Below are 72,089 nucleotides of genomic sequence, written 5' to 3'. Positions count from 1 at the left end.
TTTGTGGTGTAACCTAAAGGGGGAGAGTGAGCCAAATCCAGACTGCCATCAGATGTCTCTATAGTAAGCTTGTACTCATTCTGGAAAAGAAATGACTCTGCTGTAACAATGCAGTGAACTCCAGTGAGACAGTTAAGCCTCTGTGGATGCCAGAATCTTTAATTTGGTTGTAATTTAGACTGCTGTGACATCGGTATTAACTAATAGATGAACTATGTACACATCTCTTGCCCCAGGCTTCTCTTTAAACAATTAAGTGAAAGGAAAAAAAGCACAAAAGTGTTGTGCTTATTCGAGACAAAGACATGTTGTTGCTTTCCTTCACGGTCATTATTAATTGCACCTCCTGTTACATGGATTTTCTAGAGAAACAATGCAATTCAATTGTGTCATTAGAAGCTGAAAGTACATCCCCTACTCCTGAGAGAGGTAATTTCTCCAAAACTCCTTAACTGAACAATCAGACCTCCAGATGAAGTCCATGTTAACCTCTGATAGCCAATCAAAAAACCAAACAAGCTAATTGGAAACATATGGCAATGAAGAGAGCTTTTGTTAGGATGAACATCTTTTACTCTTAAGTGAACTCTACTTTTAATTAGGTGCTAATTGTATCATGCAGCTTGACACTCTTGTACTTCTTGAGGAGCTGTGGTTCACAAATGTATAGTTCTTTGGCTAGAACAATAGAACTCATTATGATGAGTAACAGGGTGGGTGATCTAGTAACAAAGGCCATTTTTGAGATGTGCTAGTGGGCTGGTAGTGGTTTAAGTATCTGGTTGCAGAGCCAGAAGCCGAGAGCTCACTTCCCCACTGTGCCTCCTATGGCTTGACCCTGACTGTGTGGCCTTGGGCAAGCTGGCACAGTCCCAGGGCTCTCCCAGAAGAAGGGAAAGGTAAACCACTCTTGAGTGCCCTACCTAGAAAACCCTGAAAAAGATCAATCAGAATTGACTTCATGGCACATGATTGTTATTTATTATGAGCAGAATGAATGGAGAGGTTAAAGGACTTAATTTGGATATTTAAACTTTTTAATGTTTTAATGCATTGGTAAAATACTGTATTGGTATTGGTTGGTATAATGGCTTTTAATTAACTAAAAACTGCATTAACTTTTTTAAAAATTAAAAAAACAAACCTTTGTGCTCTCTAGTGGCTTCCTATTCTAAAAGAATAAAATAAAATAATTAGGACGGGTTTGGGAAGATGTAGGTTCTTGGAAGCCCCTCAAAATACAGAAAAAAAATTCCCTAATGCCCTAAAAATGCAATGGGACTTGTGAGGGGGTGGGGAAGCTGGAAAAATGCCCAAGATCTTTCATTACAGACATTTTAAATAGGATATGGCAAATGCTCTTGATGGAGAAATTGACCAATAAGATCAGAATATACAGAGGAAAAATAGATCACAGTCAATTTTTCGAAACTTGGAAACCTTTATTAAAATATACCAATGAACTAAATGAGAAATCACATGATTTAGGAAATACTAAAACTTTCTAGGATGGAATGCGGATCCGAGATTAAGTGTAATTTTGTTAAATTTTTTAAATTGTGTGGATAGCTGGTGTTTAAATTGTTAAAACAGTAAGTAAAATGAATAGTTAATTGCATTATGTTTGTAATGTGATTGTCTAAAATAATTTTTTATTTAAAAACTTGTGAGGGGAAAAAACCCTTTTAGAACCTATTTTTTCAACTTGTTGAACACTGGGATTGCAAGGGTGCTGTGACTTCACAAAATGTCCCTGGGTGCCACATGCTGCCCATAAACCAGAGGTGGGATTCAGCAGGTTCTCACCTATTCTATAGAACCGCTTCCTAAATGTACTATTGGTTCTTAGAACCGTTTGTTGGCCTGAGATGAATGAAGGAGGAGGGGCCAGGTGACCAGCGACGAGCGAAGGGGAGGGGGCACAATTAACTGCCTCCCTTCCCACTCCACACTGAGCCGTCTGAGGTGGGATATGGGTGAGAGAGATAAAGCCCTGGAAAGAGCAGAGGTGTCACTGGGGGAAAAGGGGGGAGGATGAGTCCTTGATGTCACTGGAGGAAAGCTCATGGCCTCGAGGCAGAGGGTGTGTGTGATTGACAAGGCATGAGGGCAGGACACAGAGGGAAAAAGTTTTGGGGTGAGACCGCTTCAATCAAACAAACAACCATCCTCGTTTTACTATGATTTTTTTCAAGTTAAAGGTACCACATAAGACTGTTGCTCTGCCTAGAAACAGTTTTTTTTTAAATCCCAGAGAATATCCAATGCATGAGCCAGTGACAGTCTCACTGATCCACGCAAGCAATGTATGCAATAGAAAAGTCACTCACACCACAAAGAGATGAAACCTCCAAGCCTCATTTAGAGTAACAAAGAACTCTTCCTCCTGCCCCAAAACTGACAATTTCGGGAGACAAATGGCACACAGAGATGGCCCACTCTGTTAGAAGGAGGAAGACAGCTATCAGTATTTTAACACTAGTAAGACTTACTATTCTTGAAGGCCATATATCCAGGGCCAAGAAAGGAAAACACATAAACATATCAATAGATAAGGGGAATTGAAACTCTTCTCTCCAGACATTCAGACGCATCTTGACCACAGGTCAACATGGGGGGTGGGTGGGGGCCGGAGGGACTCCGAGGGGGAGGGACCATCATGAGAAGGCAGCATTCTCCAGAAAAGACATACATGAGAGCATACTAATCAAGCATTTGTTGATGTTGGCTGTTGTGGGTTTTTCGGGCTCTTTGGCAGTGTTCTGGACCGATTGAGGTGGTGGGGTTGAGGTGGAGTGGCAACAGATTGAAAAGAGACCATACCTTCCAAGCCAGAAGGAAGCGGGGGGGGGGGAGAAGAACTCCTCAACAGGTGTGCAAAGGCAGCCTCCAGGTAACAACAAGCAGGGCTATCAGTCATTTCAGGAGCAGGAAAGGGGATGGAAGCAATTTTTACTGGTGAGCTATAGGGTGAAATAGGAAGTAAAGGGAAGGAGAGATGTGTCAGTTCTCTGTCAAACCTGGTCATAAGCACCCACTGTGAGGTGTGTGTTTGTTTGTGTGTGTTTGGCACATGCCCATGGTGAGGTTAACAGCAGCGGCATGCCCAAACAGATACACTTATCCAGATATCTTAATCATGTGAGAAGTAGTTGTGATGATAGGCAGTAAGGAGATCACTGTAGAAGAAACTCTCATTGGATCCCACTGTCCTGGGCATTTATTTATTTATTTATTTATTTATTTATTTATTTATTTATTTATTTATTTATTTATTTATTTGCCATTTGGGCATAGAACCTATTGTTAATTTATTTGAATCCCACCACTGCCATAAACAATATATACATATATTTCTTTGCAACATATTATAGTGATATATGGCAATTCAGGAAAAAAGGGGTCAAATTCTAGTCAATTCCATTTTGTTCCTACTGCATCTTATGGTAAAGGGGCAAGTCCCACAAGCAGAGAAAAATGGGCCAGTGAACCCAGATACAGTTTTTTCTTACAAAACAGAAAGATACCTGGATAGTGAGTAAATGCCACATCCATATGAATAACATGAGGACATGGAAGAGAGCCTTCTCTGATGCTGCTCTCAGACTTTGGAACTCCCTTCCACAGGAGACCAAACTGGCCCCATCTTTGCTGTCCTTCTACAAGCAGGTGAAGATTTTTCTCTTCAGGCAAGACTTCTCTGAGTGACTGGCTGCCTGAGTGGGTTTTTTTAATGGATGGTGGTGGACCCTCTCTTTTGAAACTCTTTTTCATTGTTTTGAATTGGCCTCCATGTCTCCCTCAGAATCTAGCCCTTGTCCTTCATTCATGGCCACCAAACACCCAGCTCTTCATCAAGCTCAGCTCGTCCAAGTACAAATTTCTCCACATGCTTATTTATTGAAAGGCCAACACTTTATATATTCTCCTGTCTCTGGGCATTTTTCCTGAGAAGAAGATGGGCAAAACGAGCAGGTAGTTTGGGTCACTTCATTTCTTCAGGAAACATCTCTCCAGGAAAAGACAGGCAGATGCCAAAGCAAACAGAAGGGCAAGTTTAAATAAAACAAGGGAAGGTAGAGTTGTGCTGGTGAGGAGAGGAGAGACAGAGATTTGTTTCACAACCACAATTTTCAACTCTTTCCGTTTTCACATTTCGTACAAACATTTGGATGCAGTACAAAATGCAATCTTGTAAGAAGATTTCACCTCCCACCCACCCAAACTGGAACGTTAAAGTACAGTTCATCAACAGGAGGATTTTAGAATTAAGCCACTGCCAAGGTTGTCACAGCTGTACTAGAAGTGCCCTCCTGCCCTCCGCTTCAGCTTTGCCACCACTGCTTCAGCACATGGCCACGAAGAACAGGTTTTCTGCTGCCAAACACAAGTACAGCCAACTTGGAGGGCAGTTGCGTTCTGCTGGAGAAGCTGACAGGGTGACGAGCCTCTTGATTTTCTGGCACTGAAGGAAACGGCTATAGATGATTTCCAAGAAGAATTTAGCGATGCTGACAGAGGCCAGATTTATTTGCTGATTTAGGCATGGATGCTGATCGTTCTAGTAATATGATGCTTTCTGTTGTACCTTTATTTGCTTGCTCAGCCTCCTGCCCTGAAACAAATCACACCATACAAGAACTGTAGTCCACCAGAGAAGGTACCCTTGGTGGTGCCACAAGCTCCTGGGATCTACCCAGAGCTGGGAAAAGTTACTATTTTGGATGCCAGAATTTCCCAGCCAGCAGGATTGTGGGTCTACTAGGGTTAGATCCGGTATTTCCAGGCATGGGTGCAGTTGGCACATTTGCCCTAGGTGCACAAAAAAAAATGCTCCTTCTGAAACTGGAGCATTCAGGTTAAGGGTGGAATCCAGAATGTAACAGTCCAGGATTACAATCAAGAGTGAGCTGAATTCTGATGCACAGAGAAAGACTGAATATTTGGCTTCCTATTCTTTCTCTCAGCGGGGAAGATACTGTGGGACCAAGAAGCACAGAAAAGGTTGGACGTTTCTCACATCTGCTACTTGCCTCTGTAACTCTCCCCATCTCTCAGCCAGTCCCCTGCTAGGATTCTGGAGTCTGGATGTATTGCAGTTAGAGGAAGCAGTCCTGGCTCTGGATTTTAAGGTGCCCTTCCGCCAAAATATATTGTAGTAGACGACTTTGGAGTAGTTTTCTATTGGAAAATTCCATGTATTTCTCCTGCCCAGTTGGGACCAATCTGTGCCACTGTCTAGATAAAGAGGACAAAACAAGTGAGGTCCATTACTGTTTCTCCTTCTTGCTCCTGCCTCTGCCTGCTGGGAAAGGGCAGACGGGAAATGGTGATAGCAAGCAGCAGCACAGATGAGAAGCTCTGGGACTTGGGTACTCCTACCCAGAGAAATGTGGCTCTTAAAATGGGCCAAATAATGCCTCCCATCACTGACTCTAGGTTAAATTTCTCCTCCTCCTGTGTGCAAAGTGCACTATTCTCTTCATTTATTTATTTTTAACATCCCAGCTTTCTTCCAATATAGAGACTTGCAGAATGCTTTAAAAAGCAGGTAATAGCTAAAATTAAGTTATAATATTGGAATTCAAACATTATCACGTTGAAGAAACAGTGAAATAAAATATTTTAAAACAATGTAAAAACATAAAATTAAAAAATATATATTTAAAAGTACAGTATTCCTGTAAAATGTGCCCTCTACACTGGACCTGAAGAGAAAGGTCTTTACCTGCCAGTGGAAGGACAGTAGGAGGGAGGTCTTCTCTTGAGAGAAGGTTCCACAGCCCTGAAGCAGCCACCAAAAACCCCTCTTGTTTCCTCACTAGATGTGGCTGTGGAGGTCCTGGGACTGAAAGAAAGTCCACCACAAAAAAACTGTGAGACCGGAGAAAGGTCGTCAATGAGAGAAGGACTAAACCAAAATTGTGTATTTTGCAAGCAAAAGGAGGTGGAGCTACACCAATCTGTAAATAGGCACAACACTTCCCACAGTATAATCAAATTACTTCACCGTTCTTCAGCAGTCACCTGGTTCTAGGGCCTGGAAAGGTTACTCTTTTTTGTCCTATAACTTCTAGAATATCCCCACCTCCACCCCTACCAGCATGGCTACAGTAGTTACCACAGGCAGATCTGCCATGGAATTTCTAGTTCAGTTATTGGCAACCTGTTTCTGGTTAGGACCAAACTCCTTCTGTCAGCAGCTGTGCCTGGGATTCAGAGTAGCAGATAGGACCAGTGCCAGAAAAGCAGCAAACACCACCCTTTCTCCTGTCTTTCGTCCACCATTTTCTCTCTCCCCTGACATCACTTCCCCCTCTCTACCTTTCTTTATGCCTTTTCCTCCTCACTGTGTGAATTACTGAGGAAAAGACAGCTCACTCTTGCAGAAGGCAGAATCAATTGCTTGTACAAGAGTTTTGAAATTAAGTTGAAGAGAGAGCAGTTGTCTTTAGATTAACCATGTCTGGAATCTCACAGTCATCACTGCACCATGGGATGGGGCCTTCTGGGAGTTGCTGTTAAAAAAAAGGTAATATTTGCTATATCTGAACCTAAGACACTGCATGAGCACCAAAGGCCACCAGTTGCCAGCCCATGGCCGTTTAGCCAGCTTCCAAATATCAAATGGAAGATATTTTTTACCCATAAAATCTTTTTAACCATATCAGGTAAATACTTTGCAAGCTGTCAGTAAATGTAGGTAAGATTAAATGTTTCAAAAAGAATTTTGGAGTCTAAACATTTCAAAGAGCCAACCAAGTTGTGCCCAACAACATTTCAGCTGCTACCCAACTAGAAAACACCCATAAATCAAACCGGCAGCGCCCTATTATGTACTTCCCTTTGCTATAAAATGGAAAAAGTGAAATCACAATGAAGCTCCTGCCCCATGAATGAAGTGTATTGAAAAAGAGCCCCATGTGAAACCACTTGGGCTGGGGGGTTCCACATGACATCACTGCAAAGATACAAGACAGATTTCTTGTGGATACAACCATTATTTAGTTTCAGTTGCAAGAGGCATCAGGTAACCCTTTTAAACCTTGTCTCATAGATGTTTTTTTTAAAATGTTTACCTTTTTCCAGGCAATTACTTCATGACTTCATGTATGAAAAATGACTTCATACGTAAGTAGTGAACAAGCATTAGGTTGATTGACATGCTGGTTATGAAAACAATGATTCCAAAGATGGGGGCTAAAAGACGCGACCTCTTTAAAGTGATATGAAATATTGCTAATAGTAATCATTTCTGCTCTTTTTGTCTCTTAAGAACATAAGACATTGCCTTGCAGCAAATCAGTCAGTTGTTTCACCAGCTCAGTATTATCTGAACTGGCTGGCAGTTCTATTTTTTTTAATTCTTTTAAAATATTTGTATACTTTCTCTTATGAGCTTTTAAAGATTGTCTTTTATTGATGAAAGTTGTCCCAGATTCAGAAAGGTGGGATAAAAATAATTAAACCAACAAACAAATGTTTACCCAATTTCTAATTTAGTACTATTTGGTTACCTTCCCTAGAGATAGTGGTTCTCAAGAAGTATATCTCCAGAGCTCTCAAATTTCAGATGGAAAGTGTCTTCCTGGATGTCATCATCACCTGCTATGGACTGCTCTGATACAGTCAACAGCGAGCACAATTTTCTTCTTCTACAGAACTCTTTAGGCTTTGTAGAGGCTTCACCAGGTTGAATATCCTAGGACATGTACTGAGGGAACCTAAATAGCCACCTTGGTCAAATTAAGCTGCCCCAGATTTGGTCAGTGCTTGAGGAAAAAAATATCGCTTTTGGACCCTAAATATGCTGCCTGGTATTGCATGATGTAACTTTTAAATTTGATATCAACGTAATTGCAGTTTTATTGCAATTACTCCAAAATTATGAAACAGTCTGTGGTTTCAGCTGGAGCAGGAGCGGGATGGTTGGAGGAAGAAGGTAGTAACCAGAAAGAAAACAACCATTAACCCTTGGGACTTCATTATTGACTGGATCATGGCTAGAAGTTATGTACATTTGGGTTTAGCTGAAGCCACTAGGGCATGGAATGGGTACGTTTTACTTTATATATGCAAAGAAAACACAAGAGCACACTGTATTTCTGCATTAGCTATTGGTGAGATGGTAGACCACTGGTTATAAAAATGTGATGCTCTGCTCGATACGTTTGAGAAACTTATATCAAAATGTGGAAAATATTACTTGTAGTTTTTTTTTCATTCAAGAAACATATTAAAGAACACTCTAATACCAAGGCTATCATTATACCTGACTAGAATAACTGGGTAGCCACTGGGAGATTTTTTTTTGCTTTTACACAAGATTGAAAAGACCAGTGCATTTATCATCAGTAAAAGAAAATCACAAAGCCCTACAGATTTTGTTTAAAAAACACAGCCCTTGTATTTTTCATGAAAAGCCTCATATTTTGTGCAAAATAAGCTTTTAATGGGAAAAAAAAAATCACTACATATTTTCCACCAAAAAAGTGCCAAAATGTCTTCACAACCCCCCCCCCAAAAGGGATGGGGAGGCATGCAACATGTGTAATCTTGGTCAGTGGGAGGGGGGACTTCTGAAATTTTTCATTTTTACTCACAAGAAAGGAGTCACTGAACATTTGAACATTTACATCAGATCCCTACTCTCTACAAACATTCTAAGGCAGTGTAAGATAAAAATGGGTCATAATTTCACAATGGGTGCTCAACAATATAGGGAAATGGGGAACCCTCCCAAAATCCAGTATATGGGCTATTTCTATGACAAAAAGCACTGACATGTTTTCTCTCACTATAGGGAGATTCTTCACAACTACTGTGTGAGAGAAATTGAATACTACAAGCCTATTTTTCCACAAAAACACCCAAAGCAATCTTGTGCAAAATGCAAAAGCCAAACTATTTGGTGCAAAATTGTGAAGGTAAGAAAAATGAGTACAATATTTACATACCTATTAGCCATGTTTGCTTTTATGCCTCTACTAGGTCAATCCTAATCCCACTTTTATTTAGAAATAAGGTCAATGTATGTTCAATAGGCCTTGTGCCCATGTAAGTATATCTCACCTAAAGTTTGAATGCGCGCAGCAGAACTTGCTCCTCAATAAACACACACAGTATAACGAATATTGTGGGCAACCTATGTTCATGTATGTGTTTCCTCAATACACTGAGCTGACTGGACAGCTCAGTGATTTAGGTTTGTGGCTGCAGAGCTAGAAGTTGGGAGTTTGATTCCCCACTGTGCTTCCAGTCTGTGTGGCCTTAGACAAGCTGCATAGCCCCAGGATGCCCCCAGAAGAAGCGAATGGTAAACCACTTCTGAGTATTCTCTACCTGGGAAATTAAAAGAGAGGAAGATTGAGCATGAGATAGCTTACTATGAGCAGAGCTGTTACTGATAGGACCTTTTGGAGGTCATTAATTCACAGAAGTTGGATGTGACTTGATGCCACATAACAATTTACCCACACTGGGCATGGAAGCACAGAGAAGGGAGTTGGCAGTGTGGACAAAACTAAGTGGTACAGTGCCCACCAATAATACATGGAGAAAGACAACCATACCATTATTGGACAAGCCACACATGATGGTGTGTCAGACTGCAGCGATGTGCACTTTGGCCTGTACAGTGAAATAGCCACCATGGCAAGCTACTCTTTGCTAAACACTCATCTAGGTCCACCCACAGTCTGTGCAAACCTGCTGAGCAAATCAAACTGTCACCTCAAAAGGCAAAATAAAATATTCCAGTGGCTACATTTGAGGAAACTCCAAATCCAGCAACTTCTACTGGCGGGAAACCTAGGAGCCTCTAAGGAAAGTATTGCAACTTAGCTTTATTTTCGGTTCAGAAATGGAAAAAACTTAAAAGCTTCAGGACATACAGCAGCGCCATTCAGGATTTGCCAGCCTTTCCATTATGAACCGCAACTTTCAGAAACTTATAGCTCTGCTGCAAAAATTGGTTTTCAGATCAACTTTGAAATAAAGCCTCTCCGCACGTGTTTGTTCCTTCCCAATGTTTCAAACTATTTTTTTTCAATGGGAGGAAGAATAAGAAACTTTGAATTAAACATAATAATAAAGGAAAAAATAAGTTAGAATCTGGTGCCTACTTTTTGGTATCCTTATGCAAATGCTTTTTGAAATACAAAAGATTTTTTTAAAAAAGGAAAAAAAAAAGAATGATGGTCAGAATCTTACTGGTCATCCCAACTAGAGCAGAGCCTCTGTATCAATGGGATTTTCATAAGAGCTGATCTACCATTCAACAATTGATTCAATGTGTCTATTTTAGTTGAGACCATCGATAGGATTCAGATCTACTTCTTTTTTGTCTTCTCCTGACCTTCCTAAACAAGAAAGAACAAACTTCATTTCAAGGTTACCACACTAAGACAACAAAAGAGCAGACTATCTAATATTAAATAGAATTTCTAATATAGTGGAAAGAGGCTGTGCTACACCAGCGAAGAACTGTATCACCAAAATGGTACATTTGTTTGGTCTCCTTTTTACTTTAAAATGGGGGAGAAGGCGTTGCAATGAAAAAAAAATGGTCCTCTTCCCCTATTGTTGCCAGGGCAGAGAAAGTCAAAGGCAGTTTTCGTGCTTTACAAATTGGAAAACAGTCCAAAAGTTGTTGATCATACCAATTACCTACTTATCTAAGATAAATAAAGCAACTCTGGATTCAGGCTTGCAATCAAAGGCCAACATCAAGCTAGTGGAGTGAAAATCCCTGATAGTGCAGTAATGCAGCTAGTCGCTTTGCTTCTTGCACAGCCAAAATTGTACTGAACACCTCCCCTTGCATTAACTCTGGAAATGTGAAGTTGCTAACAACAAACATCTCACACTAGCATGAATATAATTGGATACAAGCTTTAAGAGACTAGACGGGGTTTGGGAAATCTGTCACACACTTCAGCTACACACAGATGTAAGAAAGCATTATCCATAGTGTAATGAGATTGGAATGGTAAACTTTCCAAACCCAAAAAAAAAACAGCTAGCCCTTTCTTTTCATTTTTAAAGGGTGGTCTTCTTTTAAAATTAGTATCGGTATAGCTCGCTTTTGAAATGGAGCACTGCCTGAACATAGGAAAGAGAATAAATCATAGGTGAAAGCAAAATAGAAATAAAAAGTAAAAAAGAGAGGGTTTTTTCCTTTTTATTTCTATTTTGCTTTCACCCCTAATTCTTGCAGTAGGGACGTGGTGGCGCTGTGAGTTAAACTGCAGAAGCCTCTGTGCTGCAAGGTCGGAAGACCAGCAGTCATAAGATCAAATCCATGCAATGGAGTGAGCTCCCGTCGCTTGTCCTGGCTCCTGCCAACCTAGCAGTTCGAAAGCATGCAAATACAAGTACATAAATAGGTACCACCATGGTGGGAAGGTAACAGTGTTCAGTGTCTAGTCGCACTGGCCAGGTGACCGTGGAAACTGTCTTCGGACAAATGCTGTCTCTACAGCTTGGAAATGAGGATGAGCACTGCCCCCTAGAGTCAGACACAACTGGACTAAATATCAAGGGGAACCTTTACCTTTACCTATAATGCTTGCACAGACTAGCATGTCTACGCCTACTACAAAGAGAAGAAATTATATGGAACTCCACCCATTATAAGTTTGGTCAACACAGAATACTTATCCTGCATTTCTTGTATTAGTGATGGACATAAACCAAAGTAATCCTCACTGAAAATGCAGTAAGATATCCTGCTTGATATGACAGTATTAGTGAGCTGGTTTAGATATCTGGCTGTGGAGCTAGAGGTTGGGAGTTCAATGGCCCAATGTCCCTTCTGGCTCTGCAGTTCTAAGATTTATGATGATGTGCGCGTGCACGCACACCCAAACACATACATGTAAGATAGGTATGTGCACACGTGAAGTAACACAAAATCCGATGTATGCAAATTATGAAAGGAGGGGATTTTGAGCAAATGTATTTGCAGAATCTTGACAAGGCCAGAACCTTGACAAGGCAATGGTCTACTCAAAAAGATTGGAGTAGACCATTGCACTCCAGAATGGACAGGGGGTATGCAAGGGACAGCATGCCTGGAACAAATTGGGCAGGATGCAATTTTGTCCTTGGGCCTGTAGAATTTTGAGTTTCTTTTTTAAAAGCCACATCCATGGATTTTCATATGCAATGGCTTCACCTTCTGCTACATATCAGCAGTGAGCGCTATTACTTCATCACTTGAAAGAACAACCTGAGAAATGACCAGTTTCCAATGTAAGAAGAACCATTTACATATTTACCTCCAATGGTAATTACAAATGCAGTTCTGTAGTCGAGGCGACACGATCACAAGTTCTTCTCTACCATATGAAGAAGATTAGACATGTCAGTAGTCTGGCATTAATCAAAGACACTTTCAGAACATTTGTTTTCGGAGGGAGAAAAACTTGCCATTCTAAGGATAGCACTGCCAGCCCTTTTGAGAAGCTCACATATTTCATTTGCTGATGTATCATCCTTTAAGGGGGAAAAATGAATAGACACAGCCAAGAATGATTTCATGAAGCGTTTACAGAAGGTTTGCCTATTATCTTTTCTTGGTCAGCACAAGTGTATTTTAGTTTTTAAAGAAGGTGATAATGAATTCTGATATCATCACCATTGTATCATCAGAGTGCTGCTCTGACTCCTGGAAGTCAAGTCACACTGAATTATATAACACAAAATGAACACTTTTTAAAGAAATCCATACATAGCAACCTCTCATCTCATCACCATGTTTTGACTGAAATCAGTTCAATTAACTAGGTGCTATGCAATCAAGTGCTGGCTATTTTGTAGGGTACAATGATGCATCTTCAACAAACTGCTACACTGAGCAATGCTCCTGTTTATTTATTTGTCTTACTTTGTGGGACCGGTGAGGGTCCCCCCAGTCATGACAGTGGAGTCTCCACCTCAGAGAGCAAGGGCTGGATTCCCCACCCACAGCTTTGTTGTGGACTGGGATGTTGGTGAGGGGGAGGTGGACAACACCCTCGAGGCTGCAGGTGTGGCCATGGTGAGGCTTGGATTTAAGAAGGAGGGAGAAACAAGAGAGAAGTGTTGCACGGACGCCATGGACTGGGAGGTGTGTGAGGCCCAGGAGGTGCTGCCAGCACTGGAGAAGTTGAAGGCTGGGTGGGAGGGAGATGGTCTGTTGCCATGGTCCCGAGACCGGGACTGAGATGCTCAGGCCAATGGAGGAAGCTGCTAAGGTCCATCAGGACTAAGGCAGGCACTGAGAGACACAGAGGTTTGAGAACCAGTGTCAAGCTCATTGGCAGCAGAGGGCAGGCTGCCCCACCAGAGAAACCCCACAATCAGCCCACTTGCTGGTCTTAAGGAGGTCAAAACCCTGCTCCTCCCTGCCCTATGCCCTGCTACACAGGAGAGGTCTGAGTAGAGATTGGTTGCACCTCTCAGGAGGATTACTGCACCTATGGGCCAGCAGAGTTCCTGCATTTATGAGAGCTCCACTTCTAAACATGTGCCAAGCATGTTTAGGTTTAATCCTCACTTCAAAAGGAGACCAGTGACATTTATGAGGGCTAATGGCTAAGAGTCACAATATATGTCGCTGGATACAATTTGCCAAGAAGCAACAATGGGAAAATCCTATTGACTTCACGCTCTGATATCTGATTGGCCTTTGTGGGAAACCGGCTGCAGGGGTCCAGGTGACCCATCTGCATTCTAGTTGACTGAATGCTGAGAAAGGCTAGTTTGGTTCTCCAAGAGTAATACTTATCTGCCAGTTGATTAATTATGCCAGTGGCTCCGAAACCTTTTCCACTCGCAGCTGCTTTGACTTACAAGCTACTTGCTGCGGCTCTTCAATATGCTTTGGGTGAGGGGAAGGGAAGGGGGGAAGCCCAGCCTGTTACAAAGTACTACCCAGACTGGGCAACCCCCCTGCCCTTCTCCCCCCCAAACCCAAAGTATCCTCTTGCGGAACTGCAGCCATTGGCCAATAAGGGGCCCAGTGAGGAGGAGAGCGGGAAGGAGGTAGGGAAAGAGCAATGGGGCAAAGAAAGGGAGATAGGAAGGGGTGGCAGGAGTATGGAGTGGAAAGGAATGGTTTGCACCACTGGGGGAGGTGGCTGGGTGGCTGGAGGGCTAGCAGGATGTGGCCAGCAAGAGATGAGCTTCAATGAGAAGGAAAGAAAAGGACTGAAATGGAGATCTGATGGAGAGGGGAAAGAGGGAAAGAAAGAGAGAGAGAGAGAGAGAGAGAGAGAGAGAGAGAGAGAGAGAGAGAGGTGCAGGAAGAGAAAGGGAAATGTGGGGAAAATAATGAAAGGAGGAAAGGAGGCAAATGACCTGGCTGGGAGGGATGTGCTGCGGCAACGGCAGCTGCCTTGATAGTAGAGGCCTGAATAAAAGGAGAGAAGGAAGATGAGAGGGATGGCGGAAGGGAAGATTGCACAGAAGGATGGGCAGCGAGGCAGCTGTAGGAGGAGGGTTGGTGGTGGGGAGAAGGACGGTTGGAGGGAGCCCTTGCGAGGTTATCTCGGCCTCTGTCTCACCCTCCCTTGCTCTTGAAGAGCAGCATGGCTGAGTTGGGGCTTCCTCCACTCTGCCTCAAGTCCAGCAGGCGCAACAGCAGCAATGAAGGGCCAAGGCAAGGGTAGCGTGAGAGGCAGCAGTGGCAGAACTGTGGGAGGCAGCAGTGGCCAGTGGCACGGGTGGCAGTTAGAACCGTGCGCTGGAACTCCAGACAGCCAGCGGAGCCATCTTGCCACTGTCCCCACCTTCCCAGCAGCCCCTGGAAGGGTTTGGGAGGAGGGGAAAGGGAACGGATGGTATGTGGGGGGGAGAGCGAGCAAGGCAAAGCTGAAGGGGGAGCTGATGGGCGCCAGTTGAAGTCTCCCCCTCTCCCCAACCAACTTCTCTGTCTCTGCAGTGCACCTGCTTGATGGTGCACCTGGGTGCTGCAGTGCACAGCTGGAGAATCAATGGGTTATGCCTTCGGAACTTCAGCCAGGAAAAGGAGTTTTTACCTCTAGCTCTGTGCATGTGTGCACAAATGTGTGTGTGAGAGATTTATGCGGTATCTCTAGGTCTTCTGGATTTATTTATTTATATACAAGGCTTTATGTCCTGTTTGCTTGAAATCCATTTTTAGATTACTGTTTTGCAAGATGGTTAAAAAAAATGATGGGGTCTCCCGAACCATGAATTCAATTTATCCCCACGAATGAGTCATATTTTTGAATGAATTATTGAATGATTAGAAGACAATTTTCTTTTGTTTTAAATAAGTGGTCCCCAACCTTTTCCCAACCGTGGACCAGTTGGGCATGGGGTGGCACTCTCACAGGTGTGTGGCACACCCGCGGAGGGTGGAGCACGCTCGCACATGTGCATGGCAGTACTCATGGGGCAGCTCGCACACATGTGCACAGTGCACTCACAGGGGCAGAGCACGCTCATGTGCAGGTGTGCAGTGGCGTGCACGGGGGTGGCAGGAGATCTGTGTCCGTGGCGCGGTCGCTGCCGGGTCACGGACTGGGCGTTGGGGATCCCTGTCCTAAATGACTTGATTCTCAGCTAGTTTAATAAGAGACTAACGGATCTGTAGATTCCATTGGTTATTCTACTTCTGTTATCATTGATTTTAGGCTTGACTAACTGAGCTGAGACTTTCTTGAAATTGTTCCCCAACCCTGTGTTTGCAGTAGCATGTTAAGCGGTCAAAATGCACCAAAACTCTCATCCATTTACGGTTAGCAACCTCCCCCCTGCCCAGCATTATCCACATTTATTTATAGAGGTAGATTAAAAGGAGAGACAGAAAAAACAAGCAACCACCAAACCCACACTTTGTGTCCAAGCAGAACAGAAAACATTTACAGCGCTCAGGAGAGTTCAAGCCTAATTTGAGGTAGTTTTCATTTGCTTGCTGAATTATGTACTTTGCCAATGTAAGTGGTAGCTCCAGAAGGTATTATGAAACAGGTGACTTAAGCCCATTCACTTGTTTCATTTAGATTTGCCAAATGATATTCAACTTTGAAGACTGAAATGAAAAACTAAATTACATATTGGCTTAAAAACTGCCCTGAAACAGTTGCTTTTAAACGTTTAAGTACATGGAGGAATTGCTGTTATAGACAAGTATTGCTTGTAGGCTGTCCTATCAGATCAGATAAACCTGATCCCTGACCCAAAGAGTCCAACAGAACTTTACAGACCTCCAAAAAAATTTCAGAAACCTGTGTTCGTCGCAGTTATCATTTCCCCCAAAAAGGGTTATCTACAGAATGAAACCAATCACCAGCAATCATATCAAAATTCATCTGAGTATCAAGGTATATGGTTTTTCATCACTACAATAATTCCAGGCAACATCAGCTTGTCTATTTCTACAAGCTTGATCTGCCTTGCTTCTATGTTCTATACACACAAAATACTTGAGTGTAAAATATAAGTCTTATAGCTATGAAGAAACTTGTAGGCACAAATACCTAAAAATATCCTTCTTTAAAACTTGTAAAAAGATGCATATTTTGAAACTTTAGTCATAGGTAGAACTTAAATCCAAACATAAAGGAGCTTACTGTATAGCTTAATTGGGAAACAAGAGATAGGGAATATACCTCTTAAAACATTAGAGTTCTTAAAAATAAGAATGAAGTAAAAAAGCATTATAACTTTAAGTAGTTTTTAGCCTTGAAGCATATTAAGAACACACACACAATTACTTTAAGTGCTCACCCAGCCAAATAAGCCTTGTCCTAGTTTACATCTATGAAGGGAAATCCATGATGATTGTTGTGTGATGTCTGGTGCCCAAAGCAGTGTGGAGTTCTGATGATGAATGAGTGTGTCTTACTAAAACATATTTATAATTCTTAATTGTTGTTTTCCTTTTCTCCTAACTGTAAACAAACCTTCTCTGCAGGTCTTGGAAGTCCAAATGCTTAAAATCCAGGAATAATTTTTCAATAGGAAATTGTATTTCTTTACATATATTATAACTCTAACGGTCTGCAATCTACAATCTGGCAAGCTGTCATTATGTTATGCTGATAACAAGTGAGTTTTTTCTTTTGTTTTTTGTTTTGGTCTAGCAACTGTTTGCAGAACCTTTATGAACACAGTCCTGTAGAATCAAAGATTTGAAAAACCCAAATCCTGGAAAAGTTAATACTACAATACAAAGACTTTGGAACTACAAAAAGTTCACACTATCAAGTGCAACTACCTACATACAACATCTCTAAGCTTTAAAAAAACCATCATTCAGCTGCCAGGATGTTTATAATTCGTTGACCTTGTTTAGGTGCAAAGCTGACTAATTGTTTTGGTACACCTAGATTGTTTTCAATAGCTATAGTAAACTATTTCCAAGACATAGTTTTAAATGTACAGTGGTGCCTTGACTTACGAATGTCCCTATTTACGACCATTTCGTGTTATGACCAGCTCCGGCTGCAAAATTTTGCTTCTACTTGCAACTGGAGCTTCCACTTATGAACAGAAAAAAGGCAGGGAAAAAAGGGGGGAAATTCAAATTGCTAACTATGTGGCAACAAGGCTGCTTCTTTGTAGCTCTTTCACCCCAGTAGTAGAGAGTGTGCGACGTTGTCGGAGGGAGGCTTGGGACTGCCTCCTTCTGCTTCTGAGTGTGTGTGTGTGTGTGTTTGCAGGGAGGCTTCGGGCTGTTCTGCGTGTTTTTGCAGTGTGGTTTTGAGCTGGGAGTTATGTTTCTGTGCAGTGATGGGTCTTGGGGGTCTTGTTCTTTGGTGTTTCCCCTCATTTCTGATGGGTCTTGGGGGGTTTTGTTGCTTTTTGGAGTGTTTTTTTCCCATTTCTGATGGGTTTTGGGTTTAAAATACTGCAGCATGACTGTGATCTTGAATGTCCTGTGGCCTCCATTTTTGCTTGAGGCTACCATCTTAATGTCTACTACAAAACAAATTTGAGTGAACCCACAAGAATTCACTTTTGAACAAATATGTATAGAATTAGACAGAACATAAATTAGCTGAGTTCACATTGTCCTATGAAAATACTGTATTTTTCTGTGTATAACACCCCCAAATGTATAACACGACCCCCAATTTTGAACCTTTTTCGGAGGAGCAGCTGCGCTCGGCTGCCCCTTGTGGCTGCCCCTTGATTGCCACTGCCGCACAATCACCTCTTCCAGCAGCACTCGTGGGCTCCCTTTGGCAGGGGACAAGGTGGTGGTGTGAGCTGGAGGTGAGCTCCATGTGTGGCGCTGGAAGAGGTGATTGGGCAGTGGTGGCAGCAGTCAATGGGCAGCTGTGAGAGGAGTATATAAAAGGGATATGAGGACCTCTTACACTGTACTTAATTATTCCATGCTCTGTTTGGATTCATAGCAATAACAAAAAATTATTACATATAGGAATAAAGTACATGTATATACTTAATTAGCTCGCCCAGTGTATAAGTGCATGTGTGTTTCCATATCATAATAAGATGCTATTTCTTCTTCTTCTTCTTCTTCTTCTTCTTCTTCTTCTTCTTCTTCTTCTTCTTCTTCATTATTATAATAATTATAATTATAATTTTTATAATTATTATTATAATAATAATTATTATTAACAACAACAACAACTTGGGATAAGGTAAGGGATAGAGGGTAAAGGGGAATATGGGAGGAAAAGAAAGGAGGAGGAGAAACACAAAGTATACTGCCATCCAATCTATACATAATTCAATATCAACTCAGCTTTCCGCTTTTCTACTATTTGATTGCCCCCCCCCAGGTTTTAATTTACATTTACATCCTAGTTTAAATCTATGTTATTCAAGTACTATCTGGTGACTCAAACCATTTATATAATAAATCCCATTGTTTTGTTGCTTTTTGTATCGGACAGTCTTTCAACATTTCTGATAAGATATCCATTTCTGCCGCTTCCTGTATCTTCTCAATAATTTCCTCTTGTTTCAGTATCACCAGTTTCTTCCAATTCTTGACATAAAGAATTCTGGCTACAGTGATTATATATATAACTATGTAGTTCTTTGTCTTATCTATATTGTCTGCGCAACTGCTCCTTTGCCTCTTTCTGTGTATAAGATGACCCTCAATTTTTCTTCTAGGAAAAGGTATTGTTTTATACATGGAAAAATACGGTATCTATTTCCCAACTCTTAAGATAGGCAGTATGACAAAACACAGCTTGGTTCTCATATCCATATATGTCTAAGTCTTGCAATGTATTTTGGTCAAGAAAATATGCTCATAAATCCATATATCTGAAGTATAGTAGTACCTCGATTTATGAAATCAATGCATCCTCTGGGACGTTATGTCATGCAAAAAATTCGTAAACCAGAACGCAGATTGCCAGGTGCGGGGAAACTTCCTTCACAAACCGAAAAAACAAAACAAAACGTAAACCGAGGCATTATTCCAAACAGATTTCCATTCGTAAACCAGAAATTACACAAACTGAGGCATACGTAAACCAAGGTACTATTGTACATGTCAAAAATGTGTATACGTGGAAAATGTGCACAGAGGTTTATAAAAAAAATTACACATAATGCACACATTTTGGGAAAACATATTTTATTTATTTATTTATTTAATTTATACCCCGCCCCTCTAGACCATGTCTACTCGGGGCGGCTTACAACATAAAGTAAATCAATATAAAAATATATAATCATAAAAATACAATTGCAATATTAATTAAGACAATTAATTTAAAAAAGGAGTACCAAGATGGGATAGAATAAGAAAAGAAGAGAGAGAGAGAGAGAGAGAGAGAGAGAGAGAGAGAGAGAGACTTAGCTGACTGGAGGGAAGGCCTGCTTAAATAGCCAAGTTTTTAACTGGCTTTTAAAAGCACCCAGCGAGGGTGCCAGCCGAATTTCTGTTGGAAGGGCATTCCACAGCCGAGGGACCACCGCCAAGAAGGCCCGGTTTCTAGTTTTTTCCTTCCGAGCCTCTCTCGGCGTCAGATCCCTCAGCCGTCCCTGCTGGCAATGACGGGGGATTCAGGTAGATCTGGGTGGAAGAAGATGATCTGCCAAATATTGAGGTCCCAAACCGTTTAGGGCTTTATAAGTGATCATTAGCACTTTGAAGTCGACGCGGAAACAGATGGGCAACCAGTGCAGAGCAGCCAGAGTGGGGGAGATATGTTGGTGTTTCCTCACCCCACTAAGGAGCCTGACTGCCGCATTCTGGACCATCTGAAGTTTCCGCGTCAGCCTCAAAGGCAGCCCCATGTAGAGTGCATAAAGGTAAAGGTAAAGGTTCCCCTTGACAAATTTTGTCCAGTCGTGTTCGACTCTACGGGGCGGTGCTCATCCCCGTTTCCAAGCCATAGAGCCAGTGTTTGTCCGTAGACAGTTTCCGTGGTCACGTGGCCAGTGCAACTTAGACACGGAACGCTGTTACCTTCCCACCGAGGTGGTCCCTATTTATCTACTTGCATTTGCATGCTTTCGAACCGCTAGGTTGGCAGGAGCTGGGACAAGCGACGGGAGCTCACTCCGTCGCGTGGATTCGATCTTACGACTGCTTGGTCTTCTGACCCTGCAGCACAGGCTTCTGCGGTTTAGCCCGCAGCGCCACCACGTAGAGTGCATACATACACAAAAATAGTTACAAAGGAAAAAAAATTCTTGTAACTCTAATGTGGAACAGAGACAGGGTAAGAATGCCAGTGTTGTTCAGAGAAACAAAACCGGCAGATTTTGACATCCATACACAGAATCCCATATATACAATGGCAATTGATCTTTGTCATGAACTGTCAGGGGTATATAAAAGGGATATGTGGGCCTCTTACACAGTACTTAACTATTCCATGCTCTGCTTGGATTCATAGTAATAACAAAAAATTATTACATACATGTACAGACTTCATTAGCTCACCCTGTGTATGAGTGCATGTGTGTTTCCGTATCATAATAAGATGTGTTTCTGTTAGGGCTTGATAAATCCACTTCATGCTATTTAATATCCCACAAAAATCTGAGGAATGGACCAAATAAAAAGTATAGCAATTCACCATTCCAAGAGCTTTTAATGTTTTTAATTATTCTGAAACAAATATTTCTATCAATAGGAAGTACATACTACAAAATGGAAAGTAGCAGAACACAGAATCATTCATGTAAAATATTACATGGATATATTAGTTCTATATATCGGATGCATAAAAATGTATAGTTCAGTGGCCCCAACTTCAGATTCCCAGACATTCTTGGACTGCAATCTCCAGAAGCCCTTGTTAGCATAGCTAGTGGTGAAGGCTTCTGGGAGTTGAAGTCCAAGAACATTTGGGCCCCTAAGGCTGGGAACATTATTGCTCATTATTCAGGTCTCTTCTGGTAATTTCTTCAGAATCCAAGCTTGCAGTTTTTCAAGCTCACTTCTGTTCAGTTCATGACACAGGTTTGGCAAGGTCACAAACGTTGTTGTTACTCCCAGGGACTTTAAGATCTTGTTGGTCTCATCACCCCAAGAATACAGAACCAGTTCATCAGCCGTCCCATGACACTGGAAGAGTTCTGGGAATTCTTTTCCATCTTTCTTCAGTGCCTATTGGCAAATGAGACATCTGCTCTGTTATCAGTCTTAAAAAGATTTAAGAAGGGAACTAGTGGAAAAGGGATAGTCAATGCCTTATGCTCAACACCTAGTGGGATGCCTAAATCAGACTGTGCTTAGAATATTTAACAAGCCAGGAATAATAATAATAATAATAATAATAATAATAATAATAATAATAATAATAATAATAATAATAATAATAATAATAATAATAATAATAATAATAATAATAATAATAATAATAATAATAATAATAATAATAATAATAATAATAATAATAATCTGTTGCTTTCTATTGGCGTGTCATCAGTCCGTCTAGCTCACTATTTCCTATTCTAATTATCATTAGATAATTAGACTGCAGACACGCGGTAGCAGCTCCAAAGAGGAATTCAAAATCTCATAAAATTAGAACTCCATGAGAAAAGGCAGGCCATGTGTATACATGCTGAAGTCTAACATATGCAACAGGAAACCTTCTGTACTCCACAGGATCTAGATCAGTGACGGCAAACCTTTTTGAGCTCGCATGCCCAAAATGAAAGGGGGGAAGAGAAACCAGTGGCTGTCATGCCACCCGGAAAACCAGAACCAGAAGTGGCAGTTGCAGGGGGAACCATAGCGATGGACGCAGGACAGGAAGAGAAAGGGGGAGGAATTATGGCGACGGACGCAGAACAAGAAGAGAAAGGGGGAGGAATTATGGCAATGGACGCAGAAGAGGAAGAGAAAGGGGGAATCCCGGCTGCAGCCACTTCAAAAGTTTTCTATCCACAAGGGCGGGTGAGAGGGCCATTAACTCGTCACGTGCTAGAAGAAAGGGCTTTGTGTGCCACCTGTGGCACGCATGCCATAGGTTCGCCATCACTGATCTAGAATGCTATGTGATGTGTTCTAAACCTGTGCAGACAGCTTACACAGCACCTTTCCCACAGGAATGTTGTGTCTTTCAACTTCAATAGTGGGACCCTACAATGAATATGAGAAAGCTTTCTGCCTCGATGCATGAAGACATGAATCAGGGAGTAGAGCTAACAGATCTCTAGGTTGTAGCCTGGCTTCCCTAGCTCTGTTACATGGAGACCTCAGGAATGGAACTTGGAACTGCCTGCAGACACACAGCATGTGCTCTACCACTGACCTATGACCTCCTCCTAAGTCTCTGCTAAACAAACTGACAAAGAACTTGGAGCAAGTGCCTTGATGAAAGGAAAATTCTTCTCTCTCCTGCACACTCTATTATGTTTCTTCAGAGCTTGAGAAATTTGCTTTTTTTAAGTACAACTTGCTGGCAGTGAATCTTAGTCCAAAGAAGTTAACTCTTCTAAGATCTGCTTATGGCTCAGTGAAGCAGCCTGTTAGGAGATTTAGCACAAATAAAAGGATATGCTTCTTCATATAAAGTTAAACAATGGCCCTGCTTTCACAGGATCTGATGACAGCCACCAACCTAGATGGCCTCTAAAAACGGATTAGACAAATTAATGGAGGATAAAGCTTACAGTGACTACTGATGTTGATGAGTGTTTTGTTACCACCAGAAGCACAAGGAATACACCTACATCAATTGCTGAGGAACTGCAGCAGGAGAGAACTGCTGTCCTCATAACCTTCCCATAGACATTTGGTTGGTCACCGTGGGAAGCAGAATGCTGGACTAAACAGGCCAGCTCTTTTCATGCCTGCTGGCTGGTCAAAGATTATGAGACAGAACACAAAGCAGACACTAAAGTACTAAACAGAACTGAATAACTGAAGCAATTTTGAACCAGAGCATTAGGTGTTCACAAAGAGACATGGCTACTAGATAATCCTTACTTTGACATTTTGGCAAGCCATGCTGCCTGGATAATGAAAGTCTTATTCTTCTTTTTTTTTTTTTTTAAGAGAACTCTTTTTCAGAAACCTATCCCCAGGAAGAGAATCTTAAGGCACAGCATAAAGAGATCACTGGGCACAAAGCAGGAAAATTGTATTTCCAAATGCATCTTATCTTTAATGGAACATAGTTTACATTATTTGTTTAATTCTAGTAAAGCAGTTCTGAGAATACAGTGGTGCCTCGCTTAACAAGGATAATCCGTTCGCTGTAGAGTGAAATCCTCATTAAGGGAAATAAAAAATCCCATTGAAACGCATTGAATACCCATTCAATGCATTCCAATGGGCTGAATAACTCACCGTCCAGCGAAGATCCTCCATAGGGGCGGCCATTTTTGGTGCCTATAAAGCGAGGAATCTATCCAAAAACAAAGTGGGGAGCCATTTTACACAGCGGGCGGCTATTATGAAGCCGCCGAACAGCTGTTTTAAAACGTTGTCTAGTGAAAAATCGGTTCCCGAAGAAGGGAACCGATCGTCGGGAAGCGAATTTTGCCTATTAAAACATCGTTTTGCAATCGCAAAACAGTCATCGTATAGCAGTTTTGTCATTTAATGAGGCAATCGTTAAGCGAGGCACCACTGTACATAATCGGACCAAAATGGTGTCAAAAACATCCACCACCTTCTCAGTGGCAAACACTCACCTGGTAAACAGCAGAGTTCTTATTGAGGAAACCCGAGAGAACAAACACTCCAGCCACATCTGGGTGGTATCTATAGGCTAAATGCAGCGCCATGCCTCCACCCATTGAAAAGCCACCTAGTGTTTTTTTAAAGAAGAAAAAAGATAAAAACATATTAAACCCAAGTGCTTAGACATGTCACTAATTTTCAGAACTGCTTCCTACTTTCCAAAATATATGCACAGACATACATGTAACACCTTTATGCAAGGTAAAGATTTAACCAAGCTGTACAGGCTACACCACTATCCAGACAGAAAATAAAATTTGCCAAGTGTCAGTAGATGTCATTCCATGCTTGCTGCAGAGTTGTGACTGAGGAAGCCTGAGCAAGGAGGCAGTGGGACGAGGGTGACCTTCTAGTCACCTGAAATATTTTTTCTAAAGCATTGTTTTCAGAGCTTGGAATAGTTAAGGTTTTTGGACCACAACTCCCAGCATCCCCCAGTAAGCCAGAATCGATGCTTGTTGCAAGATTTTGTGGGTGAAAATGTAACCCTAATTTCATCTTGCCCCATCTATCCACATTCTGTTGTGATTATGTAACCATTACACCAACTGAATGAATTATGAATTAAGAATTATGCTGACTATACTCCCAACTCATTCTCATCCCAGCAAGAAAGTGCATTTAATTTCTTTTCCTAGGATATCAGAGATAAGTGATTTTCTTTTCTCTATTTTTTTTAAATGAAATATATTGGAAACATAAATGAAAAAAAAAGAATCACAACTCAAATATACAGTGTAACCCACCACCATTAGGAATATATCATTGATGTGTTTCATCTTAATTTATGTCATTTGCCCCATCTCTTTCCAAAAATATGATTCCTGTGCTGGGGGTATAGCCTTTGTTTCGTAAATTCTGGGGGTATAGCCTTTGTTTAGTAAATTCTATATAAGGGTTCTACATCCCATTAAAACTATTTTCTTTCAATAATCCTTTTCTAACTTTCAATTCATCAGTTAATTTATCTTTAACAGCTAGATTCCACATCTAATTATACCATTCTTCCAACATCAATTATTATTTTTTCAATTCCTTTCTAATATCGATCTAGCTGCTGTTAACATGATAACAATTAGTTCCATTTCCCTCTATCCAATTGACTGTTTCCAAATATACTTAACAATGCTAACTTTAGATATCTTTGTACAGTATATCTCGTTTAATCTTCTCTGAATAGCTTTTGTTTCATTTTAACCAGGTTGGTGACAGTCACAATAACGATAAGGCTAAGCAGAAAATAATAACTGTGTTCACGTTTTGAGAGGAAGGTGGCTAAGGTGAAGACCATAAGGGTCTTAACCTTATGGACCATAAGACCATAAGGTCATGCACGTGCATGACCTTATGGATCTTGATAATTCAGCTATGGCTTCAATTTCACTTCTGGTCCAGGAGAAAGACTCATTTATTTTTTGATAATGTTTTACTTAGAGATGTGGTATACTTTGGTTTAGTCATCAACCAAATGGGGACTGCAGTCAAGAAACCAGAAGGCAGCTAAGACTTGGAAAGGCAGCAATAAAGGTATCAGAAAAGATCAAGTGTAAGGATGTGTCACTGGAGATGAAGACCAAGATCATTCACATCTTTGTATTTCTCATCACAATGCATGGGTGTGAAAGCTGCAAAGTAAAGAAAGCTGACAGGAAAAACTGATTTGTTTGAAATGTGTTGCTGGATGACAGTTTTGTGGATACCCTGGACTGACAGAAAGACAAAGATCTAACTCAAATCGAGCCTGAACTACCATATTTTTCGCTCCATAAGACACACCTCTCCTTAAGACACACTTCATTTTTAGGGGAGGAAAACAGGAAAAAAATATTCTGGCAATTTCAGCCCGCTGGGCCCACAGGGGTGGGGGGAGCCTTGGAAGGGTCCGAGAGTGCCTTCCAGGACCCTTTGGAGGCTCCCCCCACCCTCACAGGGCCAGCGGGGGTGAAATCGCCAGCTTCCAGGACCCTTCTGAGGCTTTCCCTTCTGAGGTCGTGATTTCGCCCCAGCTGGCCCCGCAGGGTTGGGTGGGTGGGTGGAGCCTCTGAAGGGTCTGGAAGGCACTCTCACCCAGCATCCCCTGCTGTGCCCTGGGAAGCACTGTTTTATAGTATTCGCTCCATAAGACGCAGACACTTTCCCCCCACTTTTTGGGGTGGAAAAGAGCGTCTTATAGAGCAAAAAATACAGTATCTCTGGAGACAAAAATGTTGAAACTGAGGCTGTCCTACTGCACACAATAAGAAGGCAAGATTCTCTGGAAAAGAAAATAATGCTGGGCACGGTGGAAGGCAGCAAGAAAAGACTAAGACCACATCTGAGATGGACCGATTCCCTAAAGGAACCACAAGAACCAAGCAGGGCTGTTGAGGACAGGATATTTTGAAGTTCACTCTTTGATAGGGTAGCCACAGATTGGAAGTTACATCTATGTTGCCTACAATAAGTCTTCTGATTATAGCCCAGTACATACTTTTTGAATGGAGAGATAATTGTAGATAAATTAAAATATATTTTTTTCAGAATAGTTAAGCCAAAGTTTCATTTGGGTGGTTCAGTAGTCCTTTATCAGATCAAATTGTGTTGGTGGTAACAGATATTATGATTGGATAGTTATTACTAATTTGAGATGTGTGCTATTAATTCATAAGGTAACACTATTTACGAGATATTCCACTGCAGAAGGGATGCATACCTTGAACAACTTCAAAAAACAGAATATGTTTCTGCCTGTTAGACTTCAGGCGGCAGCAACAGAATGTACAACGTAACACAACACACGCAAAAATTAATATATATCCGTTCATCATAGTGATGTGGAAAACCCTGCAACATAAACCCAAGGAAGAGTTCAGCTATGAAAATGTACATGGACTGGCTGCTGAGCTGGGTATTTCTTGTGTGTTTGTGTGGGTTTAAATATAAACCATAATAAGCCACAGAATTACACTTAGTTCTTTTTTCATATATAAAAAAGGCATAGCTGCACTCAAGCCCTCAAACTTACTTCACTGTGCCACTTCATGCCATCATCCCAAACCTCATAAAAATACAGTGGAAAGACTTGCTCTGTATATATATATATGTGTGTGTGTGTATATAGTCACTCTCAGCTTGCAGCACATAACGTACATAAATAAAATGTAAGTATATTTCGATGTTTCAGAATACAGAGACAAATGGGCCACACTGAAAGCTCATTAATGATTTAATGATATAAATGATTTAATCCCCCAGTCCCTCTTTTATTATTATTATTATTTTGCACACTCTTACTCACTAGCTTGGCAAAGCAACCCAAAATTACTCACCAATAATGCCAGTTAATGCAGTCACCTTCTGTGGGGAGAACATAGCAGTGGGACTTGCCAAGGGCTCTTGCAATCAAGAAAAACTGAATACTGTACATATGGCTGTTTTGTTGAAATCTGAAGGGGAAAACCTGCAGTTTTATCCCTTAGTAACACTAGTCTCTAGGTGAATACTCTGGAGTGGAAGTTTGGCTAACTTTACAAACCACAGATTAGCTGCAGGCAAAGGACTGTGTTTTCAAAGCTTAACTCTTACCATGTAAGCCTATACTGGACCTTTATAAGCTTGTGCTGAACATAATACATAACATATAAGCACAGACTCAAATCAAGGGAGATTTTAGCTGTATACATATTTCGACTCATAAGTTTTCAAAATTTGTTTTACAGTTGTCTTTGCTATTCTCTTGTTTCTTGTTGGACATTTTAATACCACCCTGAATTCTAACACAATGAAGAATGATATGAAAATGTGTTGCTGTTTTTTTTAAAAAAAAATATCAGTAATGCGATGTGCTATGGCTTCCATAGTTTTGAATATTCAATGCCCAGATTGCTCTCTTTCCCTGATACAGGAGAAAATACACAGATTTTGAAAATGGTCAACAATATTGGAGTGTATGATGCCATGGAAGCAGCCTGGCATGTTGCCTGGAATTTGTTTACATGACTCTCCTTTTCAGTCACTCTCTCCAAGATGCACAGCATTTTACCCCTCCTCCATCCAATTCATATACAGAAGTGACTGCATATGCCAATATATATAAGAAACACAGCTACTTTATGTTCTTTCCCACATGGTTCAGTAGCTATGGAAGAAAGCTCGTAATAAACAGAAAAGTGGCTGCATGTCTCATGTTATTTTAATGAAACAAGGGGTCAAAAACATGCCAGTATTCCTTAGTGTACTGTCGACTCTACAGCTCTGTCACAGAAAGTTTATTTTCACTGGCTGCTCATAAAAGTGACTACAGGTGGCACACACCAACTGACTTGGATCACCATTTCTGTGCTGCATCAAACCAATGGGAAAAGGGTGGGGGAGGAAAAAATGACCTAAAAAGTTGGTAAAGAGGAAATGAGGACTTTGCCAAAGGTAGCTAAACAAACATATACAGTTATACTGCACAGTGAGTACTGCGAAAAGACAAACACAGCATACACCTGCACTAATGATCTAGGCATGCTGCTGACATATACGCCTTCAAAAAGGACTAGATATGTCTTTTGACAGCAATGGATTTCCAGGGTCACTAGTCATTTGTTAGATTACGTCTCCATGACTCATTGGAATGGGGCCTTCAAATCTAAGACGGAGAGTCATTGCTGTGCTTAGAGATGAGGGTATTTGTATTCATATACGAATATACGCACAACAGGTGAACATAACAAGGGTTTGGCCCCCTGGGGCTGGACTGTCCAATGACCCTTCTGCTGCTGCCACCAGCTCTTCGCTCCCTTCCAATCGCTCCAGAGCACCCGATCTGCTAGCCACTCCAGGCAGACAGAGGGAAGATGAGTCTCCCTGGAAGGCTGATGATGCAAGGCTTCCTGCAGTAAGCTGCAGTTAGAGTAGGCCCATTTGAATTAGTGTAATGTATAGAGGAGAACCCTGAGTGCTCACTGGAAGGACAGATCCTGAAGCTGAGGCTCCAATACTTTGGCAATCTCATGAGAAGAGGAGACTCTCTGGAAAAGACCCTGATGCTGGGAAAGTGTGAAGGCAAAAGGAGAAGGGGACAACAGAGGATGAGATGGTTGTACAGTGTCACTGAAGCTACCAACATGAATTTGGCACAATTACGGGAGGCAGTGGAAGACAGGAGTGCCTGGCGTGTTCTGGTCTATGGGGTCACGAAGAGTCGGAAATTACTTAACAACTAAACAACAAACAGCTCTAGTTAATTGATGTGCAGCAGTCTCTCTGAGCTTGGCCACAAAGCGTGGATCTCTCGATGGCTGTAGAGTGAACCCCATCCTGTCTGACTGGTGTCTGTTGTAAACTGTATTGTGAGATGGAGAGGCCTGAATGGGTGGCCCACCAGAAGGTGAGGGACAAAGGTCCACCAGGTAAGTTGGCGAGCTAACTCCAGGGTCACTAGGAGATACTTGGAAGGATGGTCTATCATAGGGTCAAACTGGGATAGGTACGAGGCCTGTAAGGACCGCATCTTCAGCCTCGCATGTTGGAGTACAGACGTAGTTGAAGCCATCAGACCTAGCAAGTGCTGTGTATGGTGAGCTGTGACTGTGGTGCAACGCCAAAAGGGGCAGATGGCTCGCCTTAACTTAAGTACTCTCTCTCGAAGGGTAAACACCCTGGCTATGATGGAATTGAGATGTGCCCCAATATAATCCATGGTCTGAGATGGCTTGAGAAGAGATTTTTTTGTAATTGATTTGAAGGCCAAGATCTGCCAGAGTCTGTAGGACAAAGGTAGTGTCTCTTTGGGCTGTGCTGTGTGATCATGCTACTATCAACCAAACGTCTATATATGGAAAAATCGTGATGTTGTGAAGACAAAGATAGGCAGTGATTGGAGCCATACACTTTGTGAAGGTTCTTGCAGTGGTGGACAGGCCGAAGGGAAGGGCGCAAAATTGGTAAATAACGTCCATGAAGAGAAACCGGAGATATTTGAAATGGTGTTTGTGAATTGAAATATGAAAATATGCGTTGTGGAGATCTATAACCACAAACCAGTCGCCTGATTGAAGCAGAGGGATGACTGATTCGAGGACCATGTGGAAATGCCTCAGGAGAATGTAGGTTTGGGAATCATGAAGTAACCTGAGTAGAAACCGTTCGAAACATCCTGGGGAGGCACCCTCTGGATAGCATGCTTCAGAAGAAGGTGTGCAACCTCGTTCTCTAGAGCAGGTGAGTACGTTGTGGGTCTGACATGACCAAGAGGAGGAAGCTCCTTGAATTCCAATAGGTAACCAAAATGTATGATGGCGAGCACCCAAGTGTCCTTGGTGATGGTGGACCACTTGTCGAAAAAGGGAGCAAGCCAGGGATGGTGGGTACAGTCCAGGAGAGGAGAGTCAAATATATTGCTTGTTTTTCCTTGCAGGGTGACGGAAACCTTGTCTGTGTTGAGTAGGGGCCTGGGACTGGAAAGGAGGAGCAGAAGAGGAAGACTGAGAAAAGTTGGATTTCTCAGGAGCCTGAGCTGGAGGTTTGTAAGGATGATGGGGCGTTGATATGATTGAGGGAAAGTGAATAGCTTATGCCACTGATTGCCTTGATATCTGGGTTGTTGAATAGAGTAGGAGCGGGCAGTCTTGCGAATTTTATGTAGGTTTTCCATCACCTCGTCTGTCTTGTCCTTGAAGAGGCCTACACCATCGAAAGGTAAATCCTCAAATATGGGACCGAGCATCATCAGTAATCCCCACAGACTGCAGCCATGCATGCCGTCTGAGGGTGATGGCAGAAGCCAAAGATTTTGAAGCAGCGTTAGCCGTGTGGCAAGATGCCAGATGCTGTTGTTTAGCCAAAGTGGTGGCCTCAAGGTGGGTGTTGAGACCACCAGTTCTAATCTCTTCTGGAGCAGCTTGAAGGACAGGGAGAATCTTGTTCCACAGTTGCCTATGGTAAGCCCCCCATTGCAGCCTGATAGTTTGAGACCCTCATAATGAAGGACGCCAGAGAATATAAATGATGACCCATTACGTCAAGTTTTCTTCCCTCCTTGTTAGTAGGAGTAATTGAGGATTGACGGCCTGCTCGGGACTGATTTGATTGCACAATAATGGAATTTGGTGGAGGATGTTTGATTAGGAACGCTTAACCGGTGCCATGGGTGTGGTAGTGAGTCTCCACCCATCTTGGTATCTGTAAGGACATTGATGGTTTGTCCCAAGATTCCTTAATAAGGTCCAACATGGCTGGGATGAATGCCAAACTTAGTGGAGGAGATTTTTCTTGATTAATGTCATCAAAGACAAGATCATGCTTGGGAGGAGATGGCCATTCAATGTCCAGTTCCAACGATTTGGCTATGTGAAGGATGAGCTGTGCCTAAGAGGTAAAGTCCTGAGATGGAGGATGAACATCCACAACATCAGAATCTGGGGTTGGCAGGTTTGATAGGGACTCCCTGGATGTCTCAGAGGAGGGAACATGATCAGAATCTGTCGATGCTGAAGAGTCTTCCGAGATGAAAAGAGTTGGAGAGGGAGAGTGTTGATGATGCAGAGAAACAGAAACAAGAGGGGTTGGTGCTGGAGCCTGACAGTTGGAGCAGGATCCAGATAGAGAAACAGACTGGCGTGAGATCAAAGCTGTCAGTACCATAGAAGAGTGCTGTTTGGATGGAACAGACTCGTGTCAAGTAGACTTGTGTCGAGACTGGATAGAGTCACCACGTGGTACTTCAGCAGTAGATAAATTGTCTTTGGAAGATTTATTAGACCTTGGCACCATTGGAGTGGGCTCGCAACTGGCTCGGTGTCGACTCCAAACAGGAGGTGGCGACGGCAATGATTCGGAAGGGACATAAGCATACGGAACACTTTTGGGACGCTCATAATACTCAGGAACAAACCTTGAGTCATACTGGTTGAATCGGTATCAGTGGTGATCATCATATCAATCGATGTAATAAAGGGGCTCTCCATATTCAGGAAAGGCATGGTGTCATGATGGGCTAGAAAAGATAACTCCCAGGGAATGTCCGTAAATAAAGAACTTGATTGAATCCATAACCCAAGAATCGAAACCGTAAGCAGTACAAAGATCAAAATACCGTAGATAGAATCACAAATCACAAAGCTCTAAGTCACAAGAAGTCCAATCTCAGCGGCGGCTAAAAGGAACTGAGGTATTACGGGCGGGTGGAGCATGCGCGCCACAGGGCAACGTCCTACTAATCACGTCTTATTAAGCTCTAGAATATTCCAAGGAGTCCTGTGCAGGCCTAGTAAAACCCATTTGTGTGCATTCACAGAGGCCACAAAGAAGAACTTAAGAAATAACTAAAAAGGGGAGTTCCAAAAAGATGAAAGCAACCATAATTCAACAGCCCTAGTATAAAGGGATGTGGTGGCACTGCGGGTTAAACTGCAGAAGCCTCTGTGCTGCAAGGTCAGACGACTAGGAGTTGTAAGATCAAATCCATGTGACAGAGTGAGCTCCCGTCGCTTGTCCCAGCTCCTGCCAACCTAGCAGTTCGAAAGCATGCAAATGCAAGTACATAAATAGATACCACCATGGTGGGAAGGTAACGGCATTCCGTGTCTAGTCACACTGGCCACGTGACCACGGAAACTGTCTACGGACAAATGCTGGCTTTACAGCTTGGAAACAGAGATGAGCACCGTGCCCTGGAGTAGGACACAACTGGACTAAATGTCAAGGGGAACCTTCATCTTTACCTAAGATAAAGAGCTTTTAAAAATAAATAATGTAAGTAATCGTAGAATGTAACAAGACAGTTATTAGAATGATGTTTATGGACCAGACTGACATATATATATATATTCTTTGTATTGTTGTTGTTTTATGATGGAATTTGTAAACTGCCCAGAATGGCCTTAGTAGCCAGATGGGCAGCATAAAAAAATAAATAAAAAAATAAATATAGAATTTATGTTATTCAGTTATGTAAATGGATATTTGTGTATACTGTATGTGGTTTTAACACTAGACATACTACTTATGTCATTTTATCTTTTTTTCTGAAAAGTGAAAAATGAATCTGTGTTGTTTAAAGAGCATATGTTACCAGTCAGCTTGGGCTCTTTATAAAGTATACAGCATTCTACTTTCAAAAAGTGACTTTCCAGACTGAATATGTTTCTCCACAACAGCCTTTCCCCAAAACCTTATTTTTCCGGGACACGGTCAAATGTGCTATATACAGAGGCTCTCCTGGCATGTCCTATAGAGCAATGACTCCAAACTTGGCTTCCAGATGTTTTTGGACTACAACTCCCAGAAGCCTTCACCACCACCTCTGCTGGCCAGGATTTCTGGGAGTTGAAGTCCAAGAACATCTGGAGGCCCAAGATTGCAGACCACTGCTATAGAACAGTGGTTCTTAACCTTTGTTACTCAGGTATTTTTGAACTGCAACTCCCAGAAACCCCAGCCAGCTGAGCTGATGGTAAAGGCTTCTGGGAGTTGCAGTCCAAAAACATCTGAGTAACAAAGGTTAAGAACCAGTGCTATAGAAGACACTTACTGTTCTTCACTTGCCTTACAGTCAGAAGATAAAACAGGAAGACCAGATGAAGCAAACTCTGCCTGGACAATGAGAGCCATTAAAGGAAAAAGAATATATAGGCAAATTCTTCTAAGAGCTAGCTTTCTAAGAGTAAAAAGGGGGCTAGATCTAGAAAGAAATCAGGTAAGGAAAGCCTTGGCTCTATCATTCAGGATCTCAGTGGAAGCTGAATTTGATTTCAGAAGTCCCCATATTAAAGCAAATTTGCTCCACTTTGAACTGTTCATTTTTAGCCCTGCAGCACCTATTTCACTCAAACTGGATAAAGGAATACAGTGATTCCTATGTAAGATCTTCCTCATACAGAGCAGAAAACACAAACACAAACTCTCATTGCATAGCATAGTGCTTAGCATGCAATAAAAAGCAGCTTCAACTTTCATGTTACATGCCTGATAAAATAACTATTTGCACCATTTCACATGTAGCATAGACTGTCCCACTAGAGGGGAAAATACCTTGGATCAGGTATATAGTAACATCATACATGGATATAAGACGAAGCCATTGCCTAGCTTGGGACAGTCAGATCATATATCTCTTTTTTTGATTCCATCATACAGACCTCTTGTTAAAAGAATCAGACCATCAATTAGAGAAATACAAGTGTGGCCAGTGGATGCATCTGAGCAACTTCAAGATTGCTTTAGGAGCACTGATTGGGCACTGTTTGAGGAGGACAATGTTGATACTTATGCCTCAACAGTACTGTTTTATATCAAAAGCTGCATCAATGTTGTTACTACTACCAGACAAGTACGAGTGTTTTCTAATAACAAGCCTTGGCTAAATAGAGAAGTGCGCCTTTTATTAAAAACCAGAAATGCTGCTTTTCATTCTGGTGATGAACTACAGTACAGAGAGGCTAGAGCTAAACTGAAAAGGGGCATTAAGGATGCCAAAGCTATGTACAGCCAGAGAATTGAACAACACCTTGAAAGTTCTGACACTCGCCGAGTGTGGCACGGCCTAAGACAAATCACTGGTCAGAGTAACAAAAACAGTCTGTGTAGCAGCAGTGATTTTTTGGCTGAGCAGTTAAATCAATTTTTCAGCCGTTTTGAGGTGGAAACAGGAACAACCATTATTCCAGCACCTACTGTCTATAATACATCACTAGAATCTACCATCAACAGACAACCACTAGTACTGCAGATTTCAGATGTGAGACGCGCTTTCCAGAATATTAATGTTCGAAAGGCAGCTGGACCAGATGGAATCATGGGACGAGTTATTAGGGGCTGTGCTGCAGAATTAGCTGGAGTTTTTACGGATATTTTCAATCTATCCTTGTTGCAGTGTTCAGTCCCCACTTGCCTGAAGACATCTATTATAGTGCCAGTCCCCAAGCAGTCAGCTGTGGTATCTCTCAATGATTACAGACCAGTAGCTTTAACATCTGTTGTTATGAAATGTTTTGAGAGATTGGTGCTGGATTACATTAAGGCTAGTCTTCCACCTTCTTTGGACCCATGGCAATTTGCATACAGGAAAAATAGATCTACTGATGATGCTGTGTCCATTGTACTCCATACTGTATTGAGCCACTTAGAACATCAGGGAACTTATGCGAGGCTGTTGTTTGTGGATTATAGCTCTGCTTTTAATACCATTCTACCAAATAGGTTGTTTTTTAAAATGATCAACCTGGGATTACCTCAGGAGATATGCATGTGGATAAAGGATTTTCTGACAGATAGGCCACAGTCAGTAAGGATGGGATCTCACCATTCTTCTACCCTGGTACTAAGTACAGGAGCTCCCCAGGGCTGCGTGCTAAGTCCCTTCCTCTATTCCCTGTACACACATGATTGCACCCCACTGTATAACACCAATGCAATTATTAAATTTGCGGATGATACGACAGTGGTGGGGCTCATAAATAAGAACAATGAGTCTGCTTATAGAAAGGAAGTACAAAGGTTGATACTTTGGTGTAAAGAAAATCATCTCACACTTAACATCAAAAAAACTAAAGAACTCATAATTGATTTTAGGAGGAAGAGATATGTACATTTACCACTGTACATAAACGGTGAGGAAGTGGAGAGAGTTGGTAGTTTTAAATTTCTGGGTACTTACATCTCAGAGGACCTCTCATGGACTATAAATGCCAACATGCTAATGAAGAAGGCACAGAAGAGGCTGTATTTCCTGAGAATGCTCGGCAAGTTAAATTTATCTCAGCATTTGCTTCTGTCATACTATCGTAGCACCATTGAGAGTGTCCTAACCTATGGCATTCTGGCATGGTTTGGGAGTAGCTCTGTAGCGGACAAAAAAGCTCTACAGAGAACCATTAAAATTGCCCAGAATATCATCGGGCTCCAGCTACCAACCCTGGATGACATCTTCACATCCCGCTGTCTAAGGAAATCACATAGCATCCTGAGAGACTCTTCCCATCCTGCTTATAACTTTTTTGAACTGTTACCATCTGGCAGAAGATATAGAACAATTAAGACTCGGACCACACGTTTTCTCAATAGTTTTTATCCCAGAGCTATAATTGCAATTAATAATGAGCTTAAAGACCACCAGTAGTGAATAATTAGTTGGACTGTGTAACTTGGCCTGCGGTGTAGATGTTTGTATTTTTAGTGGGGGACTTTTAGTGGGTGGGGAGTGTTTGGGAATTTTATGTGTGTGCATGTGTCTGGTCTCTGGGTGTCTGTGAATTTCGTTGTATGTGTATATACTTACAATGACAATAAATTATTATTATTATTATTTTTCACTATAAAGTTAAAAACACTCAAGTGGCCTTCCTATAGAGCAGCCATTCTCAACATTTATTTGGCCATAGCCCTTTTAGCTCTTCTCAGGTTCCAGGCCCCCATCAAACAAGGATATAACACAAATAGATATCTTTCAGAAAATTCTCACATTTTTCAATCTGTGGGCCCCTTCAAATGTGTCAGGCCCTCCCTGGGAGGCGGCATATGGCCCCCGTTGAAAATGGCTGCTATGGAATATGGGAACAAGCTATGAGCTTTACAGTGCAGTTCTTGATTTCTTCAGATGGATTTTGCAAAAAGATTTGTTCCAAAGAGTACAGTCGTGCCCCGCTTTACGACTACCCTGCTTTACGACAAATCCGCTTCATGATGATGTTTTTGCGATCGCAAAACAATGGTCTAAATGGGGGGATTTCACTTTGCGATGATCAGTTCCCTGCTTCGGGAACCAATTCTTCGCACTACAATGATCTTTACAGCTGATCGTCGGGTTTTCAAAATGGCCGCCAGGTGATTAAAATGGCCCCCCGCTGTGTTTAGGGAAGGATTCCTTGCTATACAGGCACTGAAAATGGCTGCCGTATGGAGGATCCGCGCTGGACGGTGAGTTTTTAGCCCACTGGATTGCACTGAACGGTTTTCAATGCGTTTCAATTGGCTTTTTATTTTCGCTTTACGATGTTTTCGCTTAACAGTGATTTTCCTGGAACGGATTATCGCCGTTAAGCGAGGCACCACTGTATTGAGCTTCTTACCCCAAATGGGATTCAACGATTCAATATGATGGCCAATGTTACAAACAAGTTCATACCTACCCTGGTCTATTCTCTCTGAGTTCTTATAAAGATTCATCTCAAACAACAAGTAGATAGTGACCTCCTCTTTACAAAAGAATCCCAATTATCTACGTAAATCCAGTTGTGGATCTCAATTAGAGCAGATTCAACGGATTCACTTTCCTCCCCAAAGCCAACACATACAGAATATAAATCATTTATTCAATGTCTTGGCTTTATTTGCAACAAATAACACTATACAACTTATTAGATTAAGTAATGCTTCTAATTATAACTGTATTTAAGTAGTTAATTCATTCCCTAATCACCTTTCAAACTACAGTTTTCCCAAGGCAGCTTACAATGTAAAACATGTGACTCCACATGTAACAGATTCATAAACGAATGAATCATATTTAAACCAAATTTAAGAATGAACCACTGAAAATGAGCTAAAAACACCAAAGGCATTAATAGAAACTCTACCTAGACATTAAAAAGTTTTTTGGCCACTCCAAGTTTTCACATTCACTCACCACATTTTCAGGTTTGGCTCAGCACAGAGAATGAGTTCTCATATAAATGTGAAATGCTTTCTTCTTTCAAAATCTTACCCAGAAGTATCCTGTTCTTCCTGATGCCGTTTTTCACTTCATCATCAATCAAACCTGTAAGTGTTTGACACATTGAATCAATGGTTTCAGTATGTTCTGGGCAATCTGGGGAGATCTTATATCTGTCAAACCACACATTGGACCAGCTCCCTCTCATAGGCGTATAGGGTCTGAAAGAAAGGTTGATAGGTGAAAGATGTGTGAGAACAAAGTTTTAATGTACCCACAGAGAATGTCAAGGAACTGAGTTTCTCAGAATGGTCCTGGAGGTGGTGGCCTAGGACAAGAGGATTGAACCATCCTCATGCTTTAATGATCCACCTTCTTGTGTCCATGCTGCAAGCATTTTCTCCCACCTAGGTTCAGTTTTATTACTAGGAGAACTAGTGAAATAAACTGTGGTTCATACACAAACATGATTTTACTTAAATTCAGGTATTGTTAGTCTCAACTAGAGTAAAACAACTAAATTAAGCTCTAATGGGGAGTGAACATGTATGTAATTGAGTTGAGTATATGCAACTACTTATTTGTGACTATAAATTAGATTCTGATCTTGGACAGATGGATACAGCAATGGACCAGAACTCATATAAAATCCCATTTTAGTTCTTTAAAACATGGGCTCACATCTTTAATTTGCCATTTGAAGCCTGCAAGAAATAGTGACTTATAACACAAGGCTGCCATGAAAGTAAGAAGACTGTAAAGCATTTTGCATACTAAAAATTATAAAAATGCATTAGTGGGGAAAAAATACTGCCACACTTCTGTTTATCTGAAATATAGAATGAGTTTGTCACTAAATTATATCTAAAATGTATACAGTTCTTCCATTATCATGAATGGCTGCTTCAATAAATCACCAAGGGATAAGCATGAACCTCAAACATGTTATACTGAATGTTTCATTTCACTTTAAACAAAATTTTACACAGCGTTTTAAAAATCCCAACTAGCACAGGATAAAAATTTCAAAAATAGTGCCAGTTAACCACCATTACTCCTTCTTCAGGTGATCCACAGTTACATTAAACACACATACACATCTACACCGCCATCAGGCCCCATTCCAAAGAGTAGAAGCTGGATGCTTATGCGCAAGCACCCAAAATAACAAGTCTAGTTTTACTAGAATTCTTAAAAGTTAAAAATCCTATCCTTATGCGATAGCTTCCATTTAAACATCCAAGTGTGTATTCATTAATTGAGGACAGAAAAAAGTAAGGCATGCTTCAGCCATCATGTTTCCATTCCTATTGTCTGTTTTTACTCACAATGAAGTTATTCAACAGAGATGTGCCTCAAGCCCTCCACAGGGGTGTTCACACCTTACATTCAACAGAGCTACACTGTGGATATACAAGTACATTGTCACCCTTCTACACCAATTTTGATTATTTTCAACCTATAGAGGATTATACCCCACCCAAGGAGGCCCCCCTCATGATGTAGAACCCTAGAAGTTCAGGTTCTACCAAACTGCATGGAGAACTTTCACAAGGCCTCCAGTTTCAGACAGTCATTCTCCATGTGACCAGAATGACAAAAATGCTGACGGACGCAGATCTCATGTCTATGCCATCCTCTCCAAATGCAGGGGGTATTCATGTTGGAACATCACACAAATTACATGGTTCTACTAAACAATCATTTTGGAGGTGAAGTACATGGCATTCTCTCAGTTTCCAGCTACAAGGGAGCCTTCAAAAAGAGTCCAAATGTTTTTCTAATCGGCTTAAACAGACAATTTCTATGTTTACAACCAGTGGTGGGATTCAAATAAATTAACAACAGGTTCTATGTCCTAATGACGGATGGATAAATAAATAAATAAATAAATAAATAAATAAATAAATAAATAAATAAATAAATAAATAAATAAATAAATAAATAAATAAATAAATGCCCAGGACAGTGGGATCCGATGAGGGTTTCTTCCACAGTGGTCTCCCTACTGCCTATCATCACAACTACTTCTCACATGATTAAGACATCTGGATAAGTGTATCTGTTTGGGCATACCGCTGCTGTTACCCTCACCATGGGCATGTGCCAAACACACACACACACAAACAAACACACACCTCACAGTGGGTGCTTATGACCAAGTTTGACAGAAAACTGACACATCTCTCCTTCACTTTACCTCCTATTTCACCCTATAGCTCACCAGCAAAAATTGCTTCCCTCCCCTTTCCTGCTCCTGAAATGACTGATAGCCCTGCTTGTTGTTACCTGGAGGCCGCCTTTGCACACCTAATGTGGTTTCTAGGCAGAGCAACAGTCTTATGTGGTACCTTTAACTTGAAAAAAATCATAGTAAAACGAGGACGGTTGGGTGTTTGACTGAAGTGGTCTCACCCCAAAACTTTTTCCCTCTGTATCCTGCCCTCATGCCTTGTCAGTCACCCCCCCGCCTCAAGGCCATAGGCTTTCCTCCAGTGACGTCAAGGACTCATCCTCCCTCCCTTTCCCCCAGTGATGCCTCTGCTCTTTCCAGGGCTTTATCTCTCTCACCCACACCCCACCTCAGATGGCTCAGTGTGGTACGGGAAGGGAGGCAGCTAATTGTGTCCCCCTCCCCCCGCTCGTCGCTGGTCACCTGGCCCCTCCTCCTTCATTCATCTCAGGCCAGCAAACGGTTCTACGAACCAATAGTACATTTAGGAACCGGTTCTATAGAATAGGTGCGAACCTGCTGAATCCCACCTCTGTTTACAACTCTGTAGATGTTATGGTCTAATGCTTGATGACAGGGAAAGAATGAAGCAGGGGCAGTTGAGGCAAGGGTAAATAGGAAAAGAATGTGTTGCAGTTTTAACACAATACACACTGGCTGGAATACTGCTATTTCGTATAGTAAGCTGCAACTAGAGTATACCCACTGAATCCACAGAACTGACTAAGGAGTTGACTCACCAGTTCCCCACTGATTCAATGGGCCTATTTTAGTTGCAACTTACTAGTTTAAGCAAAAGAATTTCATTGTTGCCTTGCTTTCTGACAAAACCCTTCCATTTTTTTCTGTGTAACTGTACCTATTCTACATTAACTGCATGAAACGTATCATCATGTCACTTTTGGCAGGCACTGCCATGATTGATATATATGGATGTTTCCTGATTGCACAGTATGGAAGTGCTTATGTATTAAAGTGGGCAGCATCATTTTTTTGTACAAGATCAACTGCTCTGAACCAGAACACAAGAAAAAATTCGGGCAACATATATTTAAGAAGAATTGTCATTCTTTCCTTTTCTAATGACAAAAACAGGAACATACAATCCCTTCCTTCCAAGATAAACTCTGGAATCCAGCCCTTGTCCTCAATCCAATTTAACAGCAAGATAAGACCAATCTCAGATAAGGGATGGTAAGAATGAATCCGAAGTATAACTTTAATAGGCAATTAGGGCATCAAACTGTACAAGGCAGCATATACAGCAATTAAAATAAAGCTATCAGAGCCATTCTCATCAAACTGCAAACATTAAATCTGGGTAGACGTAGCTACAGTAGGGCTGCCATTCCTTTTACAACAGAACAAAGGGATTTGTTTTCTTTTCTTAACATCCAGTTCTATGTAGATTAATCCACTGGTACTAGCTCCTGATGTCTCTTGGCTCCCATCCCATTGGCAACAAGAGCGATCACCACCAGTACGGGTGTCAGTGCTTTCACATACCACTCTGAAGAGCAGCTTTGTGTGTGAATGTTAATAAAATAAAATAAATCATTTTCCATATATGTTAACTCAGCTCCTTCACTGTAATAAATGCTGCCTGCTGAAATGTCTTTTATTTCCATCAGCTATCAGCATGATCCAACAAGTGTCCTTGATTTCAACATCAGGAGATTTAAGCACTTGGCTAGATTCTACCCCTTTCAGTTTGCACCCATCAAAGATGGATGCACATCCTTAATTACTTTCCTGAATCTGAGCCTAGTGCTTTGTAACTAGGTTTCCCAGATTCCATGCTAATAAAAGTTGGTCTTACTCCCACAGCTTCAAAATGTAATAAAAAACAGATTATAATCATTTCTAAATGAACCTCAAACAATGTTTTTAAAGCTTTCTGCTGCCATTCTTTTGCTTCTGAAATGCTTCTGCCATTTCTTCCCTTTAGCAGATTTATGACTAAAGGATCCGTAGCACGCAACAACGTATATCAGTTACGTATTTATGTAAACAGTGACTGCAATGGCTGGGATGAGGGAACTTGTAGTTGCTCATATCTTATGGGCAGCAGACTGGGGAAGTAAGTAGGCAATATAGCTGGTCCATGAAATGCATGTGTATCCAAAATTTTATTTAAAACCTATGAACCAAATCCATTAGAGCAGTGGTTCCCCACCTTGGGTCCCCAGATGTTCTTGGACTACAACTCCCAGAAATCTTGGCCAGCACAGGTAGCGGTGAAGGCTTCTGGGAGTTTTAGTCCAAGAACATCTGCCAACCCAAGGTGGGGAACCACTGCATTAGAGGAATGTGTGAATGTCTAAGATGAAGCCAGCCAGAAGTCAACAAGAACAGCGGAAAGACTCAGCATCTATGTTTCTGGAACCCTGGCAGAGCCATCATCTCTTTCATCCATCTGCTGTCTATCCAACATCTCTTTTCTGCTTCTTCCTCCTGAAGACAGAGTGACTGCCTGAGTAGTTTTTTAAAAATACAGTACTGTAGATTGTTGTGCCTTACTGTATTCCATGTGTTTTTGATGTTGCTTTTATTTACCGTTTTTCGGTATGGTATTTGTTTGATCCTTTTTATTAGTAGTATGCTACTGTTTTTAGCTTCGAATCTTTTAATTATGTAAACCACCTTGTGTCCTTTATAAGGAGAAAGGCAGGGTAAAAATATTTTAAATAAAATAAGTAAGTCTCACAATCTTACTAGTTTACCTCAGTAACGATCAACAAGTGGGTTGTGATCAACAAGTAGCTCTTGTGGCTCAAGTAACTGTTAATGCATCTCAAATTGTGCCAAGCTGACTGGTGATTTCATACTGTAGCCAAAAGGGAGAGAGACTTGCTACAGACACTCAAGGGAAAAGAAGTCTGAAATGTAAAGCTCAGATGTTTGAAAAATCAACATTGTTCAACCAATGTTCTACAAATATATATAAAAAGCTCACGTTTCTTTAAAAATTGTATACTAAGAAGTGTATTGAGTTATCTGCTGGCTAGTGAGAGAAAACCTGCAGAATCAATTCATTTGTAGGTTTATTCTGGATTTATAACAGTATGGGCTGTGAGATGAAAATGGTACATAATGCAATGATTCTTTGACCCAGATTTTTTGAAGGGAAACACAAGTAGGTACAGTATAGTTATTTCAAAAAGTTGAGACTACATAATTTTAACTTGACCATGTTAGCTGCCATGATGCCAGTTTAAACTATCACTTTCTGTTTGAAAAGCATGGGGGGAGGGAAGCAGTATTCTGTCCTGTTTTAGACATTCAACAGAAAACACATCTTTAAGTCACACAGCTAGCAGCTGAAACAGTATTCAAAATTGCGGTCATGCCGGCTCAAAGGAGGGAGAAAAAACACCATTTGCTTTGAAAACCACTTGGATAGACGTGGCAGCAGATGCTATTTTTAAAGGCTCAACTTAAATTACAGCACATTTAATCACAATAATAGAAAGGGAGGGGATGAATGAAAAGATTAAGTTATATTTGACTATGGAAAGTTGATGCAGTTGTTAATTCTACATCCTTGACAACTCAGTGACTCATTCATTCAAATACAAACCATGATCCCTATTCATTTTCTGATCAAGATCTTTGGAAAGTTATTATCTGGCTACAACTACGAACTTCCTAGAGTTTTGACTTTGAAAAATACTTTACATTTTGCTTCTCTTGTCTGAACAATCAGCACTCACTGGCCAAAATCCTGTTGCTCCATACAGTAAGCTGCACTAGAGAGGCCAACTAAATCTATGTGAATTTCATAAGTCAGTGTCTCCATAAATTCCATTGATTCAAACAGCTCTACTCTAACTGTAATTTACTTTAGTAAAGTAAGCTGCAGTTAAAGTAGTCCCATTTGAATTAGTGTAATGTACAGAGGAGAACCCTGAGTGACCACTGGAAGGACAGATCCTGAAGCTGAGACTCCAATACTTTGGCCATCTCATGAGAAGAGAGGACTCCCTGGAAAAGACCTTAATGTTGGGAAAGTGTGAAGGCAAGAGGAAAAGCGGACAACAGAGGATGAGACGTTTGGACAGTGTCATTGAAGCTACCAACATGAATTTGACCCAACTCCGGGAGGCAGTGGAAGACAGGAGGGCCTGGCGTGCTCTGGTCCATAGGGTCACGAAGAGTTGGACATGACTTAACAACAATAACAACAGAGGAATTGATACAACAAATCCCATTGAGTCTATGGGCCTACTCTAGAACAATTTACTACACTAACCAATAAGATTTTGGGCATTAGATATTACAAGGAACGTTTATTAGAAGCATGAAAAGTTACACCAGGCCAGAGCCAGTATTCTCTACTCTGACTAGTAATCACTCTCTAGGATCTTGGTTAGGAATGGGGGCAGGAGAACTTGCTGAATTTCTCACTGTTGTTGACTTAGGCTATCTCGACAATCCAAGACAGCTCAACAAGAATCCTTCAAGCTCAATGAACGTTCTCATTGTAAGAGTGAGACAAAGAGTACTTCTTTCCTTTCTCAGGATTTCTAGAATTTGCCCACAATGTATCCAGTAATACATCACAACTTGAGCAGGCTCACTGAGCTAATGGAACTTATGGAGGAATTGGCTTACCAAGTTCCTACTGAATTAATTGGCCTACTCTAGTTGTGACTTATTACTAGATTTCAACCAACATTTCTACAGCAGTTGATATGCATGAGCACCCCCTCTCTCTTTAAGAAACACAACTTGTGCTCACAAGCAAACCCAAGAGGAATGACTGGTTGTTACAAAAAGATGCAAACAACTCACCCATGCTTCTGATTCTTAAAAGTCCATACAAACCAATACCAACTGTGGTTTTGAGTAACTTTCACAATTTAAGTAAGTTATATAGTTTTGTGCATGATTTCTTAATGTATGTAAAAAACTGCCAAGACAGCATCACCAGAAAATATCTCACCCTCACACAAGGCAAGGAGGAAACTTTTGCAATTCCTTATCTTTGTTTGCAAGGATGGGGATAAGGACTGATATTTCAAGTTCTTTGCATCATCTGCTAGAAAAGCTACCTGATCTTTTAAACTGGGCCGCTACAGACAAAATGCAGATCACCTACTGTCTACCAGCTGATCCAGATCTATCTGCTACTCACCCGTACTGGTAATACATAGCCTATGCATATATTAAATATTTATCTTTTAATAAGTGATTGCCTTGTGGCATCAAGGAAGCTGAATCAATTTAATTCCAGTAATTCAGATTAACGGGACATCATTATACTAGACCACACCTGCAGCTTTTATTTATTTAAAGTATTTTAACCTTCTATTCTCCTTAAAAAGAATACAAGGTGGCTGATATTATTTTTAAAAATGTAAAAGCTAAAAACAGTTGACATAAAGTATTAAAATAGAATTACACAAGTATATTAAAAATAGTAATAAAATCAACACTAAAACACATTTAAAACAACAGAGCACAACAGTCCATTTACTTGAACCACCAGTTGTTAAGGGAAAGCCCGCCTAAAGAGAAAGGTCTTTGCCTGCTTCTGGAAGTACAACAAAGATGGGGCCAGCCTAGCTTCCCGTGAAAGGGAGTTCCAGAATCTGGGACCACATGAGAGAGGGCCCTCTCCCTTGTCCCCACCAGGCGCAACTGTAAGGGTGGTGGGACTGAGAGGAAGGCCTCCCCTGATTATCTTAATGCCCAAGCAGGCTCATAGAAAGAGATGCCATCTTTTAGATAGTTTGGACCCAAGCTCTTTATGGCCTTATAGGTTAAAACCAGCATTTTGAATTGTACCTAGAAACAGATTGGCAGCCAATGGAGCTGCTGTAACAGGGGAGTTATATGTTCTCTCTAACCAGCCCGTCAGGAATCTGGCTGCTGCTTTTTGGACCCTCCCGAATTTCCAAACACTTTCCACAGGCAGCCCTATGTAGAGTGCTTTACAGAAATCCAGTCAAGATGTAACTAGGACATGTGTCATCATGGTCAGATCAGCCCTCTCAATAAATGGGCACACTAGTATTAACTGTGCAAAGGCACTCCGAGCCACAGTTGAAACCTGGGCATCCAGGCTCAGAGATGAATCCAGGATTCAGGGTGAACACTGTGTAACTCTTATGGATGTTTGTATTGTTGCATCTGCTATTCCTTCTCTGATTAGACTTGTTTCCTACAGCATCCTAGCTGCTTTGGGTCCTTTTTAAGGAGAAAGGCAGGGTCAAAATATTTTGCATGAAGTAAGTAAATAAAAACAAAGCTTCAACAGTAGTTCAATCAATTTTTTTAAAGAAAGCAATGTCTGTTGCAAGGTAATTTTTCTAATCCAAGCTTGTAAAGTTTACTCTGTTGAACAATAACTCTCAGCATGTCTAGTTATTTTAAATATTAACACTTGTGTATTTTCAAACATGAACAAGGAAGTACTAACAAAAAAATGGAGTTAAGAGTCAAGGCTTTGCTTGACTACTTACTCCTCCTGTACACAAGGGATTGGGAGCCTCTGGCCTTTTAGACTTCAACTCCCAGAAGGCCAAGCCAGTCAAACCAATGGTAAGAGACTGTGGGAGATGTAGTCCAAAACATATGCAGGGCCAAAGGTTCCCCACACTTGTCATACACAGAAAACTACAAAATGTTTACTCACATTTCTTTTCATTCACCAGATGCAACCCCAATACTCAAAAACTGACTGCAATAACCATTGTAGAGGGAAACAGGAGAGCGGAGCAGAATAATCAGTGAAGTATGCAATTGTACAGAATATGATTAATATGTTGTGATTTTGTCTGCTTGGCAAGGAATTATCTGTAGTTAGGATTAGCTGTTGAGTAGCTGCAGCCTTGTGCTTCCATAATGGACTCTGTTCCAAGAGCATGCTATAAACACATAAAATAAAGAAAACTATGCTAATTATTCCCCTTGTCCTACTTTGGCACAGCAATGCTCCTGCATACTATCACTGAGACACAACCCTGAAGTCCAGCCTGCATTAAGATTTTAGCAGAATAACTCGTTTATTTTTAAAAAAGCATGAGAGACGAACATTTATCACGATATTGTGCATATGTCAATAGAGTGACTTATACAAATACATTTTAATGCTGTAAAAGCCTAAAATAATTATAACTTTATTAACCACTGCCATATATAGGTTTTGCAACAGCATGCAAACTATCTTAAAATGCTTATTTTATTCACTCCCATGCTCACATCTAAAGATTAAGTAATTTATAGTGCCATACCTTTTCACAGGGAACAGCTAACTTCTTCAGAGGAAACCAGAAAGCATGTTCATCTACCTACTTTACAAATGGAAAGCTTTTGGGAACCTTGGATGGTGGTGGCCTTTAATTGTCAAACACCTCTGCCAGGTTGTGTCTGGTGGTCCTGATCCTGGCAGTGTTCTTTAGCAATTAAAGCCTTCCCATCCCAAGGGCTTCTCCAGGGTAAAAGGGAGGCCTAGGGACTCTTGGATACTAAAATGGGATGGTAGTAGTGGAGGGGAATAGGAAACCTTTAATTAATTTAAATTAAATTTTACTGGAACCAGTTGATGACATCATCAGCTCCCACAGGCAGAAATTTACGCAGAGGATTTTGCTGACTGACACTTCTCAGGAAGTACCAACCCACATTATGTTTGGTTATTACATTAAGAACCATCATTTGAAGAAAACAGTAGAGAGTTATTTAATAGTAGCATGAAAATGCATTGAAAAGTACCTTGCAGGAGCTGTTGGATAAATGATTTTTATGTGTTGGAAACACAAATCCTGATTCAAAACCTGCTTGATCCAGTCTCTTACTCCTTGGCCAGTATCACCTGAATAAGACATTAAGGTACCACCAGCATTAGATATTTGAATAATAGCAAACACCAGATTGCTTCATAATACATACACAAAAACAACACTGAGCAACATTTCAAAATACCTGATAATCCAATTAGATTTCTGGACAACTGAGCTGCACTCAGTATCTCTTCCTTTTCAGCACAGAATAAGAACATGCTAGCACCTTGCCATCAGATCTACTTCATCAACTGGCAAAAACAGTGCCTGTTTTATTTACTCTACTGAATACATTGTAAAAATTATGAAGAAAAGAAGCCAAGTTACAAAAATGGAACTTGTCATGTAATAACAGATATAAAAAGAGAGGGACCATAGCAGCTCAATGGTAGAGCACAAGTAGAGTATCTCAAAAGCAATTCCTGCTCTTTCCATGCAAGGGTGGAAAACACTCCAAATTAAAAACCCAGAAAACTGTTGCTGGTCAGGATATACAATATGATCTAGATGAGTTGATGATCTGAATCAGTGGAGGGCAATTTCTACATTTCTTGAGGACACACAAACGGGATAACTAAACGGGTAATACTGTTATTTTATTTATTGGTTACGTTTCTCTTCTACCCTTGTTCCAGGGACGTCAAGAGACTGAACATGTTTTTTCTCCTGCCTGTGAGGAAGGCCAGAGTTAGAATGTACAACTGGCACAAAGTCACCCAGCGGTCTTATGGTTCAGGGACTAGAACTTGGACTTCTCAAGTCTTGGCCCATCACACTAAACAAAGTGCCAACTAGCCTTCAGGTCTTCCCCATGACATACACTAGCCAGAGAACTTTTATGACATATGTCCTTTCACATGCAGTGGGAGGGTTGCCTAATTTGTCAATTGGTACACTTTACAAGTGTTAGGTTGCAAATCTGACATGCAGGAAGGACCACTGGAAAACATGAGCCTCACTTCTAAAAAATATTGTGAAGGATTGTTGCTTTTGTTTGCTCAACAATGCCAATTCATGTTGTTTGATTTTTTAAAAGCCCACTTTATTTGTTAAAAAACTGGGAAAAATTACTTACTACAATATTTGTTGCACCACTTATTGTTTTTCCAATGCATATTATTTGGGCAGCACAGGGAATGATAAGAGGCAATCAGAGGAAAAGTTTTCATTTAAACTCAAAGGAAATTTCCAAAGTGTGCTGTTAAAACTAAAGAGGGGGGGGGGGAGGAAAACCAGAATTTTGTGGCATTTTAAAGATCAACCAATTTGTTTCAGTGGCTGAGCTCTTATTGCTAAGGGTAGCAAACTGCATTACAGTAATCCTACTGAATCCGTGATTCAGCTCCTCCGCAAGTTCCATTTATTTGGATGGTCTACTCTAGCTGCAACCTATTATGCTAAGCAATAGGATTTCAGCCAGTATGTATTGACTGAAATTACAACACATTCAGTAATAAGCTAGTCACAACTATAGTAAGCCTGTCTGAAGCAATAAAAACAAAGGGGGAGATGACTCACCAAATTGCCAGTGATTCAATAGATCTACTCTGGTGTAACTTACTATGCTAAACAACAAGATTTCAGCTGTGAGCTTTCACAGTCCAAACTCCATTCCTTCACATATAAGAGCTACCTCTATCTTGTAATTCTGAGTTCAGACCATGTCCCTTCATTGATACAGGTCAGGCAACTTTAATGATGACTGCGGCTTCCAGGTCCTGTTTCTTTAAGACTCCGGCTATTGAACAGGAGCCTTTTTTCCTCCTGTGTTCCCTCCTCCCTGATGCAACAAGCAGGTAAGGGCACAGCAGGGTGTTGCAAAGAAAGGGCAGAACCACAGAGCAAAGCAGCTAAACTTTGGGAATGAATCTCACTAGTATGGAGCTTTCAAACCAACAGGTGTTGACTCTGAATCAGGAGCTGGCAGCTCCAGCTATTCTGCTTTCCATGAAAAATGATCCCTTATAAACATGAGTTTACACTTGGGCAGTAAAAACAGCTTTATGGTGCAATAACCCCAATAAGTTTCACACTTTTAAAAAAATGTTATTTAAAACCACATAAAAATGGCTTTGATCTAGCTCACCTACTCAAACGTGACAAATTAAAAAGCTGAATAAGAATAGCACCTGCCGAGGGATAACTATCTCAGCCTGCCTGTGGTCAGGTAAACAAGGTAACGAAAAATGCAGATATTAAAATACTGTGCAGCAGTGTGTCAACACTTTTTTATTTATATGATCCATTGCCCTCTCAAACTAACACTGCAATAGTAGAACTGACCAGCTATGGAAGTCAAGTGTAGTGTATGATTCCTTTTGGCACTACCTGTTATCACTAATCAATAGCTAGGCAGTAATGCGGAACAAAACACTAGTCCACATTAAAGACTGTATCCTAACCCCCCCATTAGGCTCTAACTTCCAGATGCACTTAACATGGCTTTGTGCATTCCCACACACGAAGAACATACAGTACTTACTTATGTACCTACACACATACACTTTCTCTCTCATGTGTTACTATGTGGAGAAATGCTCAGTGTTAATTAACACTGTTAAGACAATTTCCACTGTTGCAACGGTTCAAAAAAGGGACAGGTGCAATACAACATCTCCAGTGCAGCCTGTGTAAATGAGGGACAAAAACCGATGTGTTCATCTCCTCAATGTGGGCACATGTGTGACGAAACAAGGCACATTTGTGTGAATTGATACAGGGCAAGTGTTTGAAACCCACAACACCTCTGCAGCCTGTTGAACGAACATACTGAGTACTGTATGTACTTAAACACATTAAAAGGAAAAAGACCCTGCCAGATTTAGGCATGTTTATCTTGTCCTCTTTCTAGCCAATAATGACAGGACTTAATCTGTGCTAAACAACAACAACAAAGGCTGAGCCCAATGGCCAGTTTGGAAATGGTACATACTGGTGAAACTGCTTTCCCAGTTTAAAATGGAACAGCTGGAACATAAAATGATAGGAAACCGTTTGACACTTTTAGTGCATTGTTATATTTCATTCAAGCTTTGAGGGGTACGGTACACATGGCAAACGGCTCCCTTTCTCCTCACCAACGATCTTGTGAGGGAGGCCCAACCTACAAGAGCCTGACCCAATATTACCCGGTCAGTTTCACACCTTTGATGTCTTAAGTCCCGTGTCAATGTCATCGCACCCCTTTGGAGGAGGAGGAGGAAAGCCGCACAAGTACAAAACAATCTCAGGTTAGAAGAAATCATTTCGACTTTCAGGCGCCCCCCCGATTCTCTGTTGCGTCTCTCATTCCTTCAAGAAAGGAAAAGGCAACCCAAGAAGCAACCCACGCTGATTCCCGAAAGTAGTACCCGTGTTTTAGGGGGAACTATTGTCCCGCTGCACAGGGGTCAACCAGGAAGCCCTGCTGTCTACCGGGCCTCTCTGCCCGACGCTGCGTGGTGGCGCCCCCTTCAGACCCTTCTGGGACAGGGAAGGAACCACCTGAGCCATGCAGGAAGATGACAGAAGCCGTGTGCCTGCCCGCGGGGGCCACCGTCGCCACCGTCCTTTGCAGCGCCCACTGAGCCGCCATGCCTGCTCTCCCGTCCGGAAGAGAGACCGGCGACGCACGTCGCGCAGCCGCCGCCTCCAAAGAGGCACCCGAAGCTTTTCGTCCAGGGGCTCCGCCCCCAGCAAGTTCGGGCAGGATTGGGCTCGAAGCCGTGTAGGGGCTGCTGCGCAGGCGCGTCGGCGTCATAGCTGAGCTGAGTGGGTGGAGAGTGAAGCGTTCAGTGTAGCCGGGGAGGATGGCGCACGGATGCGTTCGCTATCTGTGTAGGAGCGCCGCTTTAGGAGGGAGCGAGGGGAGTCGGCTTAAAAATCGTAATTTTGCAAAGTAACGTTTCCAGACCTTGTGTGAATTATAGTCAAGGCGATGATGCCTAACAACCGCTGTCTGATGTGGACGTTTCTCGTCCCCTGCTGTCTTTAGCGAAATCAGAAGGATCATATGGAAAGAAACGCACTCTGCGTGAGCTCAGGAGCATTCCCAAATGCCCTTAATCGTAGATCTTGCAGGTCTGAGGCTGGGAATCGAGACTTTCTGTTGAGTAGCCCCTAAGCACACGTTGAGCTTAATTCCGGGTGGAGTTCTCCTGTGCATTCCTTCTTGGAAATGAAATCGCACTCAGCCCTCGATTTCTGGGCGGGGTGGCCCTCCTACGCTTAAGAGCCGCCTGTGAGTTATTTCTCTAGGAGTGTAACTTTGGAGTAAACAAATATAAAGATGAAGATTGAACAATCGTGCAAAGAGTGAATTGGGAAGCAGGAAAAGTCGGAGGCGACCAAAATGTTGGAGAAAGACACTGGAAAGAACACTGGCAGAACAGTTTCTGTGCTTAATTAAAACTTGCCAGGACGACAGAAAACTTTAATTCCTCTTCAGCGTGGATCATTCTCAACTGAGTCAGCTGGAACTCAGGAAAAGATAATGCTTTACTTTCCCTAAAAGCAGCTGCTTCAGTATCCACTTCTTGGAGTGTTCTGACACCAGAAAGGGGTTGCTTTTAATCTTGCATAGTGTATTGTGTGATCCAGTATGGTGGGCAGAATATTGGACTAGCACTGAGCAGGCCTGGGCTCAAGTCCCAGTGTGATGTTAATGGTAAATCTCCCCTTGAACATCTCACATATCTCAACGTAAGGAACTTGATGGGGGTTTCTATGACTTGTCACATTTTTTCCTGCAACCTACTTGAGCTTATGGGTGGGTTTGAACGTGTCTCATGGTGAGAAAGGCCAGCTTGCTCATAAATATGTCAGAACTTGCATATGACTTCAAAGTAGGTTGCAGAGAAAATGTGAGATGTCATAGAAATCCTTCCCCTATGATATATAAAAGCCTTCAATCAACAGATGGTTTGGCTGGGGGATTCTGGGAGTTTTAGTGCAAAAAATGTCGGAAGAAATATCAACAACCTCCGATATGCAGATGATACCACTTTAATGGCAGAAAGTGAGAAGGAATTAAAGAACCTCGTAATGAGGCTGAAAGAGGAGAGCGCAAAAACTGGTCTGTAGCTCAACATCAGAAAAACTAAGATCGTGGCCACTGGTCCAATCACCTCCTGGCAAATAGAAGGGGAAGATATGGAGGCAGTGACAGATTTTACTCTCTTGGGCTCCAGGATTATTGCAGATGGTGACAGCAGCCATGAAATTAAAAGATGCCTACTTGGGAGGAAAGCGATGACAAACCTAGACAGCATCTTAAAAAGCAGAGACATCACCTTTCTGACAAAGGTCCGCATAGTCAAAGCTATGGTTTTTCCAGTAGCAATGTACGGAAGTGAGGGTTGGACCATAAAGAAGGCTGCCTGCCGAAGAATAGATGCTTTTGAATTGTGGTGCTGGAGGAGACTCTTGAGAGTACCCTGGACTGCAAAAAGAGCAACCTATCCATTTTGAAAGAAATCAAGCCTGAGTCCTCACTGGAAGAACAGATCCTGAAGCTGAGGCTCCAATACTTTGGCCATCTCATGAGGAGAGAAGACTCCCTGGAAAAGACACTGATGTTAGGAAAGTGTGAAGGCAAGAGGAGAAGGGGATGACAGAGGACAAGATGGTTGGACAGTGTCATCTAAGCTACCAACATAAATTTGACCCAACTCCGGAAGGCGGTGGAAGACAGGAGGGCCTGGTATGCTCTGGTCCATGGGGTCACAAAGAGTCGGACACAACAACAACTAAACAACAACAACCCATATATTCTGCTATTGTTGTGCAAGAGTTCACCTTTAATGACATCCCAAAGACCTGTCCTTATTTTCAGGTTTTGGTCCTAAATATGAGGGAATGGGAAGCTCCTATGTTAGATGACACCATTTTGCCTTCTCTTCAGGCATTGAAACTTTTCAAGTTAGATCTGTGCTTGTGTTATTGTCCCTGAGCCAATTCATATTCCTTTTTTTTTTCTGGTCTGTTCCCCCACCCACCCGTTCTCTGATTTTGCTCCCAATTTCCTTAGCAACAAACCATACCTCCTTGGGGAAGCCCATTGCACACTTCTGAGTATCACCACAATTTCTAGGAGGGATGTTAATCTCCTACATATGTGAATTAGTTCAGAAAACACATGCGAAGTCAGCAGTGGTCCAGCTGCTCCACTCCCAATTTTGTTCCGCTGGGGTCTCATGTTTATGGCTTCCACATTTTGCCATGTATTTGTCCAACGAGGGACAGAGATGTATTTTCCTCCCCAGCTTATGAACTGCCATAATAGCAGCTCCCCCCCCCCTTCATGGGGTTTTTCATCACTTATTAGCTCAGCTCCCCAGCTGTGTAGCACCACTCCCTGGTGCGAACTACAGAGGCATAATTCTGACAAGTTTACTTTGGCCCAAATTTACGGCATTTCGTAGGGGTAAATGAGTATCTTGTTCGCATTTCCACTGAATATCCTTATTTTGTGTGACAGCATCTGTCCGCACAGTGCTAGGAACACTGAAAATGTGGCATTTTTTGGAAGGCAAAAATGATATGCGAGGCAGCTTGCTCGTAAGAGGAACAAAAAGATTGTTAAAAAGAGGGAAATAAAACATGTTCATTGAGGCATCATGTTCCTTGCCAAAACTAGGCAAGGCATTCCTTCCACAGAGAAATACTTCACATGAATGTTTCAGTGGTGAAATACCACTGAGCTATATTTATTTATTCACTTTTATATCCATCTGTCAAAATTGCAGAGTGCTATACGTCAAGGTTAGTCTGTGTTATGCTCAACTCCCTGTGAGGTAAATTATGCTGAGATGGTACTAGTGGAAAGGTAGGTGTATAATGACGAACATGCTCACCTACTCTACCACAGCTTGGAAAAGTTACTCTTTTAAACTACTACCAGAATATCCCAGCCAGCGTGGTCTGCACAGCAACTGGAGTCAAAGGGATTGGGTTGAAGCACGCTAGGGGAGACCTGCTGTCGGAACCCTATATTCTGTGCCAGTTAGGCACCAGACCACGTTTCTTTGTTTATTCCATCTTTCAATCCTGCCTTTTCCTCAGTGAGCTCATTGCTAGCATGTATGGTTCTACTCTTCCCTACTTTTCTTCTGCAACAACCCTAGGGGGTAGGCCAAAAGAGTGAGGGGAACCGAAGGTCACTCTGGGTTTCAAGGCTCAATGGGGACAAGAATATGGATCCCACAAGCTCCAGTCCAGCATTCCGAACACTACCCTATCCAGGCTGGCTGACTGAAGAAAACAATTCTTGAACTCATTGTCTTGGGTTGCTAAAAGCTCACAGGTATTTGGTAGCTGAATCTCATGGCAGCAGCCCTCTTGATAACCTGATCTGACCGCCAGTAATTTCTTGCAAGTATTGAGGCATGATTAATTATTGATTACTGTTATTGCTATGGATTTTCAGCTCCTCTTGTAAACTGCTTTATTGGGAGGATGTGAGTTGTAGATCATAAATATTTTGCGGGCATCAGGGTTGGGAACAACTGCCTTAGAGAAGAGATTGTCTAAAGGCTGTTCATGTAGAACCAATGGGATGCAAAAGCAGTCTAGGTGGAACTCAGGGTTTTCAGAACACTTGCTGAACATTTGCCCTAAGAATATATTCCCAATAATACTGGGGCATTTTTTCTTTCTTATCTTTGAGTTTCACAGTCACCGTAAAACCAAACTTTTATCAAGAGTTTCCAAAGAAGTTAGTCTGTCTCAGCCTGTTGGCAAAAGGAAGGAAACAAAATATTGTGGCACTTTAAAGACTTTAAAAATGAACGGTGTTTTTAGTGAATCCAAGTTCACTTTGTGTGTCTGGGGAAAAAGCAAAGTGTGCTGCTGATATACTGCCCCATAGCACTTAAAGCACTCTCTGAGTAGTTTACAATTTAATTATCAGGCTACACTTTGCCTGCCCCCACCAAATTGAGCTGGGTGTTCAATTTACTGACCTTGGAAGGATGGAACGCTGAGTCACCCTTGAGCTGGCTACCTGACCGGGGTGGGGGGTGGGGGGGAGAGTTATAAAATGACATTTAAATAACTTGTCTGGAGACGTCTTACATTCCATTCTTTTGTTCCAGGAACAAGTGTAGTGTCTGTTCTTTTCTGAGTGACCACAGAAAATCTGGCTTCAACGAGGTTCTCACACTTTTATTAAGTTAATGGACATAGAAAAAAAATTCCTCAAGAATATTTTTTTATTTAATACATGCAAATAGATTTTTCTTATTACTTTGGTTAGCAACCAAAAAAAGGAAGAGGCTGTTTAACTTTCATAAATCAAATTAGAGTCTCTCAAAGAATGTATTTGAAGCTGTTGTTGGGGAATAAGGTTCATTGGCCTTGGGTGGAGATTCTTTGGAACCAGTGGTGTGAGGATTATTCAGCAACACATATTCTGCAATATTTCTAGTGATATCCATTCAAAAAGTTATAGTGCAAAAGTCTATTTAAAAAGTTAAGGTGCAAAAGTTACCTTGAAGGAACTATCAAGTTAATGCACCAATTATATTCTCTAATGTGCTATTCCAGTGCTTATGCCTCGGCTTCCTTCTTACTCAGCAAACTTTTAAAGGCATTTTTTTAAGAATTGGTGTGGGGAATCTCAGGCCTTTGGATCTACTTCAGCAGTCAGGGGCTGTTTAGAAGATAAACCCCTCTTCCCCATGACTAGGGTGGCTATTGATCTGGATTAGGGCTGGACTGCCCTACATTCTGAAGCCCATCCTCATTGTGGCCTGGGCTCCGCAGAATCCCAGCTGATCAGAGTGGAATGCAAGAATTGTGGGCAGAGTACTGTGGTTGAAACACCTTCAGCAAAACATATGCAAATAATTTTCTGCTATGTTTTCCGGTTTGGGGAATGACTGACTTCCTTTCTCAAGATCATTGACAGTGGTACTTTTGTGTCACCTCCCTTTTGTGCCTTGGGGCGTGCCCACTAGTGGGATACACTATTCAAAATGTCCACCTTTAGTTTAAAGTATTTATCTCAGCCACAGGGTGTATCCCATGTTTATGTTGTATCTTTGCTTAAAGAACAGCACTGGATGCCATGCCAACTTCAGGGTGGCTTTTTAAATACAGAAGGTTCTTTCCAACTTGTGACTAGATTACTTCAGTGAGCACCATTTCCCATATTGCTACTCAGGATCTCATTTGGGAATTCAGATTCAGATGCTGCGGACAAAGGGCTTACTTGGAACTATGAAATGAAATGGGAGTGAAATTTTGGTTCAGAAGCAGTTCTGTTGTCATATAGTTTATGTGGCTTCAATAGCACAAGCAGCAGGCACTCTCCAGAGAAGACAGTAATCCAATTCAAGAAAATAGCAGGTAGCTTATTGGGCAGTTCTAGCAGAGAAGTAAGGCGTCTTTTTACAAAAGCTTCTGGACTTCTTTTGTAGTGAGCTCGTAGTGACCACATAGTGACCACGACAGCTTCTGGTCTTCAGGGCTTGCCTCTTCTTCAAGGGACCTCACTCATCTCCCCAAAGGGGATAAAACCCTTCTTGTTTAACATATTGTTATGGCTATACTGCAAAAGAAAGGAAATTCAAACCACAGATGAAACCTTCCTTACTCAAATCATGGGCTCATTAGTGCATCCATCTGGTATCTCAACACTCCCCCACATCCCAAGTAAAGACTAGAGGTGACGACCATTCTTTGATTTTCTGAAAGAGAAAATTTACCCGTTTATCTAGGATTAAGCCTAGGACTAAACACAGTAAGAGAACATTATGAAATCATCAAATTCTCGCAAAGAGTAGGACCTTGGAAGAAAACCACACCCATTTACAGAACAGAGGGAGCTGCAATTTAAGCCTCTCTTTTGAAGAAGTAGGTCCTTCTTGGTCCAAAGTGTTGTTCAGAGCAAGTTGGTGTATACGTAGCACAAAATCCGCCACCCCAGAAGTACATTCCAAGATTAGATATGTTCCACCAAAAGCAGTTTGTACTAAAAGGTGTAGGAAGTTTATACTGTAGATTGTGAGGGTGAAAGGCATAAGCTCAGACATGCCTTGTTGCAGGAGAAGGCAGAATTATAAGGTAGAACTGGAGTGCCAGTGATCAACAGCCATTGTAAAAAGGTAGCCAAAAAGAGAGAGGAAAAATACAGTTTCCTCCATTAGCTTCTGAAAGGGGTGTTATAATGTCAAGCAACTGTAGGATGGTTAAAGCCAGGATATATAAAACACATACTTATATTCGTCTGAAGAAGCGTGCTTGGGGACATGAAAGCTTATGAAAAATAATAACTGGTTAGTCTTAAAGGTGCTACTAAATTTCTGTTTTCGTTATGTTACACTGTCTTTCCACCAAAAGTTCCACCACCTTCTAATGGACACAAACAAAACTCTGCCACAATGTCACTTCCCCAAGCATGATATACTGTAATAGCAATCACGAAAATATCTTATTTTGTTTTTTCACCACACCAAGGATTGTGAATATACGTTTTTTAAATAATGAAAACAGTCTTTTTGCCAGGTTGGTAGTTTCATATTTCTTATCGATCTACTCTTCATTATAGATTGCTTGATTGCCTCTTATCTAGACGGTTTGTCACTGACCATCTCTAGCCAGTTCTTTCCAACACCGAGTGATACCTGTTTGACAGTATAGCTCAGCATCAGAGAGGTACAGGTGAGTTTGAAAAGGCTTAAGCAGATCATCACTTATCTCATTAGCTCTTGCATCTTCAAAGTCGTCAAGACCCAGTAAAGTTCTGCTCTCATGATCTACTGGTACACATGAATCGCCTCTTAACATTCCTTTAATTAACATGAAAAGTTCTGAAAAAAGATGATTCCTTCACCAATCAGAGCTTAGAAAAGTTACTTTTTTTGCTTATAACTCCCCGAATCCTCCAGCTGTTGCAGACACATACTATTTGGAGGATTCAAGGGCTGTTGGCAAAAAAAAAAGTTTTTCCCAACATTGTTGTCAGTATATACACAATGCAAGTTGGTTTATTAGGGGCAGATGGGCACTGTCTCACCACACACACACCACGGTCTCTCTCTCTGCAAGTATGTATTTCTCTGTGTGCATGTGTGAATATCCCCTGGGCAGCACCTTCCACTGCTATGCAGGATGCTTTATGAATGTACATATGGAACCAGGTCCTAGGTATAGGTTTCATCCCTGATTAATGGAATGAAAAATACGGACATTGTCATTTTGAATATATGGCATATGGGAAGGATTACCAGGTACATGAATGTTTATTTTCCTCTTCCTCTGGTTCTTATTTTCTTGTGTTTACAGGAGACTACTCTGTTTTGCCTTCTGTTCAGCATGTATGCCTATTATAGACTGTTCATTGTACTGAAATATTTTTGCAGCTCAGCATTTGCTAATCCTGTTTGTTCCTTCAATTTGATCCTTTCACTTAATGTCTGCTTATTTTTACTGAGAATCTGTAAGGCCTTGATAACTGTGTGTGTGTGTGTACACACGCACATATATATATATGCATAGGTATTGTTTAAAAAGTCTTCCTTTCAGTGCCTATTAAACTCTTCACATCTCATTCCTTAGCTAACCGTAGTAACCAGTGTTGTGTTATTCCTTGTTTAGACAGAACTGGGAAGGATTTCAACCATGTGTTCTCCAAGAGTTTCTTAAATATGTCTCACTTTCTTTTAGTATCTTTCCCAGAGTTACTAGAAATAAAGTCAGAAGTACTTTCCACATTAACTCAAAGTAAGCTACTTTGCTTGCTACTCTGTGAAATAATCTGTGCTTAGGAGGTTTGTCCAAAAGAAGAAAAAGCTCTACTCCTCTTGTCCAATATCTCACTTTGCAAACCTCTGCAATAACAGGGTAATAATATTCTTTTCTTTTTTCCTATTGTCACTTTTTTATAATGCATAATTGAATTGTATTATATTTACAATACAGACCTTCTTAATGGCTATCTCTACATACAGTGCCTCCCTTATACAGCTCCCTTATTACAGCCCTGTCACCTTCAGAAGCCTGTTTGGTGGGGGGCTTAAGAGAAGGTTTACCCTGAGCCTGCTCCCAGACTGTGGAACTCTTGCCTGCCGTACTCCCCGTAACAAGGAGCGGCATTTTTTTTAAGTCAAAGAGGCCACTGGAAGTTCAGCGCCTCAAGATGTCCTGGTTTTCTTTGTTTTATGGAGAACTGGTATTAATATTTTTAATTCAGTGAAGCCACTTCAAACTTATTGCAACCCTATGAATCAGTGTTCTCCAGAATCTCCTGTCTTCAACAGCCCTGCTCAGTTCCTGTAAACTCAAGCCTGTGACTTCCTTTAGGGAAGCCATCTCATGTTTGGTCTTCCTCTTTTCCTGTTGCCTCCATCTTTCCCAGCATTATTAACTTTTCCAGATAATCCTGCCTTCTCATTATGTGCAGAAAGTACGACAGCCTCAGCTTCAACATTTTTTGCCTCCAGAAATAGCACAGGCTTGATTGATCTAAGACCCACTTGTTTGGCTTTTTGGCCATCCAAGGTATCTGCAAAGTTCTCCTCCAGCACCATAATTCAAACACATAAAGTTTTATTTTTGGCTGCTCTTTTTCACATGCTTTCACATCCGTTCTTGGTGACTGGAAATATGACAGTGTACAGTAGATGATCCTTACCCTTGATGATCTTCTTAGTCTCATTCTTCTGATTTCTTACCCACACTCTCCATTAGGATTAATGATTGAACTAAAGTACGCAAACTCTCTTATCACTTCAGTTTCTTCATTGTCAACATTAAAGTTGTATAGTTCTGCTCATGAAATGTTCATTAACAGTTCATATCAATACCAGAATTTGCTCCTGGTCTGTTTTGGCTGAGAGAATACAGATGATCCATCTCCTGGTTCAAATTACATAGTCTATTTGGTTTTTATATTGATCATCTGGTGATATCCATGTGTATAGCTATCTGTTGGGTTGTTTGAAGCATGTATTTGCAATAAACAGATTATCATCTTCACAGAATTTTAGGAGTCATTCTCTTGCTTAATTTCTGTCCCCTAGGCCAAATTTTCCAACAATATTTGGTTTTTCTTTGTTACCTATAAGCATGTCTCGTTTTTGTGTGTGATTAATTTCCTCTTGGGCATTTGTGTAAAAGCTTTCAATTTCTTCATCTTCAGCATTAATTGTTTACATACATATTTTTATTTGTTAGTTTATAAATAATAAACATCCATGTCCTCCCACCTTGCATCAGACATAAGTGGTACATGGAACAAAACGTCACCTGAGGATCTGAGGTTGATAGTAGGTTCATAAAGAATTATAAGGTAGTATGTAGAGTGGCCTTGGCTGCCAGATGGGCAGTATATATATAGCAGCCAAGGCCACTCTACATACTTCCTTACAATTCTTCATGAACCTACTATCAACCTCAGATCCTCGGATGAGGTTTTGTTCCATGTACCACTTATGTCTGATGGAAGGTGGGAGGATATGGATGTGGTGCCAGCTGCTGAACTCACTGTCTAACAGATAGTGTTGCTTTATGCCTAGAGTTTAGTCCTTACATCAAGACACTGTTGATTAAGTGATATAAGAAGGTGGATGGTGATGTATAAAACTGCTACAATAGTAGGTCAGACCATTGGTCCATCTAGCCTGGTATTGTCTTGTTTTGATGGTACATACAACAAAAACAAAAGAAAAACTACAAGGGAAACCGAAAGTGATGCGTTACCTTTAAGCCTGATAGGGTTTTTTTTTTCAGAGTCAACTTTCATGGATCACAATGCATTTTTGCAGGAACATAAAATAGCCACAGGTTTATGTACATTTTGACTAGTAGCAGCTCCTTAGGGTGTCAGACCAAGGTTCTTCCAGACCTGCCTGGCTATAACAGGGACTGAACGTAGAAAGAAAAGCTATGCTGATGGAGGTTATTTTCACATCATTGCTTGAGGCTCATTTTCTGTATATTAATGCAGGTACTGTACCTGTTTTTAATCTTGTTGTGAGTGGGTTTCCCCAGTCTTGGGAGAATATTTACAACATAATTAAAATAATAAGAAACCTTTTTATAGTTTTAGTGATAGTTGATACAATTAGGTGGTGAATTCACCTCATGACTGTATCTTTTGTCTACTCACTTTAAAAAATCCCATGCTTTTATTATGGGCCACTTGAATGTCCTTGGAGGCCTGAAAAATGGGAAATAAATAAATGTTTTAATAAATCATATAAATACATAACCGTGGGAACATTTTCATTAATCCTTTGGAAAAGAAAGCCACAAGACTGGCACAGTGGTTAAACTGTACTGCAGCCAAAACTGTGCTCATAACCTTGGGGTTCAATCCCAGGCAGCTGGCTCAAGGTTCACTCAGCCATCCACCCTTCCAAAGTCAGTAAAATGAGTGCCTAGCCGGGGGGGGGGGCATTGTGTAGCCTGCATAATTAACTTGTAAAATGTCCAGAGAGTGCTTTAAACACTGTTGAGTGGTTTATAAGCAGCACACTTTAAGCAAGATTGCTCTATATTAAATTGAGGAAGATGAAGCAAATGTAGGTTTAGAGTCTTTTTAAATAAACACAGTAAATAAAATAGAAGACCTCGATTTAACTACTTAAGAGTGCTTCAGTTGCCACAGCATTTTCCTGTTTCCATCTGTTCTGTCCATAATGGAAAATCTCCAGTCTAATCAAAATGTGAGAACAATTACAGAACTCAATGCTGAAGAAAGACAGCCTTTATTTAGTTTTAGGAAACCCATTGTTTTTTTCTGATCAAGGATCAGAGATAATGTGCAGGTTTAAACACACTGTAATTTGAACTATCATGCTGCTTAAATACATTATATTTCTGAAGATTTTTAATCAGTAGGGTTTTTTAACTTGCTGTATAAATACCTTTAACTATGCAGTATAAATACCTTTAAATGCAAACAACTGAGCTGTGCTTTGCATGCCTGTAACCTGTTCTACCAGCTAACATCTTGTGGAAATCAAGCCCTGCCAAGAAGCTGAAGTCCAACAATGCTAAAATGCTGAAATAAAGAAGCCGGGGGTAGGGTGGGGGAAGCAGGGGAAGAGAAAGAGAGAGATTGGGGGGGGGAAGTATCTAAAGAACTACAATATCTCAGGTAACAACAAAAATTGTTCACTGTTAATATTCTAGCAAGATGATGCTTCTGGTTCATAAGATCCTCTAAAAGAACTGGAATCTGAAACTGTTATGTTTAATAAACAACTCACTGTATATGCCTTGAAAAAATTCAATAGCATAGATTTTAGTTTGAGGTTAGAAAATGAAAATGTAAAACAAAAATACGAAAGGTAGGCAACAGAATGCTGTAATGGTAAAAGAGCACATAGCCAAATGATTATTTGGACTCAAATAAGGTGAAAACAAAACACAAAAGTGAAATAAGATGAAAGTGGCTTCTTCCACTGCTAGGAAAAAATATTTCCCTCTCAAAAAAAACCCAATATGTCTCTATACAGATAACAGATATAGAATCTTTTTTAAAAAATCTATTGGAATATATTGATTACTAACACAATTACTTCAAACCATTATCCTGCAAATGGGCTTCTTTCTTGGGAATGAAATGCTGGTGGACCTTACATATTCATTTACATTTTTAAAACATTAGAGTGACATTTCTTTCTAATATTAAGCAGATAGCTGTACAAAACAGTCTGTTCTGTGGAGGAGAAATGCCAACTAACCCACCAGAGCTTGAACTAAACAGGAATCTCCTGGGAGTAGTACTCAAAAAGAGTAACTTTCTCAAGCTCTAGCCAGAATTGTGGGATGCTTAGAATATTTGCTTAGAGAAATGACTAGAAATAATATGATTCAGTAGCATGGTAATTTATTTATTTATTTATTTATTTATTTATTTATTTATTTATTTATTTATTTATTTATTTATTTATTTATTTATTTATTTATTTATTTATTTATTTATTTAATTTAATTTAATTTATATCCCGCCTATCTAGTCTTGTTAGGACCACTCTAGGCGACTAAGGAAACATCTGGGCAGTCGGCAGTGATGGAAGTTGTATTATCAGTAGGCAGAGAAGTGGGAGGCCATGCTGTGACTGGCCATCAATCCAGGAGAGGCAACACGCTTGAACTTCAGTGGCTAGACCTCGATAATTCCTTTCACGCTCACAACGACATTCAAAGTCAAAGTTGCAATTAACGAGGTGGAACGAAAGATGGAGGGGATATTTTTAAAAGGAACAACTACAGTATAGAGTGAAATCAAACAATAGATTGCTTTGGGAAGGCATCTTGATCCTGAAGTATGAAATATAAAAAACATTCTCCCGCCCACCTTGGGCAGCCAGGAAATGAAGGTCAAAGGGAGGGTAGCCCATTGCTAATCAAGCACAAAGACTACCTCTGAAAGGTTTACATAATCAGAACCTGGTATGTACATTGAACCCTGCCCATTCTTTTCCATTGTTGTGTTTAAATGCCAGAATATGAATCACATGGTTTTACTAGGGCAGGGGGACAATGTTCTTATTTAAAGCATATATAAACAATGCCCATGCCCTCATCTCTCCCTCTTTAGATTGATTTGTTTTTAAATAAATCCTTGTGAATTTGATGGAAGGAGAATTTGGAAGAGACCTTGCTGGTCGTTGTTTTTTTGTTTTGTTTTGGCCAGGTACTGGGCATGTGACCCAAAGCAGTACTCTAGCCATTTGGTATACATTTGTTTTTAATTGATTTGCCTTCCATTCGAAGTACACCAGCAGTGTTTATTCTTTGACAACAAAAACATAAGTAACTCAGTAACTTAACAAAGAACACACTTGACTTTTATAGATGTTTCCCACCATTTTAGTCATGTTAGTGATCTCTAGAATAAACAATAAAGGCTACAGATTTTTTTTTTTAAAAAAACCAGACAAATCTGGGGAAAAAAAACCCTCTAGGATAGGAGAGCAACATAGTAAGGCTAGGGGGCAGACTGGCAGTTTCCAATTTTAAATAATTCATTTCTTTTATCTCTCTTTCTAGTTTGAGAGATTGAACATGGATGCTGATTCAGAGCTAGGATTACCGAGTCTCATTGGCACCAGCTGAAGGATTGGGATGGCTGAGCTTCTCCCCATCTCCCAGAGAAAGGAAACAAAGCTCAAAGAGAATGGCAGTTGGAGCAGAAGAAGTCTGAGTTTAGTTTATGAGGTGTTTTTAAAGCTGGACCTACATCTTCACTTAATGTGTTTCATACACATTGTGTTTATTTCTCTCCCAACTCTTGCCTGCCTCACCTCTGTGACATCACAGGGGCTTTCTTTTTGACTTCTCAAGGATCTGCCCTATCATGGAAGGTTTTGGCCAGGAAATCCCAGGGAAAAGAATGCTGGTTTGATGCTGAAGAGCAGTGAGGTGTTGGGAAACAGGGTGGTGTCTGCTATGTAACCACCCCAGAGTTTGAAAATCCTGGCTGAAATCTAGTAGTAAATCACAACTAGAGTAGGCCCTTTAAATCAGTGAGGACTTGGTGAGTCAACTGTTCCATAAATTCCATTGATTCAATGGGCCTACTCTAGTTGCAACTTACTACTGCATTTCAACCAATGTGTTATAGGTAACAGTGTTAGCTATAATTCTTTGTGTGTGTATGTATGTGTAACACCATTCACACCTGTTGAAAAACAGTCCTGATAATTGCTTTATGTTTTGTGAGTAGTTGTTAACTGATGAAAAAAGGAGTCAGCTTCTGGGACTTCCCCCTGCATAGTGTCATTTTGTGAACAGTAGTGAGCACAAGAGAGTATCCTATAGACCAGTGGTCCCCAACCTTTTTGGGACTGCGGACTGTTTTGGGGGGGAGGCTCTGTGCGTGGGGGTGCAACACGCCCCCTGCGCTGGGGGCCACACCCTCACCGTGTGTGTGGGCGGAGGCCAGAGATCTATCTCTGTGGTCCAGTTCTGGCAAGCCCACAGACCGGTTCTGGGTCGCAGACTCGGGGTTGGGGACCCATGTGTAGGCCATCTTGACTGCTGCAACTGGTGCTGTCAACATTCAGGCTGCCCATTGTGATTGATTGATTAGTGCACAGTGCTTTTCTGAGTGGTTTACATAAAATAACAAGATAAATAAAAACCACAAACAAAGCATAAAACAATACCGTGTAAAGCTCGGAATGTTTTTCCTGCTGGCCATATTGGCACTATTGTCCAGCAATATTGGGCCATTTCCTGGCTTCAGGAGTCCAAAGCTAAGGACCCTAGCATCTTCCTTTCAACTGTGTTGCCTAAACAAACATTTCAGCCATTTTGAGGTCCTTTAAAGTAGTTCTATGTGGTAATTCCTCTTCAGCTTTTCTATTAGGAATTTTACAATGAATTTCATGCATTAACGAAGAATAAAACATGAACTAGATTGCTGGGAAGAACTGAAACCCCATAAACGAGAACTAATTCAGCTCATAGATCAACTGACTTCTTGGTTTTGGGAAGCTGGTGGCTCACTTGAGCTCAAAGCAATTGCAAGGAGAAAGATTAACATGGACTAACATCAGTCACTTCTGAACTTAAGTATCAGTGAACCCTTTAGAGCAGGGGTCAGGGAACCTTTTTACCTTTTACCCCCCCCCCAAATTTATTTATGTTGACATTACCCCCCTTGGCTCTTACAGTCCACGGCCGACCCCACCCCTCCTGCACTCGCCTGGAACCTGTGGCCACCGTCCGGGCAGCCAGTCTGGAGCTGCTACACTGCTGGGAAAGGGCATCCTTGGCGAGGGGAGGCAGGTGCCACAGGGCCGGCAGGTCCACCGGCCATGAACTCAGGTGAGGCGGACTGGGAAGGGAGCCTCCTTGCCAGCGCACAAGGCAGGTGGGTGCAGGCAGGAAGGAGAGCTCTGGCCAGGGCTCCGCCGGGCAAAAAGAGTCCAGCTGGCCTGGTATGCCACCCTTCCCCCCCCACACACACACTTTGGAGGCAAGAAGGACAAACAGGTGCCCTGTGCAGTTCCTCGCCAGGGCTCGCTCTCCCCACAACAGAATGCCCGTCTACACACAGCATCGTCAGAAATAAAATGCCTGCCGGTAAAATGCCTGCCGCGACTATCCTCATTATCCCCAAGATTTTCATTTTTACCCCATTTGGGGTAATTTACCCCTGTTCCGTGACCACTGCTTTAGAGTCCCACCAGATGGTTGTGTAATGCCCATCTCCATCAGTAATGGCCATCCCCATCAGTTTATATTTCATATTCAGGTGCTGAAACAAGGAATAATCACTACTTCTGGAAACCTGGTGGCAATGTAGAAAGGGTTGTTTTAGTGCACAAAGGCAATTCCTGGCACTTTTTCTCAAAACCAGATGCAAATTTCTGATCACTTCCGGTTGAGGTGGGGGGGGGGGAGAGAAGAGAAAATGGAAGAGCAAACCCCTAAAGGACAAAATTGGCCACTAGACCGCTTTAGCTTGTTCACCCAATATATGGGGAATGCCTTAAGAAGTAAAATACATTTGATTATTGTCCAGCAAGGTTTTGCAGCTCCACAAAAAGCTGCCAAAAGCTTTTAGTTAGTGATTGGGTGGGGGGGTTAAAGGAAACATCTCTATTTGCATGCAAACTGTGCAAACAGCTTTGAGCAATGTGTCTTTGGTGAAATAACACCTCATCACCTTCTAGTTGTGAAGCTGCAGCCTTGTCTCGTTCTTTCTTAATGATACTGTGGCCTGCATCTCAACTTATATTCATATAATGGGACTTCATTCTCCTCTTTTCCATCTGCAGTGCCTCTCTGTCCCAGAAGCCTACCCATGTTAATGGAGGATGATGGTGTAATCTGAATTTCTTTTCTAAATGAGAATCAAGGTGGCCTACAGTTAAAATATAAAGAAGTTAAACATTACAACAAAACCAATATATAATATAAAACACTTCTCCCCAAGAACAAATTATATGAATCATTAATTCAAAGGCATCCAAAGCTATGTTGACATATACATATATGCATATTAATTAATAATACACACCTATTATGTATATTATATATATATGCATTGTTTTTCATCATTTTAACTTCACTTGCTATTTAAAACTCAGGCCAAATTAATAGGAACCATTTCTTATTTTTTTCCACTGTAACTTGAATCACAGCTCTGTAATGACCGAGGAGAATCAAAATCCATTCGGCTACCTAGATCATCCTTGGTATCCCCCAGCCAACGAGAGATGAGAGAGGGCAAGAATCCTTCTAAAGCTAATAAACATTCAAACCATTTATTTCAATAGCTAATGATCACAGCATAACGATTTACAAAAATTGTCTGCCCTCTGTTTAGCTAAGATTTTTGCCTGTGATCACCGTAATCAGTTCTGCCTTTTTGAAGCGACGCATGCTTGCACAGCTTGAAACATTTAAAACCCTTCAAGTTGGGCTTTGGCACAGCTAATGGTATGTACTGTGCTTATGACAGTTAATCATGTGAACTGATTCTTTCTCCTGCCCCCTCACCACACTTTCCCCATTGCTTCAAAATTGGTGGATAAGATTATCTTTCGGTCCACATTTTTGATCCATTACTTCTTCCAAGTCAAATTTCCAGTACATGGCCCATAATCCTTAAGTACTTAACCCATTTTTAAAGGCTTGGTGCCCATGTGTAGCTTTATTGTATGCTTTGAATTATATTGCTCGACAACATTATGTATTTGTTAGAGTGGCAATCTTGCTAAGCAATACTTAATAACAGTATAAATCTTGTTGAATTTGAGAATAAGCCGGTAATCATAGGGCTGGATTGTGAAACACTAAAAGCATCCGAGCTTGGGAAAGTTCCTTTTGAAACTAAACTTCTCCCAGTCAGGTGGATTTTTGGAATTGTAGTCTGAACAGTAACATTGCAATCTGTGAATCTGTAAATGATCTGTCTGTATGGTTACACTAATGTTGCTTGTAAAATAACATTTTAATATGTGACACATTTACTAATAAATATAGTGGTTAAAAAGAGAGAGAAAGAGAGACACCGCCATTGTGATGTAATGAACAGAACCGAAGCAGGCCTGTCACTTGGACACAGGATCTTTGGGCAGCTATGCTAGGGTCCCAGATGCATTCAAAGGGCTGAATCCAATTGTTACTCCCAGATTGCATAAACCCTCTGAATCATTGGAGCTTACACAGTAATTAACTCATAAATCCCATCTATTCAATGTATGTACTCTAAAAAAGTACCAAAAAAAAGCTGGATTTAACTAAAAGGTACAGAATGGTGCCTTCTTCCAATTCCACATGTGGAGAAGACTGGCAATGGACTCTTCCTTTAAAAGTGTTGAAGTGCGGATGGAATACAGCATTTCCCACTTCATGTTTAGGCCAGCTGGTTTCACAGGGAAGACTGTAAGCCTATGCATTCATTACTAAATCAAGTGTATGCACTATTGGTAGATGGGAGCACTCAAGCCCTGCACTCCTCTGGTTCAAGTACTTTTGCTTTCCTGCACATGGACATGAACAAATCTGAAGATGAGAAGCCTCTGACATTCAGGTGGGAATTATATAACATGCAGTACTGATTTTCAGCATCTTGCCTCTGCTTCCTGACACACAAAATTTGTCTAATGTGATAATTTGAGCCTTCTCTCTCTTTATATATAATGTTCAAGTGAGTGGAGGTTGAACACCCTGCTCCACTTCCAGACCCCTTGCCCTACTGAGAAAAGCCAGAAAAGGAGCAGTAATAATGTAATGTTCAGTTGAACATGATTTTATAGCATTGCACATTGATGGAACCACTGATGAGGCAGGCCTTCTGGAATTCATGGAATTCTGTCTCCATGATCACTTGGACATGGTTAAAACTCCTGTTCAGACCTCTCTTGGCAATATGGAGGAGCAGGAGGGAAAATTTCCTCTACTCTTGAACTGGCCTGGCCTGCTGAATAAGGCCATAGTCTACAACCTATTAAAATGGGGGAATAAAAGTAGTACATCTTCTGAAATGCATTATCACAAAGCAAAGAATTAGCTGAAACTAGAACAAATTGTGTGAAAATTCTCTTCCGTCAAGTACCGTTGGTAAGAAAATCTTGTTTTCAGGTCTTCACTACTATAAATCAGGAGTCTTTCCCAATTATCTTGGCTATTTCTCCCTACTATCTCCACCCAATTCTTCATGGATAAAACAATAGGTCATAAACTTGTTTTTTAAAATTCATTGACAAGCTTGTGAGCTTTGGACCAAAATAAAGCAATAGCAGGATGTATCCTGAAAGCATAAGTATGTTGTTCCAATACCTTCAACAACTGGGGTTTGATAACCAACTCTTATTAAACATTCTATGAGTTGTTCAATAAATATGTTTGTGTTTGTCTTATTGGGAAATATCCTCCAGTTTGTTGGTGGTGCTCTGCACCTCCATCATCTCCTGCTTGAGTCGTCTGCCACACTCTGCCTAAGGGTAGGCTAATGGCATGTTAAATTTTGTTGCACTGTTCTCAGCTAAAAAAGAAACACATACTGAAGGCATATCTTACATTAAATGTGTTTGATCTAATTGCACTTCAAAATAATATGTGTTTTTTTGGAGGGTAAAAGAGGTGAAAAAATAAATATTCAATGAAAATTTTCTGAATATTTCCAGTTTGAGGAATAGATTTTCACAAAACCAAACCAAAATATTACTCAGCTCAATAGATGTGTTGAGTCCATGAAAGATTTGTGTTTCCTTGGACAGTCCAAGACTGTTGTGTCTACATCAGGTAACCCAACAAATAGCTGATTTTGAACATATGTGACAAATGTCTTATGTTCTCAGATACTGGTAAATTAGGATTCATAAGGATGACCACTCAATTTGGAATAACTAAGAAATGAAACATTACAGAGGGCACTGGAGTTCAAAATGCCTTTAATTTCCTTTGAAGTAAAGAAATGAAGTATGAAATAGCCAGTGCTCATAATAAACCAGGAAAAAGGACACGGACTGGTGAAATAAAACAGAATCCTATGGGGAAAGCAACAGTGAAACAAATAAATTAAAAATAAAAACTAAACTGGACCTCTTTGAAAGATATGAGAACTTACTTATATCAGGAGGCAGTTAACTGATTTATTGATGCAGAATTAGATGGATTGGGTCATCCATGAAAGAGTGATCCAATAAACAAGATCTTTTTCAAAACACTGTTCAGAAAGCCGCCCTTTCTGTGTAAACAGAATGGGAAGGACTGCAGTGTATTTCATAGCAGGGCTGCAGGCCCACTTCATTTAGAAGCACAGCTGATTCTGTAGACTGAAAAAAAAAACATTCTTAGACAATCAACTGGTCATTTGTTTCTCTCCTGGGTGTTTCTTTATTAATTTGAGCACTCTCCATTATGAGAAGGAAGTGTCCCGTCAGAAAATGCCTGAACAACTTACTTCCTAAGAGTCCTAAACACCTTTATAGACCTCCAGGAAAAATCAGAAGCCTGTGTTCATCACAGCTGGCACTTATCCCATTTAGGGTTAATAACAAAATGAAACCAGACAATCATATCGTAATTCATAATTCATAACATCGTATCAAAATTCATCTGAATATCAAGGTAAAATAAGCAGCAACATCAGCTTGTCTGCTTCTGTAAGCTTTATTCACCTACACTGCTTCTATGTTCCATATGTACAAAATACTTCAAAGTTGTTGAAAACATGTAACCTGGATGTTACAGGCATGTTGCAGTTAGACAGAAATCAGTCTCGCAGCTATGAAAAACTGTACGTACAAATGCTTAAAAATAAATGAAAACTAAACTCAAGTTGTAGGCAAATACTCGGTCATTTTGAAATCGCCGATCAGCTGTTCAAAAAACATCATTTTGCAAAGAATTGGTTCGCAAAGAATTAAGCGAGGCACCAATGTATTTACATTTCACTCAGTTATTTACATTTTCCCTCAACTGTTAACAACTCAGTTTTATCAGTGTAGTAAGTTCCCAATCTCTATAAATGGTCAGAAAAAATTTAATGGAAATCTCTATTGCTTGTACTAAGCTAGCTAACTTGGAAGGAGCAAATCTTTTGCTTATATTTTACTGGGTCCCTTGCATGGTTGTAATAGCTAATTGGTCCCATACTAATTTACTTGGTGTTATTTTGCTGGGTAGGAAACACAGTATGAGTGTAAAGTGCTGGTGAATTAATTTGGTCAGGTACCAATTTCATCTATCCACATTTTAGGGCTTTAATTGTTATTATTTTCTTATCATTTGTTTACCTCCACTCTCAAGATTTAGGTCATTATGAAAGTGATTCTTTTGTGAAACAATATTATTTTACATCAACCTTGCTTTCAACTTGGATAGAGAGCTGGTTACTTTGTATTC

The 72,089-nt window shown here is 41.0% G+C and overlaps 1 protein-coding gene across 2 annotated transcripts; it reads right to left on the bottom strand.

Annotated features, from left to right (window-relative positions):
- Positions 1 to 21,024: 21,024 nt before the first annotated feature.
- LYPLAL1 (lysophospholipase like 1) lies at positions 21,025 to 51,543 on the bottom strand. 2 transcript variants are annotated; one of them, XM_020808466.3, is made up of 5 exons: positions 51,273 to 51,543; positions 47,722 to 47,821; positions 37,821 to 37,990; positions 24,103 to 24,218; positions 21,025 to 21,562 (listed from the first exon to the last, which is right to left on the bottom strand). In XM_020808466.3, the coding sequence occupies exons 1-5, from the start codon at positions 51,526 to 51,528 to the stop codon at positions 21,338 to 21,340; spliced, it is 867 nt and encodes a 288-aa protein (XP_020664125.3). In that variant the 5' UTR covers positions 51,529 to 51,543; the 3' UTR covers positions 21,025 to 21,337. The 2 variants fall into 2 exon arrangements, with proteins under 2 accessions (XP_020664125.3, XP_078239089.1); XM_078382963.1 differs by lacking the exon at positions 51,273 to 51,543 and adding an exon at positions 47,932 to 48,022.
- Positions 51,544 to 72,089: the final 20,546 nt, after the last annotated feature.

The sequence above is a fragment of the Pogona vitticeps genome, chromosome 1 (assembly GCF_051106095.1).
Source record: "Pogona vitticeps strain Pit_001003342236 chromosome 1, PviZW2.1, whole genome shotgun sequence".
In the NCBI taxonomy this organism is placed as follows: domain Eukaryota; kingdom Metazoa; phylum Chordata; class Lepidosauria; order Squamata; family Agamidae; genus Pogona; species Pogona vitticeps.
The sequence above is the reverse complement of the archived record's forward strand: the minus strand, read 5'-3'. Positions and strand labels throughout refer to the sequence as shown.

Bases quoted from the DNA above. Each gene is read 5' to 3' on its own strand.
- LYPLAL1 (XM_020808466.3), bottom strand. From the start codon at position 51,528: ATGACGCCGACGCGCCTGCGCAGCAGCCCCTACACGGCTTCGAGCCCA. The intron at 47,822-51,272 runs GTGGTTCCTTCC...TGTCTTATTCAG, and splicing joins CATCTTCCTGCATGGCTCAG to GTGATACTGGCCAAGGAGTA. The intron at 21,563-24,102 runs GTGAGTGTTTGC...ATTTGCCAATAG, and splicing joins AGAACTCTGCTGTTTACCAG to GCACTGAAGAAAGATGGAAA.